A 60948-nucleotide genomic window follows, 5' to 3' on the forward strand; every position below is an offset into this window, starting at 1 on the left:
TCACATTTTAAATCAGGAGTATTGAGTGTAGATCTGTCTGCCTCTTTAATCTGCAGAGTGATGGTCCAAAACGGGATAAACGGTGATCAGACAGCTGTGTTACACTTTTATATTGATAAGACATAAGTAATATTGTTTTTTTAATTATTTCACTGATTCCCAAGCTACAGCTCGAGGAACCATGATAGGAGAAACCTGGAGTACCCAGTGAAAACACATAGAAACTAGAACTGCAAGCAGTTGTGAAAGGGGGCCAAGCCTTCCCGCGCGACTCGGACCCCAGGTTTCGCGAAGCCCGTAGAAGTACGTCACGAAAGGGCTTGTGCCTTTTGCTGTGAACAGGTGGATATGAAGTTTTGGAAGATCTGATTTAAAATGTAAAAGTTACAGGCCAAAATGCGTTTGCACCAATTATAGCGCCACCTAGAGGTGCATTTTTTGGTATGGGTGATCTGTGTACTCTTCTATAGTTACCCTGTAAATTTCACAGCCCTCAACATAATTCTTCAGCTGAAATAAAGGTTTGTTTATTTATATGTTATGTAGTAATCAGCCACGGACACTGTGACCAATCGCGATTAACTTTGAGATACGGTCCCAGGAGCGACCCAAGGTCATACCCACCAAAATTGGTAAAAATCGGTCGTGCCATTTAAGAGATATACCTTTCTCATAATTGCAGTGCCCCCTAGGGGCCTAATTTATTTAAATTTGGTTCATACCCCCACAGTCACATGCCAACCAAGGATCTCAGATTTGGTGTTTTTAGCAATTATTTTGCCCGAGATATGCAACAGTTTGCGTTTTTATAGCTAGCTAGAAAATTTTACTCGTTAATATTTTGGGCATATTTTGAGCTTTGATGAACTTTTGATCAGGTACATCTGAACACTCTATGTGCCAAGTTTCACGTGGATTGGACAAAACCCCAAAGAGGAATTCAAAAAAGTGGGCGTGGCCTATGTCAGAAGATGTGACTCTATGTTGGAAACATGGGGATATGACGTTTATAAAGACTGAACATGTGTTTTTTTTTTTTTTTTTTTGATTTTCACATGTTTTTCAAATCCACAAATACATCCACAATTCACACTTGTTTTATAATTTTTGTGTGTATTTATCGTGAATTATTATGTGTAAATCAATTCTGCCTGTGAATTGTGTGAAGTGTGTTTGTGGATTGGTCGGCGTGTGCATTTATTTTGAGAGAAATGTAACGGTTAAAAAGAAAAAAAAAAATTTCATTAAATACTCAATTGTTTTCCAAAGCTCAGTGGTTCAACCCTGTGTTTTCTAAATAACTTAGCAAAAATGTATGCGTTCAAATCCCGCGGGGGGACTTTTCTTGAAAAGTTTATAACACCTATTTAAGCTTGAGTATAAAAAAGTGGTAAGGTTTTTTTTGGTTATTTTAATTGAACAGCTCAGAGGACAGATAACAATAGTAGTAATATTTATCAGTTTAATTTATTCCAGCTAGTCACAAGCAAAGTTTAGTAGACTAAGCCCACACGCAGGTGGCCGGAGGGAGAAGTTTGTCTATCTGTGTTTCTTCATGAATAAATACACAAACCTCTTTTTACAAACGCACAAATGATAACACACGTGTAAATTGTCGATATATTTGTGGATCTGAAAAACACATGTGAAAATCGCTTTGTACCTTAACAGAAGCTCCAGTGTCGAGCATTAGCCTGCTTTCTGGCATTAACGTGATGGTGCTCTTTGCTGGGGGGGCGGCCCTAGCTGTTTCGGTGATTGAGGTCGGTCTTGGCCGCTTGGTAGGTCTGTCCTGCTATCTATCCTGGGGTCTTGGCCCGGGGGCTCGCTATTGGGGTCCGGTGGGCCTTGCGGTCTGGCTCGGCCGGTCCTGGCGGGTGTCTTCACGCGGGGGGGGTTCAATACAGTACGATAAAATAAAATAAAACATATATATACATTAAAACAACTAATTAAAAAAAGCAAAAAAAATTCAATGTACAAAAACATACTTAAAAAATTCAAAAATCTAAAAATTATTTTGAAAAGACACTTCCCAATTTTTTTTAAAAAAGAACCTACATCAGTTAGTAAAACAGTAAGAGCCTTTTTACACCTAAAGTGTCGTTTAAACCGTTTCCACAAAGATTTTTTCTTTAATTTGCTCTTCTCTACTCCTTCTGAACTGTTTCGTGGTATAGTCAACTCTTCATTTGACTTCAGGCTGGTAAGTGTTTCAGAACTCGTGACCCTAACATCCATGTGCAGGCTACCAATTCCCGCCTGAGCCAATTCATCCTCATTGGAACTATTAGTACGCTGTGTTTCTTCAATGTTGAGATTTTCGGCTTGCTGGTCAGAGCAGCTTTCAGCAGACTGTTTCCTAGACATGTTGTCTTCAAGAACAGTTGGCTCAGAACCTTCATTAGATACTGAAAGAGTAGGAGCTTGAGGGCAGATGTCTAAGGGCAACATCTTTATAGAATATTTTAAATAATGGTCCTGCGATGGACTGGCAGACTGTCCAGGGTGTACCCCCGCCCAGCGCGCAATGGAAACCGGAGATTGACACCGGCAGACCCCCGCATCTCAACGGGCAGAACCATTGTGATGAAAGGCAAGGATCAAAGAAAGGATTCCCAAATAATGACATCATAGGCCAAAGGCAGAGTGATGACATCTTGCTCTTGCACCTGATCTGGGGTGTTGGGGGCTCTCATCGGCATGGGGTGCTGGGGGGCTACTGTGTGCTGGTTATTCAGGGTGGTCCTGCTGGGTTCCCTGGGGGGTTGGCCTTTACCAGGGTTAGGGTGAATTATTTTTAAAATCGGGAAGATGATACTTACTTACAATTATGGCCTAAATATATTTGTAATTCTAAAAATCTGTCGTAATGGTAATTAAATTATAATTGAGTTTAGATAATTGACTTTGTAATTGTTATTGCCATGCAAATTCTATAAATATTGTCAATCATAATGTAACGCAAAACTCTGGAACCATGTGACAGTTCTATGTACAGTTCTACATATGTCATTAACAATCAACAAAACATGTTTCATATCAAGCTTTCCCCACATTGTACCATTTAAACAAAATATAAATCGAGGCTAAAAAGCTCAGAACTCACACCAAAAATATTAAAACCTATATTTTCATTGTTTGAAAGCCTAACAAGGTAACCAATAGATAGAAAAGAAATTAGATCATAGATATTTTTTTTACTGTATTTTACAGCTGATTTAGGAGACATTATCATAAGAGATGCTAACACAAGAGGGATGTAATTGTGAATAGTTGTATTTGAACTTAATTGAGAATCTAATTGTAATTGACTTCCTGAGGATACAAAAATAATTTTAATTTAACTGTAATTGGAAAAAATGTCGGTAACTGTCATTGCAATTGTAATTGAACATGGATAATTGAAAACATAACTGTAACTGAAAAATGTAATTGACCCCATCCCTGATGATTATCATCAATCAATCATTCCGGATGAAGCTGATTAGTGAGCAAACCTTTTCTTTCTTACTTTTCATATCTTTCGTTTGCCTACCTATCCCTTAATCATATCCTCAGGAACAATTCAACATAATATCATTTCCCCATAAAAAAAAAAAAAAAAAATCTCTGCTGATGGATAATAGTTTAGATTTCAGACAGCATAGGGTGACTCATCATAGAATCCTCAGATGAGTCGTTTTCCCCTCCAGCTTTAGCACCTCTGCTCTCTACCTGCTTAGCTAAACCCTCCCATTTACTCTTATTCCCTCTTTGAAGCACGCTGTTATCCTTCTGTCCATCAGTTTGTCTTTCTAGTGTAAATTCTTTATTGCACAATGACTCAGTGCTTGTTTACCCACGTTATTAGTGTCTCTAAGTTCCTGTTGTCTTGGTGGCACAGCAGCAGAGGCACTTAGAAAGTATCGTCTGTATCATGTGTTCATCCATTGTCATCGGGTTGGGGTTACTTGTAATCGTAATTATGTAATTGATAATTAATTGCAATTATGGTGTAATTAGAGGGCCAAGCTCGCGGGGCCTGGGGACCACATATGTAAGCATACGCAGTTCCTAGGACCAGTAATGCTGGGAACCCTATTGTAATCGTAAGGATTTTTATTATTTTTATTATACCTTGGACGCAAAAACACACAAATGTCCACCAGCAGGTGGCGCTATAACCAAGGTCAATGCGTTTCTGTTTTTAACTCACACACCATATGTCGCACATTCAAAAACTTCATATCCACTAATTCCCTTAATAGCACTGATCAGGCTCCGCCCATTTCCGTTCGGAATTTTCTTGGCGCAAAACTGCTAAAATCTGAAAACTTACTTTTTTAAACTCCTAATTGGGGTTTTGTCCAATCAGCGTGAAACTTGGCACATAGAGTCTTCAGTTGGACCTGATCTAAAGTTCAGCAAAGAATTCAGTTCGATGAAAATATACGCAAATTAATGACGAGTGAAGTTTTCTTGCGAGCTATAAAAACGCAAACTGTTGCATATCTCGTTCAAAATAATTGCTAACAACACCAAATCTGAGATCCTTGGTTGGCATGTGACTGTGGGGGTATGAGCCAAATTTGGATAATTTAGGCCACGAGGGGTACTGCAAATTTTGGAAATTTATATATCTTAAATGAAAACACAGATTTTTACCAAATTTGTTGGGTATGACCTTGGGTAACTCACGGCAAAGGCAACACATCAAAGGCGGCGCAGATTACCAAAGGCGGTGCAATTTGGCAAAAGGCAGCGCGGCAAAGTCGGCACAGCAAAAGCGGCGCGGCAAATGCGGCACGGCGAAGGCGGCGCAGTAAAGGGGGTGCAGGAAAAGTCAACGCAGCAAAAGCGGCATGGCAAAGTGGTGCAACAAAGGCGGCGCTGCGAAGGCGAGGGCTGTTTATCACCGCTAGCGGTTATATTTTTGTTTGTTTCTGTATTTTCTTTTCATTTTGTTGACAGTTTGTGTGTCTTTGGAGCTATTTTGTAAGGTGTTTTTTTGTGTTTTGGTTGTCATTTTGTTTAAATGGTTGTTGTGCCTGTCTTTGTCGTCAGACATATATCCTCAATTATTACTAATATTTGCCTCTAGGAAAGGATTGTCAGAAAATTGTTGACCAAGTTTTTGTGTCAGGCACTTTGTTTTTTTATTGAATATATAAATAACCCCTTGATAATGACCTGTTGTCTAGCGCCACCTTCAGACCAAACTTTTAAATTATAATTGATTTATCTTAAAAATCTTTCATCCAAATATTTTTATAATTTGGGGTGCACATTCATGACTCACAAAGAATGAACCACATTGATTGTTAGTGACCTCCCCTTTCCTCTCATAAACATATTTATTTACTCATTTTATCTCATTTTTGTAACATATTTAGGGTTATTCATTATATAGTTCTCTGTCTCAGACACATTTACCTGATTCGTGGACTACAGCTCAGTGTTCAATACAGGCATCCCGGACATTATCCACAGGAAACTGAAACAGCTGCAAATTCTCCTTCCTACCCGCATTTGGATTAGATACTTCCTGACAATCCACCCACTATCTGTGAGACTCGGCCCTTACCACTCCTCCACACTCACACTCATGAAATATTAAGTAAACAAAATAAAGTCAACTATTATTTTTTGAATGATAAAATTTAACTGGGGTCAATTTGGCCCCAAGGATAATAGGAGGGTTAATGTAGCCATAAAATTGTGACCTGTGACCAGGGCACCCTGTCTGCAGCTCAAAGTAAGAGCATGGTGCCGGCCTGCACTTTCATATTTATTCATGCAGTTTAACATCACACTACAGTATTTTTTCAAAGCGGTGGGGATTGAGATGGAGTGTGTTATTTTGATTGCGTGTTCTCTGCGTAATGGATGTGGAGAGCTGGTAAATAACATTTAAATAGTCAGAGTACTTCCTTGTGGTTTGCATTAATAAGTTGGAGATGGAGACGGAAAGTGTTTTTTTGTGCGTGTGTTCTTTGCGTAATAGATGTGGAGAGCTGTTAAATAGTCAGATTATTTATTTGTGGCGTGCAAAAAAGGATTTTGGAGGTAATAGAGTCGCGACAAACGTAGATGGGGCATGATTGTTATCACGTTATTGTGATTAACTAATCGCGCATAGATTCATCTAAGAACTGATGATGTCTGTCTGTTGATGTCTGTGATATAGACTATACCACAAAAATATCACATTTCATCACTTTATCCTCTTATCAGCTTGAAACAGGGTTGGAGTCAAATACATTTTTTAGTTGTGGGAATGCGAAGCCATATTTTGGCCTGCCAATTCTTAACCTATCTACACCATTTAAATGTCAAAATGTTTCACTGCTTAGTGACAATGCTGCTATCTAATTTGTGAGATGGTGACACCTATACTTTTAATGTAATATTAGATTTTATGCTTGACCTGTAAACCGTTATATCTGTCAATGTTTAACTCGGACACAATTTTAGCACTAAAATGTTGCCCACAATCTAATCCACAATTCCAAGTAATTCGTAGAGGTTTACATCATTCAAAGGTCAACGTGTTCTGCTCCTTAGTGACAATGACAATATCTAATTTATAAAATGCTAACTCTCGTTTACTTCCAAATTTGGCTGCTTATGCAATCCTTAGAGTGCTTGATGAGGTCTGCCAGAGTGAGACAGATGTTTCTGTCCCATAGTTTTAAATGTTGCTACAATCTTCCTCTTTCTTATAATTATACTTTTAGTGGGAATGCTTAGCATTTACGTCTTACTTTGCTTCCACAAGTAGGACTTTTACTCTCCAACAATCAGCGCGAGGAACCTGGTTCAAATCTTACCCTGCACACTTGTAACTCTGACTCTAATTAACTGTTTGTTAAATTTGTGTACAAACCATACAGCCATGCAATCTTTTTTGCATTCCCACTTGCATTGTTGCGGCAGTTACAATTACGTTTTGAATTACCCATGTTCAATAACAATTCAATCACAACTACGGTAACCAGCATTTTTTTCCAATTACAATTAAAATACAAATATTTGTGTCCTCAGAAAGTAAATTGAAATTACATTCTCAATTACTAAAGTTAAAGTACAGTTAAACACAAGAAACTGTGATACCTAATCAGCATTTAAAATTGCACTGAAACAATGGTTGAAAACTAACCAGACCTGCACTCACAGTTAGATTATTCACTTTTAGGGATGTAACAATTCACTCAACTCCCGATACGATTCGATTCACGATACTGGGTTCACGATAAGATTCTCTCACGATTTATTTTACAAAATGGGACTGTAGACAAATGATGACTGAAAAATATTCCTTTCTTTTTTGGGGGAAAAAAATAGAAAATACTGTATAATTATCCTTTTATTTTTAATTGTCAAAAGAGTCCCTTGATAAACTATTCAAAACAATGCAATTTAACTAAAAATAAATCTTGAATGAAATAAATAAAGGAATAATACAAATGAAGAAGAAGCTTATTAATTTCAATTCTGGTTCTATAGTAAACAATACAAAACTGCATAATAGTTCTTTTTTTTTTTTTAAGTGCAACAGAAAATGTATTTTATGCCTTAACAATTGGACTTTAAAAGAAAAAAAACCGTCATTGCACTGATTTACGTCAGATATTTGTTTGGACCAGCAGAGGGCGCTGGTAACCCAGTGGTCGGTTGGCATGCAGCTAATGTAGCAGTGAAGGAGAGATGCTATGCTAGCGGACAGAGCTAACAGAAAAACGTGACTTTTACAGATATTCACGTAATATTACAGATATTCTTTCGGTGCTAAAGGGGCAAGGAATAATTTATTAACATGTAACATTAACATGTAAGAGTAGAAGGCGGCCAAAAAGAAAATAGTAGCAGATTCCGCCCGCCGGTACACTGCTGGACAAGAGAAGGGATAAATATAGAGCGCCCTCTGCTGTTTAAAAAAAGTACTGCGATTCAATTCAATCTACTTGTAATGTGTAATGTCCTGTGATTTATGTAATCTATGTATCGTGTCCTGTTGAATGTCTACTGTACAAACCTGCCTTAAGACAACGGATGAAAATTAGCCATTGTGCATACTCCAGCATATTTACGTTGTTGCTCTATGCTGACATGTTGATGAACATGCATTGTCCTAATTCAAATAAATAAATTATTGAGCCCGAAATAAATAACCTAATAAAAGTTGACCTTCCCAGTGATGTGACGTTCCGTTTCAAGGCTTTGAAGCGTGTGTCAAGAAATCCAGGCGGTGCTATGTGATGTGTGCATCGAGGCTCATATCAATGACGTACGCCTTGACGTGCAAAGACTCGCTGGTTGGCCACACCTTCCAACTAGTTCGTGAAGTGGTTCGTGAGTTGGTGTGTGACTCAAAATAAACAGGACAGTCTTACAGACTCTTTCTGTTTGTGCGGTGATTATCAGCAACATTTGAAAGATTGCAAAGAAGAGGATTTCCCCAGTGTGAGAATGTTTTGATCTCATTTCAACCAACAATGTCGGCACATTAATTTCTGCAGATTTTTTTTCATAATGAATATCGATTTTGCAATGTGATTTATCTTTAGCTCTCTTTAATGATATTACACGATTAATGTAGTTATTATTGTGTAGTTAGATAATAGATAAATTGATTATACTGGTTATAAAAATGGGTAGGATTAAAAAAGTCAGACTTCATCCTACTTCTTTCTTGAATGCGTAAATGTTTTATTGAAATCTTACTTTGTGTTTTTGACTTGTTCTGGAAACGAACTTGTTTTGTGACATTCCTTTTATTTTATATGTATTGTTTTTGCTCACAAATACATAAAATCAAATGAAAAGTGTCTGTTGTGTGCCAGGTGAGTTGGGGTACTTATAACAAAAAGTCACAATCACTTTCCACTGCCTTGGGAGCATCTCTTATGATAATGGGTCCTAAACCAGCTGTAAAATACACTAAAAACAAATACTTATCTTCTAATTTCTTTCCTATCTATTGGTCTATACTTTTGGTGTGGGCGTGTAAGATTTAGAAAGGTTCTGTTACATGGAGTACCCGAGGGAAAAATAAATAAAAGTGATGAAGCCATCCAATGTTATAGCACTGGACATTCATTTTTCACACCATACAGGATAAAGAGTGCGTAACCTTCACAATAAATAGGAAAAAAAAATTCATCACAAACTCACTTTTACAGAGTTAAATAGATAACAGACTAACCCATTAGTCTGGGTGAATGGGTGAGTTCCACATTTTGCCCATTTCAACACCCACAATAAATATTAACAAATTTAACTAAAACATAAAACAAAAATAGATCATTCTTTATTTATCATTAGTTTTTCCAAATATGTAATATTGATACTGGACCCTTTTACTTTAAACTTTCTACTCCTAAAACTCCCCTCCCTCTGGGCCACACATGGTTCTGTCTGATTGGGCTGATTGTTTGCACCTGTCTTGCCCTTCCATGCATGTGGCCCCGCCCACAAGTTGAAGTTGAGCCGCAATCAAAACTTAAGGAAACGCAAACAAAAAAAAAAAAAAAAGCACATCGACAAAGTCAATAGTTTCATGAGAACAAAGTTTTGATTTGTAAACATAACCAGCATCTAAAAAAAAAAAATTGGTAATGTTCATTTTGTTTGCAAATCTTTTTTTTAATTACAAAACCATTATTTGCAAATACATTTTTTGTTTGATTGAATAATTTGTTTGACACAAATCTACCTCCATAGCGTCACTGCCAATGCCCTCAAAGACAGAGAAGTCAAGGATCAAAATAAAACCCACGAATAAATGTATTTCAAACAATGAATTAGTGACATCAAAATATGAAAATACCAAATTATATATATATATATATATATATATATATAATTTTCATGGCAACTACAATTACAACTTAAGCTACTTTTTACCTGTACTTGAGTATTTTATGTATGATTTACTTGTACTTGATTACAATTTCGATCATGTAACAGTGCTTCTTCTCGAGTAGGATATATCTTTACTCTTTACACCTCTGCTTTCACAATGTATTTCTGACTGGCATTACTATCTTATGAGCTGTTTCATTATCATTTATAAATGTATCTAATTTCTACATTCTTGCCTGTATGATTAAGTCAAATTTGCACGTAAGGTTGTTTTTCATTTTGACTTTATCCAATTTCTTTAGCATTAAAGCAGTGAGTGCTCACATAACCTGCAGTTACACCAGTATAAGCACCAGCAGCATTCATCTCGGTTGGTGGGGGGGTGGGGGGGCTAGTGAGGCTGGGGGTCGGGTCTGAGGGGCGGCCCCCCCGGGGATCGGCGCCACTCACGTCAAACATAAAAAACACCTCCACGTGTTACTAAATAATTGGACGCCCCGTGGGATTTTTTTTTTGTCATGCTTTGCTGACACGGTGGTGTTACATGAATAAATGTGGTTTCAAAGCAGCTGCAGGGATTTGAAAACAAACAAAAAAAAAAAATTCTTTAAAGTGTGACATGTTGGAATGATCCTCTATTAGGTTGATTTCAACTGAATTATTGATTATTCGCCATATACAGATTGAGGCATTACCATACAAATACAATAATTATCATACATTTGGAAGTCCGCGCACATGGATGACCATCATGTGAGCAATGTGAGGAGATCGAAAGCCAGCCTAGCGCCCAATTCTATGTTTAGATGAGGAAGAAGACGCACGTATTCCACTGATTTCCTTTATATTCATCTCCACCAAATGCATTTGTAGAAAAATGTGTTTTAGCACCTATTTTTTAAATATGCAAAGCAGTTTTCAACCTCTTATCGAGTATGTTTATTGTGTTTTAATGATGCTGAGGCAGAAATTATCGCTTTTCTCCAGAATTTCTCTGCCTTGCTCAACTCTCCATTATATACTGAGTTGATGACAGCTATGACCAAATCAAAGGGGGGGAGGCTGTCAGATGGCTTGTCAGCTGCCTCATTATGTTTCATTATGGATGCTATATGTATTCTATCTAAAGTGATATGTAGGGATGCACCAAAATGAAAATGAATGGCCTATTATAAGTACCATTGCATTTATGGCTCGGAATGTGTACTAACTTCACTAAAATTAAAACAGCGCAATTGTATACATTAATATTAATGCTTCAAAGAATAAATCAATTTAAAATATGAAAATATTTACTTAGCACTGACATTCCAACAATGTTGGAACAATTTTCAATTGATGTAAAAATAAACATGAGAATGCCACCTTCTTTCACTAAGATCTGAAATAAAGGGTGGTAAACCAGGTGCGTCACTAATTTTTTTTTTTCATCTCAGCTGTGGTTTGTGTCAACCTTCAGTGCAGCGATGATCTCTGTGTGTGAGTTTGCACCTGCCCGTGGGTCGTACTATTTTTCAGCACAAACAGTTCCTGGTTTAATGAATTGCATTGCGTCCCCTGCATTCATTTATTTGCATTTCCTCCTCCCATTTTTTTGTGAGATTCGCCTACTTTACATATTCATCAGAGGGAAATGCCCAGTCCTGATTCCCTGGGGTTTGTACCCCTTATTAGCGCATGGAGTGACGTTTGCACACGTTTTAATACCCCTAAACTTTTAGCGAATCCGCCCCTATACTGTATGTTGCTCAGGTTTGCCTGCTTTTTCACTAAAATTGCCTGGCCCCATTCATTGCTGCGCAGCAGTTATAATTCATCATAATTGTTTGGGCCTATTTCCAATCAGTGTTTGAAATATCATTTATGAATGGATTTTATTATTTTTGTCATAACTAATTTTATCTAGATTTGGGTGTTTTTTTGTTTTGTTTTTTTTTTTTTCTTTTTTAAGAAAAAAATGAATAATCCAAACTGCTTTTTTATTTTCTTTGTCAAGGTTGCTCATTTTGTAACTTCATCAAAATGATAAAGGAAAATACATTTAAGTTTTAATTTTCAAAAGATGGCTCAGCAATTAGGTACCAAAATTCAATTTGAAATAGAAAATTTGAAAATTTAAAAATGTATTAGCAGAAAGGCTAATGAATTGAAGGTTGTAGCTGCATTATTTGACTCGTAAATCAAATCGGTAATAAATAAGAAAAATTGCTCTGCTACGCCGTCTGGGATCGAGAAGTCAAATTGAATTATGTTACACTTTTCACGGAGGGCTGGGCATGAAAACAAAAATGCAATGACCTCTTTGCTTTCTAAATGAGCAGTGTTGAAGAAGAAAATGAAAATGCAATTTTTTGATTAAATGTAATCTCGGTACAGATACGCTTCCATAATAGAACCGGCCAACATCATTCAAACCCCTTTGACCAAATCACCATCCTGCACCAGCAGAAGAAAAAAAAACTATGTGAGGGTCAATTTAATGAAAGTTAATACTTTTTAAAGGTCATGAATCTATTCACTCAGCCTCATCTGTTCAAACTGTATAAAATGATTAGGTCTCAAAGGCATCCATGGCTGGTACTGGTAGCGTCCAAACAGGAAGTTATTTTTAGATGTGCGCTTTCTCTCACATCAAAAAGCCAACACATGTGGAAGTACAAAGTGCACGGGCAGGAGGTAAAAAGAAACACATGAAAGAAATGTTTGATATGATTTCTGGTTTGCATAGTGACCTATAGTACTAATGCCATTTCCCAACACTTGTCTTAAAATCTACACATTTTACTGTCATCCTTACGTTTAATGAAGCAAAGGAAATGTCAATGATTAAACGTTTTTGTTCGTGCTGCCAATTGTAATTATTTAATTAAGCTAATTATTTTTTTCATTTAATATCACCTAAACTTGAGTTATTTTTTATATAAATTAGATTATTGTGCCAGATCAAAAGACTGATATATAACAAAGTGGCTTTAAAAGTCATGTACTGTATTGTTTTTAACAGACTTGAAAAGATGCAGTGGTAGACATTTACATTCTGCTGTATTTGTGACAAGCATTAGCCTAGCATTGACATTAGCCTAGCATTAATATTGACCTGGTATTAGCTTTAACATAGCATTATCATTAGCCTAGCAATAGCATTAACCTAGAAATAGTATTAGCCTAGCATTAACCAAGCAATAGCAATAACCTAGCAATAGCAATATCCTAACATTAACATAGCAATAGAATTAGCCTAGCATTAGCCTAACATTAACATTGAACTAGTATTAACCTAGCAAAAGCATTAGCCTAGCATTTCTATGACCCTAGCATTAACCTAGCAATAACAATAACTTAGTAATGGCATTAACCTAGCATTAACATTAACCTAGCAATAGAATTAGCCTAGCATTTGCATTAGCCTAGCATTAACCTAGCAATAACAATAACCTAGCATTAGCATTAGCATTAGCCTAGCAACTAGCATCAGCATTAGCCGAGCATTAACTTTAACTTTGCATTAACATTAACTGCTCTATTTAAATTCTGGTTAACAATGCTGTCAATTTTTAATTTTCATTCACGTACCTCCAGTTTGCACACAACTGGGCTTTTGTTTTCAATCCAGTGTTTATATGGATGGAAAACATCCATATATATCCATATATATATACAATATATATATATAACTAAAATTAACGCTAAGGAAGCTGAGAAGCTCATCAGTCTCCCGTCTTGTATTGTAATCTGTGCATCTGTATTATGGGTATACTGGAAAGTCTTGAAATGAGAAAGGTTTTACATTGATCGGAGTGCCAAAAAAAAGCTATTAACTGTGTTTTTTTTTTCCCCCTGTAAATATTTAGTTGCAATTAATGTGTCATTGTGACAGCCCTATCTAAAACATCAGAAAACTTTCCAATAACACAAGATAAACTCCCTACATTTGTCACTAGTCTCTCTTGAGAAATAAGTCGCAAAGAGCTCCACAGTTTGTACATTCACAAGGATACCAGTAAGGGACATCAGGGAGGGGAGAGGGAAGCGTGGTTGTTTCTATACAAGTCTCATGATTCTACATACTGCAGCTTTAATTTAATTTGTGATCACCCCCAAGTGAGATTTCTGAACTGCAGCCAAATTGGCTGTGAGGCCACAGTGAGAAAAGAGTAATTTTTGTCAGACCCTTCTTGCTCAGATGCGAGTGAATCTAATCACAAGTTGCAAATAGATGTTCTGGACTTATTCAACCTTATTGATGTGAACCTAATTTAAGTGACAAGAAACTAGTCAGCCCAAAATGGCAAATATAGCTGCCTGTGTTCTGAATGTAGGAAAAGGCAGATTGATATAATGATGATTCGGATGATGATTCTACAAATGCACAAAAGTCTTAATAATAATTAGCTGCTATCCAGTTACGAGGCATTTTTCAGAGTAATTTGTGTAATGATAATAATAATGATGCGATCTAACTCCGTAGGTGTTGACACACACACTCCTAGTGCGTCACAACCCATACAGTATTAAAAAGCAATATTTCACATTAAGATGGACATAACATGGCAAAATATTTCATGGACGCACAGTTTAGGTGTGTTGTTGCATTTACCGTTGTGGTGGCAAAATTGATTAATTATGTATACTCATATATTTGCTTTTTAATCTCAGTCAACTTAATACCCCAATTTGTAACTTTCCACACCTGTCTGATGTCTTTTCCTCTTCCTGCAAAGTCAGTGGGCCCATACTCCCATAATACAGCTTCTCTAAAGGAATGTCAGTTGGCCTCAGTTTAATCTCGAAGGCCAGAGCACGTCCGAACCCACCCCAGACATCACATACACACACACACACATCATATACACACACACACACACACACACACACATCTAACTTTCACCCCGACATTGGAGGTGTCACCTCCGGCAGACTGACCTTCCCCCCCGGTCTCTTCTTTGCTGTCTGTGGAAGGGGGGAGGTGGGACAGTGGGGTATAAATGTGTGTGAAAGGAACATTTGGGCCCTTCTTCGCGCCTCTCCTCTGGCCAGAGGAGACCACTTCTTTGTCTTTCCCGCTTTGTACCTTTTTATTTAGTTTAGATTGAATCATTTTTTATTACTTCATCATCTCTCCTGTCTGGTCTTCATCATTTATCACCACAGAGTGTGTTTTCAAGTCAAAGACGAGGTAACCGTAAATTTCACCGTAACACCGTCAATAAGAAAAATCACAACAAAGGGATTTTAGCCCCTGTGAAAGTGAGACCATGAGTGGAATCCTTTGGTGGATGAATAAATCAATGAAATTGTTCAATATAAATGATAAGCCGATATTTTCCAACACCAAATTTCCAATATTTCCTGAAACTGATAAAAACCAACCTATGTAATAACAGATTCAGCCTACTTTTAATGTGCTGCCCCACTGAAAGTACAACATCTGTACAAAATAAGAATACTATTTCAACTTTAGTTATGGAAAAAAGTGCCAAATTATTTTTTTTTATATGTTATCTCAAACAACATCACATATTGGTGAAAAAACTGATACCGATGTCCAGGGGTGGACTGACCATCTGGCACATGGTAACAGGTGCCCAAAAATGGTCCAAAAGTGACAGTGGCAAGAAGAGTACGAAGTGACTCAAATGTGGCAAAAGCAGTCAAGAGTGACCAAAAATGGATATAATAAAGAGGAAACAGATAGCTTTAATGAGCAAACTGGGCCAAACAATAGTGGAAAAGGGCAAAAATGTGGTACAAAAAGAGGCAAAATGTAGGGGAAAAGGAAACAAGTGGTATTTATCGGGCAAAAGTTAGCTTTTTTCAAATCAAGAATGGACCAAAATTAATTGGATAACAGTATCAAAATAAACTTCCAAAAATGGACAAAAACTAGGAAAAAATTGGTATTTATTGGCAAAAGGTAGCTCAAAACTGAAAAAAGTGCAAAAATGGCACCAAGGAAGTTGCAAAATGGGCAAAGGAAATAGGTAAAAGGGGGTTGAAAAGTTCTCCCTTTTAAGGTTTTTTGGGAGAATAATAATTCATATTAAGAGCCACATGTTGAGCATCACTGACCTAATAACGGCTTCTACGTAATGTCGCTGATAATGTAGACAATGGGTTGGTCTGGACACAAAACACCAGGCCTGAATTTTTGTCCCAATCCACCCCTGCCAATGTCACATTTTAGGGCCTCATAATATTAACCATATCTATGCAAAAGTGACCAAAAAAAAGGATTGTACACGTTTTCCAACAAGGACAAACAAAAGTTTAATTCTTCAAGTTTCTTTTTATTTTCCATAGCATATATGTGGTAATATGTATTGCACAAGACATAATAAATAGATAGATTCTTCTTCTATGTATTTGTTTAAATAATTCCTGAGAAGCAAAGATAGTTATTTTTCTATTGATACTAACACAAGGATTGCCTTAAAAACACTTTGGTAAAGTTCAGTGCCGAGCACATGCTACATGCAATAATCATAGTGCAAGTTTGGATGGCATTACTGGGAGGAAAGCAGAATGTAACCCAGGATTGTGAGATGAACACAGAAGCTGGAGCAGATGGTACACCAGAAGATGTGAAGGGGTTACATGCTGCCAACAGTCAAATTTAACGCTGTCCATTTCACATCAGACTCATACTGCTGAAAGAGTTCCAAAAGATTGAAAAAATAATTTAAAAAAACCCAACAACAACCAGTCAAAGGCAAGGGTGACACCTACAGGCCTTAGTGAAGAACTTACAGTGATGGGATTTGCTTTGGAAGGATAGATAGAAAAAAACAGACAGAAATGTACATAACCTATCATCATAAATATTGTTTTACCTCACATTGGGATGTTTTTCACCTTTTTGTTAGAGCTTCTATAAACCAACATTTCTTCACTTTCTCCAACAACCATTATTCACCCCTTTGTGTTTCATTTTGGTTAAATGAGTTTGAAATAATCTCTTTAACAACCACAAAATGCACATACCCCCGGAAACACAATACAATCCTCATTCTATCAAAGCCATAAATTCCAGCAAATCATTTAAATAATTCATTGAACAAGACTAAATACATAACAGATTCATAAATAGCAAAACATGTCAATGAGTTTTTGTAGCTGCACAAGGAGGAAAGATTAGCATAAATTTATCTTGTCTTGTCTTTGATTTATTCATGGTGTTGAGCACCAGCTTTTCTTTTCAAAGCCTGCAAACTTTATGAACATGATTATATTAGTGATAGTGGTGATGCTGTTATCATCAAGTATGTTTGAATGTTCATGTGTGACTTTTGCTGTCATTATGTAACCAGAACCCAAATAGATAACAGTGAAGTTATGTAAGATCACTGTCAGGCACATTTTAGTGTAAAATCAAAGAGACAAATTATTCCTTTGTTAAAAAAAAAATGAAAAATACTAGTTAAGTGGTTTGACAAGTAAAATCTAGATGAAAGTAATTCTTAATCCTAGTTAATGCTGATGCTAGAGTGAAATGTTTTTAAACTCAAGATTTTTAATCTCGTTTTCTATTACAAAGTAATTCAACTTCTACAAGCACATAACTGGGTCAAAGTTGCAAGATGCTGGAAATTGCTATGTCGTGGGTGTATTAAATTAGGGTGTACAAAAAAATTGATTGGGCCAAATATTGCAATATTTCACTGTGCGATTATTGTATCGATCCAAAAAATGTCAAAATTGATTTTTTTTTTTTATTTAGGTTTGTTTATCGGAAAAAAAAAAAAACATTTAATTGCGCTAACAAATGCATAGAACGTAGACGCCCGGTCACTAGGTGTCAGTGAAACACATCAGACCTGGTTAAACTACCTCACTCCTCAATGCACTTTAGCTTGGATGTCGATTGCACTTTATAATCCATAAACATACTGGGCACTTTCATAGATGCATGTGGTTACTTTTTTTAAGAATTGAAGAACTTAACAGAATCCAAATCTGTTATAGAAGCAAAAGTTAAACTTCTTTGAAAAATGTCATTTGACAGTTTGATAAACATACCACTTGTTTTTGATGTTGGTACTTGAATTACAGTTAGTTACCATTTTACTTTAAGTTTAAATAAAAAACAAAATAAATAGTATTTCATACCATTTTGTACTTGTAAAGGTGAAATTTGTAGTTATTAATATTGCGATGTATATCGTATTTTTTAGCATCGGGATTTATCCGGATATATTGTATCGTGAATCGTATCAATGGCAATGCACATCCCTAGTATTAAATAATCCTACTATGTACCGATGTCACCTAAACTTTCTCAGGTTTAAGTTCCATCGCTTCCCTTTTATTTTTCTGATCAAACTCTGCCGTAATCTGAGCCAGAGTTTTCCCCTTCGTCTCTGGCAACGTGCAACCCAAAAACACAGCAGACACCAAACACACGACCAGAAAAGGCAGGAAGCAAAAATACCCGAAGGTTTTGATGATGAACGGAAACAGCATTCCCGTCAAAAACAGACTGATCCACATAAAGGAACCAGCAATCATGTAGGCCGCTGGTCGGGCTGACTGGTCGAAGATCTCAGCTGGTAAGATCCCAGTTACTCCAGCGGGCCCCAAGCCAAAGCTGAGGATGTACGCAAACACGCAAGTCATGCTAAGGTAGGGCATCCCTGCCACTCCTTGGCTCTGGAGGATACGAGCTACAGTGAACACAACAGTCCAGCAAGTCATCAGACTATAACCGCCGATCAAAAGATACCTACGGCCAACGCGCTCGATCAGGAAGTTACTCAGAATTGAAGACGTAAACTCAGATGCCCCAGTGCCGATGGTGGCGTACTGGATCTTGTCCGGTGGAATGCCAGCTTCATAAAAAATATAAGAGGCGTAGAAGTAGAAGGCGTCATTGCCACAGAGCATCATGGCACTACTGGCAGCCATGACTGTACACAGCTGACGTCGGAGGTTACGATCCCTAAAGAGGGACATTGGTGTTCTGGCTGCGGCTCCAGATCCAGATTCCAAGGCTAAATTCACTTGGTCAACTTGCTCTTGAAGCATCTCTTCCATTTCCTGGACAGAAATATATCCCCCACGAAGTCTCCGAAGTGCTATAACACAGGCCTCCTTGTCTCCTTTGTCAATGAGAAGGTATCTGGGGCTTTCAGGGAACCAGGGTAAGGTAAGCAGCTGGATCATGGCTGGTACGGCGTTGCTCGCAAGCAAGTAGGGCCAAAGGGCTTCTGTTCCCAGGACCTCAGTGAGTCCCACAACTTGACCTAAGAAGATCCCAAAAGCAGTGAACACAGCTGAGGAAAAAGCCACGGCCCCTCTGAGTTTTTTCGGAGCACTTTCCCCAAAGTACATCGGTTGAACATTCATACTGACGCCTGAGTTTATCCCAACGAGGAAGCGAGCTGCTATGATCATCTCAAACGATCGCGCCGCTCGAGAGCAAAGCACCAGGACTGCCCCGATGAGCAGGAAAACATTGTTCAGAAGCAGTGATTTCTTTCTGCCAAAGCGGATCGCCATGGGCCCGGCCAACAGGGCACCAAGCAAGCCTCCAAGGGAAAAGTTTGACACAATCAGAGTCCACAACAGAGTTACTTGAGGACCATCCAATCCTTGGCCCCAACGCTCCACAAAGGTATCATTGATAAAGACCTGGATGTAGCTAGTGGGAGCGTTGATGATTGAGATGTTGTAGCCATATTGAAAGGTTCCTCCTAAGGCAGCAGAGCAAACAGTCAAAGCAAGAATCCAGACACTGCCTGATGCTTGGTCAGGTTCTGCTTTCTTGGCTTTTGCTGTATTGTCCATCTGAAGACTGGCGTTCCCAGGAGGAAGCAGACTCTGCTTTGAAGGTAGTCCAATAAAGTTTAAAGGTCACTTTCAGTTTTTAGTCCAATAGTAGCACATAGATGTTATCTTTGTCCCGAGATTGTCAAGAACAGTGTCACTGAAGCCTGTGAGGTAGGAACGTTTACATAAACTAGAGTAGTGTGCCCTGAGTGTTGCCTGTCAGGCAACCTTGTGCCAAAACCTGTCTTTGAAGAGTTTAGGTAAGACTATTCTTATATAGAGAGATTTTTAATGTGTTGTTGTGCTAATTTTAATGTTTTCTGTCGCACTTTTTGATCATTAGCGCACCTTGTTTTTGAGAAACTCGTTGATTTTCTTGAGTTCTGAATTGATCACTGTCTCTTCAGAGAGGCGACACTGGCAGTTAGGCCTGTCTTCTCCTTCACTGCAACCGGCAGCTTGGCCTCCACCTTCTTCAGCTCCTCCTGAAGGGAAACCAAAAGATGGTCCTGCTCCCCTCGCTGCTGCACCAAGGATCAGATCTGGACAGCAAAGAGAAATAAAAGCAACTTCTGTGATATACATAGTAATACGAGTATAGAATGATCTCGTAGTTTGAATACGAAACAAAAAACAAAAAAAACACTGGTGGTAGCATTTCATTGCATTATGTCTGTCACTGCGGAGTCATTCAAGACTGGGGTTCTCAACTGGTCTCACCCTGGGACCCACATTTTTCCACGGTCATTAAATCGCGACCCACTTTTTTTTCTTTTTTTTTTTTAATTCAACCAACCAAATTTAGTTTTTCAAAAATAGCTGTTGAAAACACACATGTATAATCTTTTTAAAATATAAATCTATATAGTTCCCTGTGCAACATGCATTTCACAGCATGCCTGTCAAAAGAAAAGTTTCTTTCAAAATAAAAGACAATTTGAGAGACATGAAGTATTTTTTTTTTTTTTTTTGACCAGCTGTCTGCGACCCATTCAGTAAAGTTCCGCGACCCACTTTTGGGTCCTGACCCACCAGTTGAGAATCGCTGATTTAAGATACTTATCCAGTGCCCGTAGGAAGTCTGTATTCATACATGCATGGACAGACTCTATATATACAGCCTGCCCATGCATGTATGAGTATGTACAATACATATGTAGGGGTTTGTGCACATGTTCTGTATGTATATATGTATGTACTTGTGTACATGTAAAATCCTGTACATTTTATAACACTCATAACTTAATTGTACATTTTGTTCCACATATATATAGTGAAAGCCTATTTTAATTGTATTATTTTTTATTTTATCTTAATGTTCTGCACGTCACAAATGTGGCTTTTTTTTTTCAACATTTTATCTTTTCGTGTGTACATTGCTCTATGTCACACTTATCAATATTCATGTCAGCGTTTAGAATAGATCTGATCCTAAATAAAGGAAAGGACAATGAGTTTTGAGCGCATTTTTGCTGTCATTTATTGCGTGTTTGGATTAATGTTGTGTTTTATGTTGAAATTTTGTATATTTGTTTTTATTTTGTGCGCATTTTGTTGTTGCTGTGTATATTTTTCAGTTATTTATTCCTCGTGGATTTCATTTTTTTTTTTTTTTTTTTTTTTTTTTTTTTACCATGAACACAAACAGCAGTGTATTTGCCACAATGACAAAATAATAATCAAAATTAAAAAAAAAAAAATCTAACAAAGCAAAGAGAGAATACATTTGGTTACAAAATCTTGAACTTGAAGCCTGTACATAATTGAAAAAGAGTAGGAGGAAGTATAAACTTAGATTATCCTACTCCTTGTATACATTATTTCTATACCTTAATTTTCTTATAATATACACCTATTTACATCAATTCATTGATATATATATATATATATATATATATATGATGTAATGTAATTTTTTGACAGACTATATTGTTTTAAGAAAAACAACAAATTTATTAAGATTTTTTCTTGTAATGAAATAAAATTAAAAAAAAATAATACAAAACGGGAAAAAACTGGAGGGTCTCAGAAAGCAACAATTATTGGTATATAGGTAACTGTAACTGTTCTGTATCTGTCCTGACAGTCTGTACCCGGGGAAAATAACCCGAACTTTCTGCCATCTGATTGGTTAAAGGCTGGCTGTCATCTCTCTGCGTCAAATGACTACCTCATCGTTGCAGCTGCTAAAAATTCGGCTTTCAGTCAATGGAAATAATAATAATAATAATAATAATAATAATAATAATAATAATAATAATAATAATAATAATAATAATAAATTGTATTTAAAAGCACTTTTCAAGAAACTCAAAAACACAACAGCAAATTCTATAAATGACATTAAATGCAGAAATATTAGAGAATTGAATTATGGTATGTTTAATTAAATTAAATATAACTTTATCACAGGGTTTTTTTGATTTTATTTTTTTTTTAATTATAATTATTGCTGTAACAAATGTCAACCACATTAACAAAATCAGGTTTCCACTTCCCTAAATCCCTTAACATTCACCCACAAGTTGTTTACTTTTTGCTTAAGTAGCTAGAAAATGTGCCAAAAACACCCACATTGCAAAAAAACTAAATTATGGAGTCCAAACTGTTTTATCTTTAAGGTTTTACTTTCATATTAAACAGAAAGGAGCAAACTTACAGTATAGGTACAACCTGATAAAAAGCCTAAGAAGGAATATTTCCTTTGGATTTTATACACATTACATTTTACAAAAGGTTCACAAAACATGAATATTATGGAATTTACACAGATAGCACCTTGTGTAAGAATGGAAAACCAAAGAGGCCTTCTAAAGATGTTTATTCATTAATAAATGTAGATATTTTGAAAAACAAAACCATGTTTTTCACATTTTCTACTGTTAACATTTCTCAATTTATTAGAATGTTGTCTTTTAAACAGGGTTGTGGTCACGTAATTGATAATTAGTTACAATTATGATTGTAATTGTAATTGAAAAAAAAATCTGTTGCTGATGTAATCATAATTTAATTGTAAATAACTTCAGATAATTGACTTTGCAATTATAACTGGCATGGAAATTTTATATAAGCTATTAATTACAATTTAAACGCAAACCGGTTGAACCATATTACAGTTCTATGGCTTATAAATACATAGTTATTAAAATATGTTTCATATCAACCTTCAAACACATACTCATTTGGCCATAATTGACAACTCTACTTAAGCTCCTCCCACTTTATGATAAATAACACTTTTTTATGTTTCTATGAACTTTTTTTTCTTTAAATCACAAGAATCTCTAATTTTTTAACCAGGAATAACACTAAATACGCAGTATTTCCCAAAATGAGATCCAAAGTCAAATATTTTTGATGTGACGTGTCATTAATGGATTGAATTTGAATTTAATGCATTATTATTTTTTGGCACAAGGACTTTTTTTTTTAAAGTTGTACACCTTGCATATTTTTTGCAACATAATTAATCCAGGCCTTCACTGAAATTTCCCTTAAGATTTATGCAATGGTCTCTGGTTGGTTGGTGGTGGTGGTGCTGGTGGGTTCTCTACACCTTAAACATATTTTCACTTTATTTTGAAGGTAGAGGCTTTGATCTATTAGATATGAATTGAAAACGCATTGTTATACCTCATGATTACAGTATATGAAAAATATGTGGTTACAATGGGAGTCAATGGGGCAAGTGTGGTGTATAATATATCTCCTTTTCTATACACTTTTAATACACAGGACTTTGGAATTAAGCAAATAAAAATGAAAAAAACAATAATGGCAAAATGTTATACAATTAGCCTAAAAAATGGAATAATGAGAGGCAAACAAATGACTTTTGGTCACAAAGGTGTAATACACAAAATTAAAGATTTATTGTCTATGTACATGTTGGACATCTATATGTTTTTACACAGCATGTTCACACTCCAATATTAGGTTAAGGCCACTTTTCCAAAAGTCCTTTACTTTTCTCTCATTCTCTTCAAGTCTTCGCTGCCTTTTTTTAGGAAAGTTATGACCCAAAGTCACATCATATTATTGTTCAAGAGGAGGATTGAGATTCTGTGTGTGTTTGGCTGTGGGGGGGAGGGTCCATTTGGTTTTTGAAGCCCAGTTTCTCCAAAGGTTCCTTGGCCATCAGCTGACTGGAAAACATAAGACATAAAAAATATTACAGATGTTATTTCTTTCCTCTGAGGGACAAAATTGTACTTTTTTATTTTAAAAAAAAAAAAAAAAAAAAAAACAAAAAAAAACATAAATGCTTGTTACTGGTCCATGCGGCACTGCAGGTAGTCTTTGGATTGCATTCGACAACTGGAATTATCGAAGCTGTTTTCCCTCAGACATTTCATGAATGTTTCTTTGAAGGATTTACATTCTCCTGAAATAACACATTAAGTTCATGTAAATATGTTTTATTAAGGTGGACAATCAGTTACAGAGAAAATTCAACATACATTTTGGTTAATGTCAATGTTGTTCATATCATTACAAAAAAATAATGGAAATTGTTTAATCTTTTTTGGCTTCTGCTGAAAACTACACTGTCCTATGGATAATCGACTAATTCTGGTTGAGCGAAATGAAATGTAACAGAAATGAAAAACAATATTTGCATTAACTTCTTTCATATGAATTATTTGCATGGCTTATAACATTTTATTGACTTTTTTCTGAATTTAACTCATCCCTGAGGAGCAATGGGCAAACACACTTATTAAAATGTGCTGTTATGTTGACGTCTAAACCTTTGAAATTGAATTTTTAACAAGTATTTGAAACAAAATGATTTGTCACTCCAATTGTATAAACCCCTGTAATTTATTCCATGGCATATATTTAGATGAACCACAGATAGTTAACTTTCATTACAACAGGGGGCACAAAAATGTGATAAGAATGTGATTAGAGGGCCACATTATCAACATTCATGTTCATGCATTTAGAATAAATGGATCTGATCAATAAAACAAAAAAGAGTTTTGTGTGTATTTTTATTGTTATTTATTTTTACTTGTTATTATTATTATTATTATTATTATTATTATTATTATTATTATTATTATTATTATTATTTTGTTATTTTTGTCCCTCGTTTGTGTTTTTATCTACTTTTGTGTGTTTTTAAGAGTGATTTTGTCAAATGTTGCTAATTGTGGTCCAGTTGATATATTTCAATGTTCCGCAGAAAACAGTACCAACACGAAACATTGTACAACAGTATTAAAATTATCCCCCAAATGTATTGTTTTCTTAAACTTGTAAATTAAGTCTTTTAAAACTCTATTTTATATATATATATATATATATATATATATATATATATCCCCACTGAACTAAATGTGTCATGGATTGCCTTTACTGAGTATTTTTATTTTATTTATTTTTTTTATATTTGTTTACTATTGTTTAATTTTTCATGTGATTTCTTTCAAATATGCATAAACAATATTCCCCGTTTTCGTTTTATTTTAATTTCTATGATTGTTTACCATAATACTGTTTCATCTTGAGTTCCCTTAGCAAGATCTTAATTTTGATATTTTGTTGTAAATTGTAAAATGCCTTATTTTTTAGTTCTTGTACGTATCTGTCAATAATAAAAAAAAAAATTTAAAAAAAAAAAAGCAAAAGTATAGTCATCTCGTAGCGTTCATCAATAACATACACAGTTGGAATAGCCTGTTGGGATAATATGACCATGTTTTTTTAATGATATTTTACATTTAATATGTACTAAAATATAAATAATAATAATAATATATATATATATACTCCAGCTCAACGTACCAAAATGATCGAGAGGAAAAGAACCTTTATCCGGAGCCCGCGGTTTAAAGCTTTTGGATCCAAAATTCATAGCCGTAGACATGATTATCAGGTTTTATAAAGTCTGAGTCAGAAAGACAGTTTCCTTTAACCATAAACGTGCATTTATCAACAAATATGACCCCTTTCGTCGCGCTCAGATGACGTTTTTTAGTGGGAGGAGCGTCACGTTCAGGCTCTTCTTTTGTGGTGTTTTCTTGCAGCTTGCACAGTACCGCCACCTTCTGGAATGATCCTATGATTAACTTCTAAGATGTCCTTCCTTTCTCCAACAATGACACTGAAAACACACAAAAAGATACAAATACGGAAGAAAAAAAAAAAAAATCGCAAATACACAAACTCACTCAAAAAACAAAACAAAAAAAAGACAACAAAAACTCACAAAATGAGAGAAAAGCTTGATTAAATGACAACAAAAAATACAAAAAAAACCCCAGACAAAAATATGCTTAAATGAGCACAAAAATATGCACAAACAACAAAAACAAAAATATACAAAATCCATTGTCCTTTCCTGTGTTAATTATTATTATTAATCGATAGTCTTTATATTATCTAAGTAATGCCATACATATACTGCATATTTCAAGGCTGCCACCTTTCTATGTTATTTCCATACAGCTTCAATAAATAATTTCATTAAATTTTATAAATCTTTCTAGTAAATAAAAAATAACAACAAAAAACACCGAACAAACATAACCTTTGTTTAAGAATTTAAAAGCCATTTGTTTCCCCAGTTCAAAACTTGCTTTATTCCTTCCTGCAACTTTCTTACATTACAACATAATTTACATTTCTTCTGCTCTGTCACATATTACCGGCAAATATTTATATTTCCATATCTACTGATTTATTTCCAAACATGTCTTTTATAATAATAATAATTGGAAAGCATGTAAAACTAATAACACTCCCCTGTGATGTCACATTCTCTGTTGTCTAATATTTTCTAAAGATTTCTGTTCATATTTTGACTTATGTTTTCTTGTTTAAAAAAAGGCTTTTACCCAGTTAAAAAAAATTATGTAACTTAATCAAAAGTTAAAAAAAATACATATATACTGTATAAATACATACATATATAATGAAATCAGCCAAAACTTAATAAACCCATCAAATGCTTGTTTGTTCATATGAAACTACGTAGGTAATGCAGATTATAGTGGCAAAGGGAAAGTAATGCAGATGATACATATTTGTGATCAAGATCATTTCTGTTACTGTAAGGTTACATTCATTATCACATTGAGGAAAAATATTAAAAAAAACAATAGTGTGTGTGATTTTGTATTTTTCATTTATTTGTATTTTTTTTGACTGATGTAAATCTACACAGCAACAGCCAATTATGCTAGCTTGCGGAATATTTGTATGAAAGCCCATTCCCTACAGTAAAAAAAAAAAATAATTTAAAAATAGGAAAAGTCATGGCTTCGTATCACAATTATGGCTTAGTATGACTTATTATCTCATAATTACTATCTCTATAATGAGATAGTATTTCAGTATTATGATGTAGTATCGCATAATTATGAAGTAGTATCTCATGATTATGACTAAAGATTTTTTTTTACTATGATTACTTTTGTACTTTTCTTAATTTTTTGTTTTTTAAATGGCAGGAAAGGAATGAGCTTCCAAACATTTGTCAGTTATAGCAGCAGTAAAAACTGGATGTTCAAAAGTGGTTTAAAAACCCACGAGCAGACTCTCCTGCCAAAAACCGACACAGAACGCTGATTGCAGTTTCAACCTCTTCTTATTAGTTAATAACTCTAAAATCAGTGGGTGGAAAAATATATTTGGCTGGTTAGAGTATCTTTCTGCTGGACGTTCTCCAGATCCAGTGAATCAGTCCATGAGGTTTGATGCTCTCAGTTGCTGTCCATGGTGCTGAAAGACCAGCTGTCCATGGTGCTGAATGTGTCGACACGTTATTGTGACTTCATTAAACCGTTCATTCATTGTATTGTAAAGTATTGTATTCTAATCACACATTCAGACCAGTCGGATGGGGACCCGGCCCCTCTGTTGATGGCTGGACCACAGTGCAGAGCACAACTGCGTCTGGGTGGGGCGTGGCGGGGCGGTGGGCCTTGGCGGGGGGGATTTGGCAGGTAGGGTGCTCGCATCGCGGGGTCTCTCCGTGCCGTATAGGGGCCTTGGGAATTGTGGAGGTACCTCTACACTTCTGGTGCGGCTGGGGGCTGGCCTCCTCTCCTGGTGGTCTTGGGGTCTCCGCAGTGTGGGCCGGGCCCTTGAATGCCTGAAGATGTGCCCACTCTGGACTGTGCCCTGTGGTGCTGAAGTCTGTAACTCAGGCTCCTCGGGGATTTCTTGGGTGAATATGTGGGGACGGTGGTCTCTGGAGGGGCTGCTCGATTGTGGCTCCCCTTTTTGGCCCGGGGGCGGTACTTATGGGTTTGGAGAAGAAGAAAAGAATTAAAAAAAAAAAGAGAAAGAGAGGAACAAAAAATACAGTGTCAATAGTTCTGGACCCGGACCTCAGACCAACCTGACTATAGTTCCAGCACCTGGATAACTGCACATGCGCGTCTGTCATTTTGAAAAAAGGTAATAATTTTTCCTTTAATTTTTAGGGTTAGGGTTAGAATTAGGGTTCATCATAGTAGGAAAACATAAGGTAGCAAAATATTGTATATATACGTGTAAATATTTACTACGCTATTAGTGTGCATGCGCCTGTAGGAGGCTTTCACGTGTAGGATTATTTTTCACTACACCGGAACTATAGTCAGGTTTGTCTGAGGTCCGGATCTATGGAAGAGGATTAGGGCCACTATATATATATATATATATATTTTTTTTTTTTTTTTTCCCAGCCCACACAAAACAGATGGAGACAGGCAGTGAATTTTTGGATTTTCACCGTGAGCGAGGCGTTCCAGAGGAATGTACAAACCTCTTGCTCACGAAAAAAATCCGAAAATTTGGTCATTTTCACTTGTTTTCTTCCTCCAGCCACTCACTGCCTGTCTCCACCTATGTTTTGTGTAGCAGGAGCTTGCAGGCGTCCCAAAATAAAATGAAAAAATTAAGACAAATAAAATAATTGAGACAAAAAAAAAAACATAACTTCCACTACTTGTATTTTGAAATCCATTTTATTTTTTTTTTAATGTTTTTTTTTTTATGTGAAAAAAAAAAAAAAAAATTCAGACACGCATTTACATTGTAAAAAAAACATATCCGATGAGCTTTATCAATGTGGGGGAAAAAAACAAATCTGATGTAAATTTTAGATATGTTAAAAAAAAAAAAAAAAAATTGTGTGTTTTTTTTTTTTTTTTTTTTTATCTTCACTGTGTTTTTTCCTCCCATACTACTCGCTGTTTTCACTACTGTCTCTCTATTTTTTTTAGTGTCCCTAATCCTCTTCCGTAGTATCTGGACCACTAGCAACAACCTAAAAAATAAAATAAATTTGGGTTGTCGTTACCGGTAATCTACCGCTAGATGTCGCCCTTTTCCCAGCTGTGATGAGAACCGGCTGACAGACAGACAGACAGAGGGACTAGTGGAGGATAGGGTGATAACAGAGGCTGATCATTATGCGGTCAGTGTGAGTCTGCATCACAGCGTTAGAGCAGGGACAGGTTTCTGTGTCTGTCTGTCTCATCCTTTAGTGTTTTTACTGCTTCTATCGGAGGTGACAGGTAGTGTCTGTCAGTCTGTCTGTCAGTCTGTCTGTCAGTCTAGAGTCTGGTTCATGTTCCTGGGCAGGGTTCTCCTTGTCTCCGCCGTGAGGCTGCACACGTAGAGTCACCATGGCGCTGGAGCCGGAGGAAAACAAGCCGCTGCTTCTGCAGGACGTGCTGCTCAGAGCTGGCAATGAAACATGTGCAGACTGCGGTAATCCAGGTACGAATGACACACACACACACACACACACACACACACACACAGATCTAAGGTTAGCAACAGAAGATGTACATCCCATAATGATCAGCATTATTGTCATGAATAGCAGTGGGATTTATTTTTTTTTGCAGGTAGAACGGAATATAAAGTAGTATAATCAACTGGCGGCCCGGGGGCCACATGCGGCCCTCGGTCTAATTTTTATTTTTAATTTATAAATTGGGTAACACTTTACTTGAAGTTTTATACATAAGGCCGACATTACACTGTCATAGGGCTTGGCAGAATTTGTAGATAAAAAAAAATGTATTTTGCAAATTTGAGTATATTTTATTATCTTTATTTTTATATATTTTTTTAAATTAAAAAAATATATATTTCTTTCCCACTACAGTTTTTTTTGGAAATTTTCGCATTCTGTCTTTGTGCGATGTGAGCCAGCCCACTCTTCGTTTACATGTTTACCCTTTGAGTAGGCTATATAGTTTTTTATTCGCATTATGCTGAGATGCTAAGGGAGGAGTTAATTATTATTTTTAATTGTAATGTTATATGTTATAAAATATCTGTTTTCTTAATCAGAAAATTTAAGCTATACTGTGAAGTTGTTGTTCGCACTTTTGCTTCAGCCTCAATGACAGAGCCTCATTTACTTTTTATTTATTTATTTTTTTTTTTATTAAAACACACACAGTGACTAGAAAAACACAATAAGGCATATTGACAAGAAAATAGACAGAGTAAAATAAAAAACTCACACAAAAGGACTACAAAGACAAAACCCTTTGATCTTTCTTGTATTAATGCTCCAGAAACACAAAAAAAACGAGAGCAAAATACACATTACATTAAAGTACACAAAATGATTAAAAAAAAGACACTAAACGACCTATGGCTACAAAAGTACTAGAAAGAAAAAAAATTGCATAAAATGACAACAATAACGCAAAAAATATCACATAGTGACTCAAAAAACACACAAAAAGGCAACAAACATGTACCATGTTGACAAGAAAATGGATATAATGAATTAAAAAACACACAAAAAATGTCTAAAAAACAAAAAAAACAACACAACAAATTGTGCAAAATGTCAACAAAAAAGCACAAAATGATAACAAAGACACGCTGTCCTGATGTGTCACTGTGCTCAAACTGTCCTGCTTGTGGCTTTGGTGTCATTATGTTCTACAAAGTCAGCAAACTCCCTCCAGACTGCTCAGTAATTAAAGGAGTGTCTCATTGTGTCAGCTTTCGCTCTGTGTGTTGCATGTGTTTTGCTGATCACTTCTTGTTGTTGTTTTTACCTGTGGCAGCACCTGTACCATCATGTACCAGGTTTTCCATCCCTTCTTAATGGTTCTAAACCAGTGGAGTAATCAAAAATCATTTTTTTTCTGAATTTTTTTTTTGTCTTTTTTGTTTTTTGGGCAATTTTTTTCCTGTTTTTTGGACACATTTTTTTTTTCAGTTTTTCTGAATGATTTTTTTCTGTTTTCGGAGTCATTTTTTTTCCGTTTCTTGTCCTATTTTTTTTCCCCTGAATAAGCATTTTCACATTCTGGAACTGTGCATGCGCGACCTGAGGGAGGGGTCATAGGTCGAGAGGTGTAAAAACGTCTACAAGCTCGGTCGGCCTGGTGATATTGCCGACTTAACTTCGTTTGTCATTTTAGTTTTAATAGTGTTAGTGTTATTCATATTACACATATTCATACACGGGCGTCCGAATAATCAGGGGGGGTTTTTTTGCCTGAAAAATAGAAAAAAATGCATGTAAACAGAAAAAAAAACAGAAGAAAAAAAATGGCCCAAAAACTGGATTATTGACTCAATAGTGAACAGCAATTTGTTATTGTTGTCCAATTTTTTGGGACATTTTCTTAAAAAAGTGGCCTGTTATTTCATTAAAAAAGGGAATTTTGGTCAAGACTGGTTAATTTTTCAATACATCTTTATGACTATTTGTTAGATAAGCAATGAATTCACACTTCGTTTAACTTTTGTAGTCATTATGTAAGCGTATTAGCCTCCTGTTTATGGAGTCAAAGTGGAACAGATGTTCTTCGCTGCAGATGCAGAGCGTTGAAATGGGCATCTGGCGTAAGATGGTAAGATAATTAAAGTGGCAGCGATGCTACAGACTCAACAGGTGGAGTCAAACAGAGCTGATGATGAGGTGAGACTCACATCCAGCAGCTTTTTTTCCTCCTTAGATAAATGTTTCACACCCGTTGTGACTCATTACTTCTAATTCTTGTGATATAAATCATTAAAGCTGGTTTGGTTTTAGCGTTTTCAGACTTTCAGAGATGAGTTAATGCATCCTTACACCACAAATCATGAAATTCCGCTTTGGTATGTTCTATCCTGACCAGGTCACTACACTATCAAAGGACTGAAGCTGTTATTAAGTGAGTGATTCTCAATATGTGACTTTTTACATCTTAATTTTAATTATTATTCCCCAGAAAACATTTTAAACCTCTTTTTACATATTTTTGAACGTCCTTTGTCCCATTTTTTTCCCCTTTTCAAAACGTTCCGACACTTTTTTCAGATTTTAGCTACATTTTGCAAATAAATACCCCATTTTTCTTATTTTTGACACTTTTTTTTTGACACTTTATTCAATTTATGTCTTTTCTTTAATTTTTTCGGGCCACTTTTCATCCAAATAAGCTAACTTTTGCCCACTAAAAACCACTTGTTTCCTTTTTTTTTCATACATTTTTGCCCTCTTGCACTATTATTTGCCACGTTTTGCTCATTAAAGTTACCCTTTGCCATTAAATACCACCAGGGTTTCTCTTTATTTGCTCATTTTTTGGCCACTCGTGACTGCTTCTGGCAAATTTGAGTCACTTTACATTCTTTTCTTTGCACATTTTTGCCACTTTTGGACCAATTTTGGCCACCTGTTACCACGTCTGCCTCCACTCCGTCGTAAAAAAAAACAAAAACAACATAGCGGACTGGAACGGCCCACTTTGGGTCAACGGCCCACCGGGGCGATGCCCATTATGCCAGATGGCCAGTTTACAAGTGAAACAAAGGGAGACAGAATGACACCAAAAAAGAGGGTCATAAAATAATTTTAATAGACACGCTTAGTGGGAAGTTGGCATTAAAATGCCATTAAATTATGATTATTTACGTATATGTGCTGATATGATTCCAACTCATGGATCCAAATTGTTTGCTTCATATATCGCCCAGTGTTTAAATGTTGTTTACACAAAAATCTCAGGTCATATCTGCACTGTGCTGGGAATATGAAATTATTGACTTGATTTAAAAACTTTACCTGGAGAACTTGAAAGGGAAGTCTTTAATAGAAATAGGTGATTATCAAATTTAAATAAAACTAAGTTTATGGTTTTTGGAAACAAAATTAAAGAGAGAGAGAATAACTTAGTTAAGATTCCTTGGAGTTTTTTTTACATGGAAAGCTCATATATACAGTATATAGTATGTAAAAATTAAGGTGAGATAGTGTTTTATTATTTTTGCCATATTTCACTTATTGTGTTGTGGGGGGGAAACACATATACTAGGAATATTTTACCATTGATTTTGTTACAAAACATAACATTTAGAGACCATACAAATTCCCTATTCATCAAATCAGGGTTTTTAAAATTTAAAGACATAATTAAACTGCAAACATTAGTTTTTATGTTTAAAGCCAAAAACGGAACGCTGCCAGAGTGTGTTCAGATGTATTATTCGTGAGTGCGTCTGAGGATGATGATGATCACAGGAGGAAATTTGATTTTTTTTTTTTTTTTTACCTTGTTTGCACAGAAAATTTGATTTTAATTACCAAGTACTTCGTACTGTATAGGCCTACTGCTTTAAGACTAATGTCCTTGTCTGTTGTCGGTGTAGAATGCTCAAGATAATAATTTGAAGGTTTGTACAAATATTTGTCAACTTAAAAAAAAAAAAAAATTATAGGGCAAAAAAAAATTAGATTTGTGATTTTTGGGTTGTCAGAATATGAGAATTGCATTCTTCTTAATGCTCCTTTCCAATCATAACAATGTTTAATTTGGACTATGATAATATTTGATGTACATGGGGAATCTACTGTATGTGGGTTTGCATTTTCATTAAAAAAATAAAATAAAATAGAAAAATCAATCAATTCATGTAATTCAGTAACATGTGTGTGGCAGCACATGGTGAATCTACGAGTGGTTATCTGTAACACTATCCTGTCCATTGTCCTTAAACTAAATAGCTGATCACACGATCATGTGACTTTTTATGTTCAGAGAAAAGTGTTGCTGCAACCACGAGTGATGGCTAAATATATGACACTGTTAACACCGACCACAAAGAAGCTAAATGAAAGCATCCTCTGTGTGGGTGTGTAGGGGAACCCAGCAGTGTTACTAGGAAACAATACTCGTCTGAAAAGGTCGCGATTGTCTCAACGCGTGGGCGGAGGTTGAAGAAGGAAGCTTTACACAATTTACACATAACCAGTCTAGTAATAAATAACACTTTTACAGTTGGTACGAGTGTACATACACAAAAACAACAAATAAAAAAAACTAACCTCCAGTGTCGAGGTTTAATGTGATTAAATTTGATTTCCCTATCAAATGTTAACCTTATCTTTTCAGTAATTGTCTTATTTTCAACAATTTTACTGTTTAACCTCCTAACACAGGGATGTCAAACTAAATTTTTAGTTCAGGGGTCTAATATGGACCCAATTCATTCATTCATTTTCAGACTCACTCATTCCTGTTCAGGGTCTGCCGTTGTCAATCTCCGGCTCTCATTGGGCGCTGGGCGGGGGTACACCCTGGACAGGGCGCCAGTCCATCGCAGGGCAACCACTCACTCTCATTCACTCCTAAGGGCAATTTAGAGACTCCAATGAACCTTACAGTCATGTTTTTGGATTGTGGGCGGAAGCCGGAGTACCCGGAGGAAACCCACGCAGCAAGGGGAGAACATGCAAACTCCACACATATATTGTGGAATTGTTTGTGAGAAATTGCAGGACTTGTGGGAAGAAAAAAAAAATAGCTATTTCCACAATTTTCAATTAAAACTGACTGCATTCCTGTGATATTTTCTCTGTCATTTTGACTTTCTTCTGTTGGAGGCTCTAAAAGGCTCTAAAAGGCCGAATTTGATTCCTGGACCTGAAGCTACAGCAGATGAGACAGTTTATGATGCACTTTTGAACTTTAAGACGTTGAAATAATCATATTAGATGTTATTATTATTATTATTATTATTATTATTATTATTATTACCAGCGTATCTAAACCCATTAACGTGTGGTGTTTTGTAATGACCCCTTTTTGTTTTTTTTTTTAGAAAATTAAAGAAAATTCAAAGCAATACATCCTGTATACAATACATGTATTTATTTTTTTTTACCAAAAAAAAAAAAAAAAAAAAAAAAAAACTACGTCAAAAAAAGCAGATAAGCTAGCTTCGATAGTGAGGAATATAGATATTAAAAAAATGCAAAATTGAAAACAGATACAAAAGAAAGGTGCATTTCAGTTCAGGGTGTCGGAATATGGAACAATCTAAATGATGACATCAATTATAAAGCTCCCTTAAATACACAGACAACTTGACTCAAAGAACTTCACAAAAAAACAACAAAAACACAGAAAATAAGGAAATACCACATAAACAGACAAAATGACTGACAATTTAAGGAAAATTCAAAGCAATACATGCTGTATATATTACATATTGCCACATTTTTTAACCAAATTAATGTTGGCCTTAACTACGTCAAATAAGCAGGTAAGTTAGCTGTTTACACTAATCATTAATACAAATTTATGTTAGGGACAAAACTATTTATGGAACTTATATTGTATATACACATACATATGACAGTGTACTGTATAAATATTGTCAATCATTTGCAGTTATGGATGACAAATGACCAAAAATCCCAGTTATGTCACTAGGAATCAATGGATTCGAATGTCCCGCCAATAACTTCCAGGACAAAATGTAGTTTTACATGAATCACGTGACGGTCAAGCATTTTGGACTTCTCTCTGTACGGCTCTGGTTACTTCTAACATCATTGTTGCCGTTTCCGTCATTGAGTCGACAACAACTTTTAATCCTAAAAGGAAGATAGAAAGTGCTATGATATTTGTGGGTGGAGCTTAAAGTCATTCCTGTTGCTTAAGTCTCAGAATTTCGAAAGAAAGCTTAGTTCTCTCAGTCAACGTTAGCTTAAACCCCTTAATTAGCATGTATCTGCAAGTTAGCATGTCACGTTAGCATGTCTTGCCTTTCCAAATGTCTCCATTGTTCAGACAGAATACCAAATGAAATAATTTTTTTTAAAAAGGAAACTATAAATAAGGCAACACTAAAGCATGTGCAATTTAAATGCTGAGTCATTCTGACTTTGCCCTTCCTGAAATTTTTGTTCTTTGTTTCTTCTCTTAGTTTGCTCTCTATTGGTGTGTTCCTTTAGCTAATGCTAACAGAACGCAAAACAAGGACTGTGTTAGACACTCCATACTATACACTAGAAATTTTTGGAAACCCACCATTGTGCTACTGACAAAATTTCCGTTTAACTTCAAAACAAGAGCACTAAATACAGAAGCGTTAAAAACTAATGAAAGACAAGAAGAAATGCTTTTGTTTTGAAAAAGGGATTAGATTGAAGCCGGTCCCAAGACGATTTTACGATCAGCTCGCAATGCATCATGGGACGGTTGAGTGTGACTAGTGTACCCACCGTACACGCTTTTTCCAATATAGTATACATCCAGGTATACTTCTCGCATACTCAATCTATTAATACTATCCAGTGCAACGATTCTCAACTCGTGGGTCCTGGACCTGAACTGGGATGGATCACGGACAGCTGGTCACAAATAAATAGATACTTAATATCTCTCATGTTGGACTTGGTCTTTTATTTTGAAAGAAACTTTTTTTTTTGACAGGCGTGCTGCGAAATGCGTGCTACACAAGATAGTGTGTAGATTTACGTTTCTTAAAAAACATTGTATATGTGTGTTTTCAACAGCCATTTTTGAAAAACTCAATTTGGTTGGTTGAATTCTAAACAAAAAAAAAAAAAAAAAGTCAGTAGTAGTGATGTAACGATTAATCGTAAGGCAGTTCAAAATCGATTCATAGGTATCACGGTTGATATTGATTTTCTGAAAATCAATATCCACAAGTGTAGGCGGCGGGGGGAGTCTGCTAATACTTACTTTCTGGCTGCCTTCTACTCTTAAATATGTTAATAAATGATTAATTACCCCTTTAGCACTGAAAGAATATCTGTAATATTACTTGAATATCTGTAAAAGTCACGTTTTTCTATTAGCTCTGTCTGTTAGCATAGCTTCTCTTCTTCACTGCAAGAATTTCTGCATGCCAACCAACCACTGGGTTACCAGCGCCCTCTGTTGGTCCAAACAAATATGACGTAAATCAGTGTAATCACGGTTTTTTTTTTTTAAAGTCCAATTGTTAAGGCACAAAATACATTTTCAGTTGCACTTTTAAAAAGAAAAAGAACTATTATGCAGTTTTACATTGTTTATTATAGAACCAGAATTTAAATTAATAGGCTTCATTTTCATTTCTATTATTCCTTTATTTATTTCATTCAAGATTTATTTTTAGTTAAATTGCATTGTTTTGAATAGTTTATTAAGGGATTCTTTTGACAATGAAATATAAAAGGAAAATAATACAGTATTTTCTAGTTTTTTCCCCAAAAAAAAATAATTTGTCTACAGTCCCATTTTGTAAAATAAATCGTGAGAGAATCGTATCGTGAACCCAGTATCGTGAATCGAATCGTATCAGGAGTTGAGTGAATCGTTACATCCCTAGTCAGTAGCGATTTAATGCACGTGGCAAAATGTGGGTCCCAGGGTGAGACCAGTCGAGAACCACTGGTCAAATGTGAACACACTACATACTCATTTTGATGTTAGACTTAGTACGAGTAGTACGTTAGCATGCGATTTTGAAAAAGATTATTTTCCAAAATCGTTCAGCCCTAGACCAAATGTGTGTAGGTTTCCCATTAAGTAACCATCACGTTGCGATTTCTTTCCTCAATACTGCGATTGCGATTTGACCTGCCCTTTTGCAAGGGCCTCTTGTCATGCATTTTTCAATGAACACAAGCAACAAATCAATCGATTTCATAATAAACAATTTCAGATTTATTTAAACTGTAAATAAATATAAAATCTAAATTTCAAAGCACAGATTACAACAATAAAACAAATAAATCAACATACGTATCTAGGGATGTAACGATTAATCGTAAGGCAGTTAAAAATCAATTCATAGGTACCACGGTTCACATCGATGCTCTGAAAATTGAATCGCAGTACTTTTTTTAAACAGCATAAATATATATTAATATATTAATCCTTCCAGAAGTGGACGTGACGGGCGGAATCTGCTACTATTTTCTTTCTGGCCGCCATATACTGTAAAACATGCTCATAAATGATTCATTACCCCTTTAGCACCGAAAGAATATCTAATATTACGTGAATATCTGTAAAAGTCACGTTTTTCTATTAGCTCTGTCTGCTAGCATAGCTTGTCTTCTTCACTGGTGGAATAACTGCATTCCAACCGACCACTGGGTTACCAGCGCCCTCTGCTGGTCTAAACAAATATCTGACGTAAATACAGTAAAATGACAGTTTTTTTTTTTTTTTTAAAGTCCAATTGTTAAGGCACAAAATACATTTTCAGTTGCACTTTTAAAAATAAAAATAACTATTATGCAGTTTTGAATTGTTTACTATAGAACCAGAATTTAAATTAATAGGTTTCTTCTTCATTTGTATTATTCCTTTTTTTATTTCATTCAAGATTTATTTTTAGTTAAATTACATTGTTTTGAATAGTTTATCAAGGGATTCTTTTGACAATGAAAAATAAAAGGAAAATAGTATAGTATTTTCCCCAAAAAAATAAAGGAATATTTTTCAGTCATTTGTCAACATTCCCATTTTGTAGAATAAATCGTGAGAAAATCGTATCGTGAACCCAGTATCGTGAATCGAATCGTATCGGGAGTTGAGTGAATCGTTACATCCCTATACGTATCTAACTAACTTTACGTTTTATGAAACATGTAAGCATGTGGACTGCACTTCTTAAACACTCTGAACGTAACAGGACTGTACAAGACAGGACAAGAAAAGAAAAAAAATACGCAGCCTTTGCGATTAGAAAATTGCATTTTATGATATCGCGATAATATCGGAAATGCAATTAATCGTTCAGCCTTACCTTAGTCCCCACATAAACAATAGGAGACCTCCACCCTACACCTCACTAGTCTTGGAAAATCTGCTGCTGACATCTTGGTCTTAAATATCACAGCACATTGTCAGAGACGTGGGGTATTCGCTATCTTAGCTACAGTAGGAGTTACTGTATGTTGGACCACCTAAATATCAAATGGCCGTGGATGAAGCTGAAGAAAAAGCTGTATGTGTAATACCGATGGGATGTTTCCAGGACAACAGAGGGTCATGACCTCGTGGCCTCTCCATCTTGTCCTTAAAAATCTCTCGAGGACGCAGCCTTGTCTCGACTGCTGCACTCACACACACTCCCTGATAAACTGGTGCTGAAAAAAAATGTCTGTCATCTAGGGCTGCACGATTATGGCCAAAATGATAATCACCATTATTTTGATCAGTATTGTTGTCCCAATTATAATCACAGGTATGGATCATGTTGGGGGAAAAAAATCTGTGTTTTTATTACACAACTTTTAAATAATGTGTACAGTTTACAGTGCAAAACGAAGCTTTCGATAACAATTATAATAAAAACATAATTTTAAAAAAATGTACCTAAGGCTAACTGAATAAATTCACTAGTGCAGAGCCTGTATTTTAAATATAAATATTGCCAATGATCTGGTTAATTTAATATTTACAACAGAAATCGTGATCACGATTAAAATTGAATTAATTGTGCAGCCCTAGTGTCAACATATTACTAAAGCACATGTCTCAAACTCGAGGCCCGGGGGCCAAAACCAGCCCTTTAGAGCATCCAATACAGCCTGCAGGAGAAAATGAAATGGACAAAGAAAGCATTTATCATTGTGTAAATTACCAAACAATTCACTTGTAGGTTTTACAATTTTACCGTGTTTCTATCATAAAACTACCTTTCTTCCTAAAATTTGGAATTTCCTCACAAACAATTGCACAAAATTCACCTAATGATCACACAAAAGATGTTAACCGTTGATGACATATGCAAATATGGCAAGATAAATGGATGAATAGATTTAAAAACCAAAAAAATCCACAAAAATGTGACTCAAAATCAAAAAAAAAAAAAAAAAATGTATTGCCTGGATGGAGATATCAGTTACACGTGGAAGTGCAAACTACGGCACAATAATGTTTAAATCGCTTTCTTCTGCCACCTTTAAATCTAAATATCTATTGTTAATCGTCAAACATCTTCCAATCCACATGGTGAGAACCTGCCAGTGCGTGTGCGTGTGTGTAGTCAGTCACGAGGCCAATGCAATCTCCATGAGTGCTGCTCGCATTCCTTGTTAAACTCTGACTCACACAGTGATGATGTCACTGCATGGTTGTGTGCATGACATTCATGTCAGCAGAGCTAGTGTTATTGTGTGTATTTGTGTCAGTTGCTGGTGTAATTCCCTAGGTTGGAAAGTTCTCTGCAGGTATTCAAAGAAAAGATGAGTCATGGATCGAAACAGGAATCTTGAGGACGCGAGAAAAGTTCTTTTTTTTTTTTCGTCTTTCATGACCTTTCTTTCCCGCTTTAGGCTTTAAGTTTGATTCCTTGAAGTCAAAACCTGAAATCTGATCAGCTTTGGCTGGTTTCTATTTATATTCCCCTAATTTCCCCTAATCGTCATTCACGTCACGTCAAATGGTTTTACCCCATTTCCTCAATTTTCCCCCAATCCAAAACACAATTTTACATTTTCATTAACTGCATTATTTTCATTTCATTTTTCTCCCCTTATCTCCATCTGTCCTGCAGAGCCGGACTGGGCGTCCCTGACTTTGGGTGTGTTTGTCTGCCAGGCCTGTTCTCTCCTCCATCGCAGCATCCCTCACATCACACGAGTCAAGTCTGTCCATGAGACATGGGACGCCAGCGAGGTGGAGGTCAGTTTGCTCATTCAACCCTTTGTTTTCGTTTCTATCTGATTTTATTTCCAATAATATTTGTTTATTTCTATTTAAATTTTGATTGAAAAAAACCATGCTGCAGCTTGTTGAGAAAATAATTTCAATGTCATCATACACTGAAATCTGCTTTGACCCCATTCAATGTTTGTCATTCAAAAAATAATAGTTAACTTTTCTTTTTTTTTTTTGCTTCATATTTAATTACTCTTCCTAAGTACAATTGATTAAGAATTAAAATATCATTTTTATATTTTTTCAATGTGCCGAACACGTATAAAAGCTTTCCATAGCAGATTTTTATCCAAATCATTCCTCATTGTGCTCTGTGTGTATTGCAATCTGCACACTCTGCAGTGTGTAATGAGGTTTTGGAACAGCTCTTTCACAGTAAAAGTGATATAGAGGCATGGATTGTGTTGAGGAGGACCCTGATTTTGACACTGATGAGACACAATCCCTTCCAAAAATGGAAAGACCAACATAATAATAATAATAATAATAATAATAATAATAATAATAATAATAATAATAATAATAATAATAATGCATTGGATTTTTATAGAGTGCTGCTTTTTCATAGAAACTCAAAGCGTTTGACATCAATCAACATGATTGATTTTGTCATGAATGTGCACCTCAAATGAAACAATGAAAGATTTTAACCCCAAGGATAAAATGTGTTAATAATAGGAGGGTTAATCAAGTATTTCCAAGTGTCATTACTCTTAAAGTTCTAATAAAAAAAACAAGGTGTTTTTGTTTTGTAACCACACAACGACAGCAACAGCCTTACTGACATCATAGATCCTTGCCAGGAACACATTTTTTAGTTTTAATATTGTGAAAACTCACCTATTTTAAGGTGTTTCAGACCATTTTTCTCCAAAATGACAGATAAAGACAGAAGCTTCCCTGTTGAAGGGACATACTGCTCTCCTATACCTCCACACTGAAAGCAGACGAGAGTCGAGGATATTGGAACCCTTTTTTTTTTTTTTTACTTTTTCAATTTTGAGGCTATACATTTTTCTTCTTTTTTAAATGTATTCAGAAGAAAACAGTTTGAATATCACAATAGTGAGTTAAGTCCTGTGTTAGAGTAGAAACTGTGAACACAGGGATTGATATTTTTAACTAAACCCTGAGGTTTTGGCTGACGCTCGTCTTTCAAAAAAAAAAAAAAATAAATGTCTTGATTAGGGGCGGGGCTTCTGGAGTAGTTAACACACGCCCAGTCTATACTATAAAATCTATAAAGAACAATCTATGCTATGGTAACTAGCAACTTAATATTCACTATACTGTACCTCTCTATTCACAATTATCTTAATCCAACCCACTCCCAACAGATTATACACAGGTGTTAGTTTTTATAGAAGGGGCGGGGCCAACATTCGCATAAGAAGCCACCAAAAATATCTCAAACCACTATTGTCATTCAACTGCAAAATTAGATTATAATAGCCGGGTTTTAACCCTTAGAGGGCAGTCACTCTTACATTTTTACAACAAAATATTCCAAATTAAAATGTATCTAAAATGTCAAGTTTTCAGCAGAAAAAAAGGAATTTTGAGGTTTAGTTTCACTTTAAATAGTGAGGGTAATCAGGAGGATGGACTACACCTGTGAGAGAACAGTTACACACAGACAGGGCAGGGGGTGCTATAAATAAACCTAGAACCTAGAATACAAACAGAGAAATCAGGAAGTAAATTAGAATATGATCAATAATAAGATTACTACAACTCAAAATGAAAAATAAAGGAAAAATACCCACATTCCCCAGGTCCTGACAGTAGGACTGTACAAATAACTATCCTCCCCTATTTATTTTATAGCAAAGTATTCTATTGCATGCCTTATTTTTTTTTTAGTATTTATTTGTTTATTCATCCAAAGAAGGAATTTTTTCACAAAGAAACCTCTACTTTGACTTCCAACTATGACTATCTACCTTCTGAGGTGACGATCGATAATACTTAACCTTTAACCTTTATTAATCATTTTCCCAGTTGGTTTTTAAAGTCGATCTAAATAGCAAATAACACAATATCCTGTGACTTAGTTTTTCTGCTTTGGGATGTGATTTGACTGAATAGACACAGATGATCAAAAGAAAGGCCATGGTAGCTTCTAAATGTCAAATCCGGATCTTGTTTCTATGGAAACGACTGAGTCAGAGGATAACAGCTTAACAATGTGATGGATAGGTAAACATGATGATGTGGAGATGGGGAGATAAATACATTTAAAACAGTGTTCAGAAAGCTGCCGTTGATGCAGAAAAGAGTTGCATCTGCTGATAATGAATATAATATTTAATTTATAACATCATAATCCTGCTGAACTCGACATTAAATCCAATTCTCAGTACATTAACATATGCATTATACATTTTAAAGAGCAATATTTTTCTACAAATATGCTTTATTTTGATATTTAGATTAGATTAGGTAAAAAACATTTACATATTGTGTCAAACTCAAGGCTTATGATTCAAATGCAGAGCACAAATTCACAAATTCAAATAAACTCCATAATATTTGCAGGGGCTCCTTTATATGTCCCCTGCCTTTATTAAACGACTGCAGGCAAGTTTTTTTTTAATCACAATTGTCAAAAAATCCTGCAATCTTCCAAAAAAAAAAAAAAAAATCACAAATATTTATCATAAAATAATAAAATGGTTTTTGAAGAGAAGATCCAGCACTGATATCTACCAGTTAGGCTAGTCAATAATTATTTATTTTGTTTCCTCATAGGAGTTGAAAACCAATATTTATTTATTCATATTTTTTTCATTTGGATTTTTAAAAAATAAATAAATAAAAAAATGAATGAATTTAAAAAAAATTTAATGTGGAAAACACAGAATTTGGGAAAAAATAAAATGGAATTTGGAAAAAAAATTATTTGATTTTATAGGGTCTTGTTGGTGTTTTAGATTCTGTATTATAGTGGAAGTGCAAACTAGGGCATAAAAATTGTTTAAATTGCTCTTTTCCCGCCTAAAACTGCTCCGTATTAGCTCTCACTGGTCTGCACAATCTTGTTAAATGCAAAATATAAAATTTGTTATAACATAGGCTACTGTAAATATTGTTAAAAAAAGATTCATATATTAATACCTATAACAAATACAGATTTTTTTAAATTGTTTATCACAAATACAATGTACATTTCTGTTTATTCTTATTATTGTTCATTTTATTTTTTTTATTTTAATTGTTTATTTTCCTTATTATCATAAAAAACATCAGTTGCCACCTTGAAAGGATCATAAAGTGCAATAACCTGAGCTGTGACATGCTCTGCTTTCCCACTTAGAAACACATTAACAAAACTGATCTAATGTCGTCACTGAGACGCTCACGCTGAGACGGTGCCGTTGAATCTACGAGGAAAGGAAAATGAAAGTGGCGTCTCATAAAATAAAGGAGTGGACGGGTGTGATGTGGATGTGAGTCATGAAGAAGCGGGAGGTGGGAGATGTGGGAGGACGGTAATTAGGATGTAATGAGGATTAGGCTTCAGAGAGTGAAAGATTAACATGAGGCCGCTGGGAATATTTAGAGATGAAACAAACGCGTGTGTGTGTGTGTGTTGTATGAGTTGTGTTGTTTTAGATTGAAGATTTTGTCGAGTAAAATTAGGTTTTAATTCTACGTTTTTTTGATTGTGGTTTTAAGGATCGCGTAATGACACTTTAGTAGGTTTCAGCAGCAGGGGGGGTCAGTGAGGAACATCAAATTGGACGTCATGTTTCCCAAGTGGTAACAGACGTTGCCAGATTGGATTCTCTGTCAACAGGCTTTAAGTAGGATTTACACGAGCAGGTGGACAAACAGATGGAGGTTGGGTTCAATGAATTAGGCCCAAAGGCAGTGTGCTGTTGCTCTTCATATTCATCCATGTGCTTTAACCCTCCTATTATCCTCAAATATTACATATTTTATCATTGGGGTCAATCTGACCCCAGCGATATTTGGCTCCAGAAAATGTTTTTCAGAAAATTTTATTTTATTTGTTGAATACATAAATAACCCCTTGATAATGAAACCTTGACCTGTTCTCTAGCGCCACCATCAGGACAAACTTTTAAATTAGAATGAATTTATCTGGAATAGTTTTTATCCAAGAGTATGAACCCGATTGGTTGTGATGATGAAGTGGCCTTTCCTGCAGCGCCACCATCAGCAAAACTTTCAGTTTTATACTTAATGTACCTTTAAAATCTTTCATTCTTTCATTTGTGGTGCACATTCATGACAGAATCAACCATATTGATTGATGTTGGTCTTTCCATTTGTTTTGGAAGTGATTGTGTCTCATCAGACAAGAATGCCTCAAAATCAGGCTCCTCCTCAACACAACCCATGCCTCTACATCACTTTTACTGTGAAGGCGCTGTTCCAAAACCTCATGATATTTTCCAGAGTGTGCAGATTGCAATCCACACAGAGCACAATGAGGAATGATTTGGATAAAAAGCTGCCATGGATGCTTTTATATGTGTTCAGCAAATTGAAAAAGCATCATCATGATATTTTTATGCTTAATCAATTGTACTTCAAATTAGAAAGAGTAATTAAATATGAAGCAAAAAGATAAAGTCAACTATTTTCATCCAAATCTTCTCAAATTTGTATTATTGTGCCAATTTTCTTATACTTTCACATGTAAATGTCTGTATTTATATTTTTTAAGGTGTACTACACCTTAAAAACGTATACTTATAGCTTAGCTGTGTAGTAATTTACTAAACGGCAAATGTATATAAATCATAGTCTGCAAAGTTTGCTTATTCAGGATGCAAAATTACCAGGAAAATCAGAAATTGTGAGGTAAAACCCAATAAAGTAATGTTTCAGGCGTATGTGAATCTTCTCACTAAATCTTGTTTTTTGGTGTTTTTTTTTTTTGTTTTTGTTTAAATCTTTTTTTTATTTAAATTTCTGCATATTAAAATATCTCTCCTTTGCTAGCAGTGATTAAAATTAAACATATTTTGAAATAAAAGGAAGGTAAGGCAGGGCAGAAGCCCATTTCATACACAGGACCTTTCAATGTGCTTTACATGATTAAAATAAATAAATAAATAAAAAGCAACAGAAAACATTAAACAAAGCTTAAAAAAATCAATTAAAATATGACAACTTTAAAAAAAGAAGAGTTTGAAATCTAGAAATTAAAGATTCACTTTTCGAAAATGATCAAGTTTGGATTTGTTTGGTTTTCTACGTACCTTGACTTGTGGCGCTCCTTTGTAGGAAATCAATACTTTGTTCCACTCGGAGGTGAGCATCTGACTGTGAGCCATGTTTTGATGACCGGGCTTGTGTTTCTCTTCCGGTTTTTTTTTCTTCATTTTTTATTTTTGTTTCAGTTAGTAGCTGCGATGGGAAACAGTGCAGCCAAAGCCAAATATGAGCAGAAGGTACCTGCTTTCTACTACAGGCCAACACACAGCGACTGCAAGTAAGTCCTCCTGTTCCAAGCTGCTTCTCTGCCCAGCCTTTTAAACGTTTTATTTCTAAAAGCAGGTTGAATGCTTTACTTGAAGTTTTATCCATAAAGGCTGACATTACGCTGTCATTATTATGACATCAGACCTGTCGTGAGCATGAATAAGATGCCATTAACACTGTCATTAAGACATTAAGTGTTGGCAAACTTACACTTGCACTTCTAATCCTACTACATCCCTCCACCTAACCCAAAAAATGCCAACATAGCTTCAAAAGTGTCATAATTTAGCAAACGACACTTAATGACAGCCTTCATGACCCCATATTCATTCTAATGACAGATAATGACAGTGTAAACTTCAAATAAAAATTATTTCATTCCTATTTTCTTCAATTTATACACAACTACCTTTGTGTATGCTTTTATCTCTGTATTGTCCTTTTTTTTTAAATTTCTTTATAAAAATACAATGTATGACTTTTATATCTTGCTACATTTTTATTTTTTACATATGTTTTTGAGTTCACATGGTTTTCTTTTTTATTATAAATTTTTTGTTTCCTCACAGGAGTTGAAAAGCATTTTTTTTCTGAGGAAATTGATCATATATATATATATATAGAAAAAAAACCTGAATTAAAAAAAAATGTATATCAAAAACAGAGAATTTGGGAAAAAAACAAAAGAGTTTTATTGGGCCCTACAAATGGTCCTAGTAGCAGGATTTTCTGATTTGCAGGTATGAATTTAGATAGATGATAATGCTGCATTCCAGAAATGTCAGAAATCTGGATTTTTTATTTTTTTTTACCTATACTTAAAAAATGACTTGGAAAACCACCTGAAGTCTAACTTTTTACAGACGTACCTCACACCTTTAAACATAAACAGTAATAGTAGTGTGACGATATCTGGATACGGCAATATATCGCAATATTTTTTCGCAGGATCGATTATTGATGTGCTCGCGCTATCAATTTTTGTTATTTATTTTTTTTTTTCAAAACCTTTTCTGCTTTTGTGCAGGTACGTCTTCACAGAAATTCTGTCACTGTTTGTTGAAGGAACCAATATGTGTTTTGTTCACAGAAAGCACTATTGGAAATACTTATTCATTTACATTGATATGTTGACACTTATTTACAGAAATGTTGCACTAAAATAGTGTCACTGTTCATAGGACACTTTTTCAATTCGTTGTCTTTCAGAGATATGAAAAAAAAATTGTATTTTTTCACTTAATCTTTTTTTTTTCTTCTTGTTATGTCATAGATTATCGTAGATTGACTTCTGACCAATATATTGATAATCGCAGTATCGTCATATCGTGAGATAATCGTTATCGTGAGCTTTGTATCGCATATCGTAACGTGAGGTACCCACAGGATCCCACCCCTAAACAGTATATTTAAATAGAATGATGTTAATTTTCTGTAAACCTTAGGATTTTTCAAACTGTACTGTATTTCAATATTTCTGCTGTATCTTGACATATTTTTTAAAACATCAAAAACGTATTAAAAAAAAAATAAAATCAATTTAAACTGTCGTGTCAAACAGTTAGCAGCGAGTTTACTGTCCAATGTTGCTTTAAAAATACACTCATGTTCCAGAGCCACATTGGTTTTTAAATCCAGCGTCATTTTAGATAAACATCTCAGGCATTTTTAACCCTTGATGTTTGTAGAATGGTTGATTTAATTGTCCGTGATATGGACGTGAGAAAGGGAGTGAAGCCAAAGGAAGGCATGGGGCACAAAGAGAGGATGAGAGCAACGTAGAGGAAGGATGGAAACCTCCTGTGAAGTAGAGATGGGCTCAGGATGAGAGATCGTTGGCATGGTGATGTCCTGACTGCTGCTGCTGTTTGTTTCCTCTCACACTGAGGACGAGGAGAGCCTGAAAGTGGGAATGATGCAGCTTTTATTTGTCTGTAGCTGTGAAGAAAGGCGATGGTTCAAATCGCAGTTTTACCGTTTTAACTGTGTGATTACAACTAGACTAGCGATTAAACAAGACACTAATGATTGAAAAATAATTTTTTAAAAAAAGGACAATCCAAGGACAACAACAATCCTCTATGTCAGGGGTGTCAAACTAATTTTTGGTTCAGGGGCCAAATATGGAGCAGTTCATCAGTAGGCTGCAGATTTTTTGGCGAGAAAATTAGTAATTTTTTTATCATTTGTGCTCTAGTTTAGGGCTGGGCTGTATACCAGTTCCTACCGCATTATTGTCATTATGATATTAATATTTCATATCCACCATTCCGGTGTATTTGATTACACAACTTTCGGCGGCTACGCTGCGCCGCGTTTCAGGACCGGCCCCTTTTTCAACGTTTAACTACTAATAGGAAGGTAACAGTAGCGCTCTGGTGTTAGTTACGGTTGTAAATCATAAGTGTAAATGGATAAGAAAGACACAGTTGAAAGCTCTGAAGCTGCACGTGAGCATGTGCCTGCGTGCGCACGCCTCTGCTACAGGAGAACAACACTCACGGACACGGAGCAACGGTTAGCTTAGCATTTGTAATACACAAAAAAAGAGCGCAAAGGATCGCAATTTGTAGTTCCTATAACCCGGAAAAAAGTCCTGGTGGAGCTGCAAAAAAAAACACGATAAGAAACCACACACCACTGAGTATGCAGCATTTCAAGCTAATGCTAAGCTAAGCTAGCTAGAAACAGCTAGAAAATGCTGTGAACACCTGATTATGCAATTAAAATAAAATAATAACCGTCATGTATTTCATTTGTTTGATTATTGAAATTTTGTGAAATAAATTGAAGAAAATTGAAGTATTTGGGAAAAATTTAGAGTTGTTTTAACAATTTAAGGTTAAAAAAAAATACTTCCATCATGTGATATAAGGATGGGGAAATGTGAGACCTGCTAATTGTGAGAATATTGTGTATTGAGTATGGAATATTTTCATTTAATTCCAAATTTTGAAAACCAAGGACACAATTAACTCACAACACTAGCCTGAGTTTATATAAGCCTCTGCTTAGTTATTGTTTTTTAGAAATTTTTGCAGATATGTTGATATTGTCCAACACTAACTTACCGATACACAGGACCCTTGACTTGTAATGCACCACTTGATGTATTTCACAAATAAACATTATCTATGCTTAATAAGAATACATACTTCAACTTAAAAATGGTGCCAATAGTACGTTCCGGTACTTTCGGTTTTTGACAGGAAATGACCCGCATTGAAAATTCAGGTCGGTAAACGCAAACAATATTTTATCTGACCATAAGGTGGCGCTGAGTCATCATGAACAAAGTAAATTCAGTAACATCAGGCTTGAGAGAGAGCAGCACATACAGTATACCGATGTCAACCGATATCACATTTTACGGCAAATACGGGCCAATAATATCGCCCATCTCTAGTTTATTTTATTGTTATATCCTAAAAATCATTTTCAGTATATTTTTAATAAGACGTTCTCCCCATGTAAGGCTGGAAATGTTGCTTTATGCCCCCCACTGACTTTTGTGCCCTATGCAGATGCATAGTAGCCAGAAACGGATCTGCCCGATCTAATCAAGATTAGGGTCACATGGTGTGATAGCCTATTCCAGGGGTGCCTAAATTCTTTACATTGAAGGGCCAAAAATAATTGCGGTGGAGGGCCGCAGGCCGAAACGAAGCATTCATGTTGCAGTGCATGAAATCAAATATGCCAATATTATAAGTAACTGTGCAAAATAAACACTTAAAGTCGTTTTGGAATTCAAGAACGCTTTTCTTTATTGTGTTTCATGGCATAAAATGATGAAACGTCAAAATGTCTTCAAAGACATTTCGTGCAGTACAAATTCAACAAAATGGGACACAACATACCCCGTCGGAACGATCAAAACACCTTGAACAATCCTTTAAAACTCAAGAAAAATTACTGTGCTTTAACAATTGTTACATTTTTAAAAATATATAAAAGGAATTCAAATATGGGCAGTGGGCCAAAACGAATGGAAGTTGGCCCACGGGCCCCAAATTTGGCGGCCCTGGCCTATTCCGTCCCTTAGATCAGATGTGGGCCTGCTGGTGGTCACGTGTGGCCCAGGTTTAACAAAGTAACGCCAGCAAAAGCATAACCTCCTCAGCGGTGATAACAACAACAAAAAATAGACAAAATTAATTACTTACAAAAATCCACAAATTGGCTCTAAAAACACACAAAACACCAACAAAAACACACAAAACGACTCCTAAAACACACAAAACAATGACAAATGTAAGAAAATATACAAAACTACAGCTTCTTGATTTTACAGTGTAGTTGAATGGATCACTATACTTATCTGTATTATATTTGTATATTTGTATATTTGTATTATATTTTCCTGGAGGTGTGTACTTGTATGTATAATTCCTATTTAATGAATAGTCTTTTATTTGTTTTCTATGTTTTAATGTTTCTTCTTTTAATTCGAAATATTCTGGAGCATCTGTAAAAAAAAAAAAAAACTACTTTTGTCCCCTGGGATAAATACAGTATTTAATTCTGATTCTGATTGAAAATTAAAACAAAACCCATTGTTCTGTCCTTGTAGTAATGCTCATTTTGGTCGTTATTCTAAATGCTGATGTGAATTCTTAAAATGCGGATCGACATGCAGATAGGAAATAAAAAATACAGAAACAAACAGTGATTACAATCCTTTTTTCAATTAAAATGTAAATATTGAAGACGATAAGGAGGAGCTGAACACCCGAAATCACAATCCCTTCAACCTTGTGTTTGTTTTGTGTCTCTGTCTAATGCATGCTTGAGTCGCTGAAGCAAATCCGTGCACACGCAGGGTAAACATGCAAATTTATGGGTAGATTTGAACGTACAATTTTCAAACTTAACGCTGCAAACCTGGAGCGACCTTCTGTAATGTGCAGTATTTTTTTATACAGCACTGGACAATTCTCTGTTATAAATCACGCTATTATTCAAACTATACTATAGGCTCAGGTTGACAACGCACCAAGCCCCTAGATTTACTATCAGTATGAATGGAAAGTGCAGCGTGTGAATGTAAATGTGCACTGCCGAGTGGAAACAGCATTGAGCGCCTGTGTTTGTGCCGTTCAGGGCCACTGATAACTGTGTGATTTACATGAAAGCCAAACAGTTTTCCTTGTACCTCCAGGCTGCTGCGAGAGCAGTGGATCCGAGCCAAGTACGAGAGGAATGAGTTTGAGTTCATCGAGAAGCAGGAGCCTTACTCTGCAGGTATGGACGCACAGAATGTGAAAGTTGTGAAAATGACACTATTTTTATAAGAGCGTTACATTCTATGGAGAGAAAAAAAAGTCATGCTGATCGCTGGCATTAAAAGTGTGAAACAATACTTCGGGGGCTCCGAAACTCACAATTAAGGGATCCCCCACTGTTTTTACAACTTTGGCATAAAATCATTCAAATGTACTTTATTCATAGATCTATGCATACTAAAACACATTATTATGCACCGTATGTATTTAAAAAAAAAAATACTTTACAGTTTTAGAGCCTGTGTTCCACCATCTTGAAATCACATGACTGATGATGTCACAAGGCCCCACTGCCTGAAATTATCCCATTGTTTTCTATTGGAGCGAAGCATTCAGCCTGATTTATAGATCATTTAGCAGCTTTTTTGGTCAAGTTTGTAAAATTGTAATTGAACTTTAGTAATTGAGAATGTAATTGTAATTGACTTTCAGTGGTGGAAAAATAGTAATAGTAATTTATTTGTAATTGGGGAAAAATGCTGGTTATTACAATAATAATGGAATTGTAATTGAACATGGATAATTTAAAACCTAATTGTAATTGAAAAATGTAATTGGCCCCCACCCTGGTAGTTATTGACTATTGTAATAACTCATCAAGCATTAAGCATGGTTCTATGTTCACAATAACTGTGTGTGCGTGCGCGTGTCCTGGTATACGTTTCCTTTCTTATTGAAGCTGGTGTTCTCTGATTGGATTGTGGTGACCTCACCAGTTTAATGTTACTGTGGAGTGTGTAGATGTCTTTATGCGTTCACTCACACACTCAAATGGAATGACTCATAAATACACTGAGTTTGTGTGAGTTTGTGTGTGTGTGTGCGCGTGTGTGTGTAGGGGGGTTGAGATTGACGAGACACACTAACCTGGGTTGTCCAGCAGCCATCGCATTGATCGTTTATGCAAAAGGGACGAGAGGAAGAAAAAGAGGAGATGCTGGAGAGTCGTGGGTGGCTATTGATCAATGATGTAATGCGTGTGGACGTGATCGCTTTCTATCAGGGAGTTGCAAGCATGAGGCTCGGGAGTGCACCTGCCTAAAATGTTGTTTTACAGCGATAGATGTCTTTAATATCAGATGTGTGTGTGTGTGCGCGTGTGTGTGGGTGTGTGGTGTGTGTGTGTGTGTGTGTGTGTGGTGTGTGTGGTGGTGTGTGTGTGTTGTGTGTGTGTGTGTGTGTGTGTGTGAACTGTAATTAGATCCCTTGACATTGTGGTTGGAGGATGCTGCTGTCCTCCATTTCTAGCCACAGAAATAGATGCGCCTCACTGAAATAGACAAAAGAGAGAATAGAAGGCAGAATGGACTCGTTGGTTTACTATAATAAAGGAAGAAGAAGAGAAGAAGAAGAAGAAGAGAGAAGAGAAGAGACGAAGAGAAGAAGAAAGAAGAAGAAGAAGAAGAAGAAGAAGAAGAAGAAGAAGTTCTAGGCTAAAAGAGGACTTCATGTCTTTAAATGATGCTTTTTAAACACAACAAATGACTGCTGACTCATGTTGCTTCCCCCACTATCACCACTCTTCTGTCTGATGCTCTTTTCTTTCTTTTTTTTCATGATTGCGATCAAAAAGCAAATCTCCGATTCCAGCTTCAGTGAAGTGTTGTCCGACACCAGCCTGTGACAACATGTCACTGTTAACTCCCCTCCTGCATTTGTTCTCCAAAGGGGTTTCAGTATCATCCTCAATAGCTCTCTGTATCCCTCTTCTCTTCGCCCAGGGTACAGAGAGGGGTTTCTATGGAAACGAGGAAGAGACAATGGCCAGTTCCTCAGCCGAAAGTTTGCCTTGTCAGAGCGGGAGGGAGCGCTGAAGTATTTCAACAAACAGGATGTGAGTATTTGGTTAAAGGATTGTTTTTTTTATGTTTGAAGCAGTAATATCTCCTCATACGGCTCCTGAATATTGACACACGCTGTTCTTTATTCCCGCCACTGTTAAGGCCAGGGTTCCAAAGGCCGTGGTGAAAATCGAAACGCTAAATGCAACCTTTCAGCCGGCCAAGATCGGCAATCCTTGTGGCCTCCAGATCACCTACTTGAAAGACAACAGCACAAGAAACATCTTTGTCTACCACAGCGATGCCAAGGTACCTAAAAAAAAAACCTAAAGAGAGACTAAACCCTGAGGTTTTGGCTGATTTCAGCTGGAAATTCAAAAAACACCTTGATTATGGACGTGGCTCCAGTCTATACTATAATATCTCCAAAGAACTCTCTATGCCACATGAGTCAAACTCAAAGACCCGGGGGCCAGCAAAGTAAAAAACGACAGAAAAAAAAACATTAATTATTGTGTAAATTACCAAATAATTGAGTTGGTAGATATCTCAGTCCTTCTAAATACACACATTTAATGAAACTCCACAATAATTGGAGGATTGCAATTCAGCCATGCTTCTATCACATGACTGCATGTGTTATTTTAAATCTGAAATTGTTCCAAAGACTCAATTTTCCCAAAATGAAATCAAAATTTGTCACAAAATCGATTAAATTAGAAATAGAAAATCCAGAAATCCTGCAGGGACTGAACTCTATCACTTATTGCCTTGATATTGTCGGTGCCTAACATACTTTATGTATCATTTATGTGTAAAGTGCAGACTTGCGGAAATTATTGTTGAAATTGCTCATTTTCCCAATTATGATCGAACTACTCTATATTTGGCCCCTAGACTAAAATGAGTTTGACATCTATGCTATGCTATGCTATGCTATGCTATGCTATGCTATGCTATGCTATGCTATGCTATGCCAAATACTAGCTAAACCTTTCTATTAACAATTCCCTCAGTCCACAGGTGCTAGTTTTTATTGGAGGGGCGGGGCCAACAGTGCTGGTTCGTGACGTAAGAAGCCACCCAAACACCACGTGGTCTTGTTCTCAGCCAATAGCAAAATTTAATTGTAATTGCTGGGTTTCAACCCATAGAGGGCAGTCACTCTGACATTTTTACGATGAAATACACCAAATTAAAATACTTGAACAAGAGTCAATCAACAACACTACTTCATACCCAAATAAATGTATTTGGGTATATAAGTGGTTTGTGGGTTTAGTTACTCTTTACCATATATGCAAAGTCAATGAATTACAAGGGACTACTTTCTCTTCCATGTTCATAATTAACGGCGTATCTTCAAAGTTACATTACTTACTGATAATATGACTGTAAAATCGCTCAACCTCCCCAGATCTCCACCAACAGCCTACATTTTAATAAAAACGAGTGACAGTCAGATAACCAAGGGTATATAACTCGACCCTGATGCGTGTCGAATGCAAGTCTCTTCTCTGACTTAAAAAGCAAATTGTGAGGTAAAAAAGGTCACTTCAGATTTGTTACTGTGGTAAACCATGACAGGGGGTTACCCATGGTGCACTTTTGGTTGTAGAATAAAATCCTGCCAAACTCCTGTCCAGGATTAGCCCTAGTGTCACACACATGATTTCATAAACGTGTCTCTCAGGCCTTGAAAAAATCTAAAAAATATTAGTACTAATAGACTTTAATACAAGTGAAGGAGGAGGAATTTTCACTAAATCCAACCCCCTGATTATAAAAGCCAATGGCAAGCCTGAATTTGCTTCTTCCCACCCCCTTATTAGCATATAAGGATTACTAGTAGTATTAGTGACTCCTTTTACTTTACTATTAAAGTGTACTCATGCATTAGTAAACCAAAAGTGAGTACTGATATCACTAAATCATCAAATGTTTGCTCGAACGGTTTTCCATAGTGAAATTGTTGGGTTTATTTCCTAAGATTTTTATTGTTTTGATGAGGCGCTACAAGATGACTAATGTTGCAATTAAATAAAATGTGCTTTATAAGTAAATTTCAATGGAATTGAATTGAATCCCATTGTAAAAAACCTCAGTATTTCCTCATGGAAGAAGTTTCCATCACCAGGATGATGCAGAACAAAGCAAAATGCCTCGGGAACAGTTTAAAGCTTCTGCCTATGAGATGATGAACTTAATAAGGAAGTTATAAATACCAATATTAAATCAGAGGTTAAAAGGAAATAACCTTTGAAGTCTTTTTGCTGAGGAAAAAAAAGGATTTCTAGGAATTACTGCACCATCTGCTGGTGGATGGGTGGTATTTAAAAGAGGGTTCACTGGGTTCATTCAGTGTCACTGTCACTATTTTGTGCTAGTGTTATTGACAGCACTGCAGCACAGATGCTCCTGTGTATCTTTAAGATGATCAGAGAAAACCAAGAACAAAAACTAAACGAATACTGTATCCAAGATAAAGGAAATGACCTTTTCTTTCTCTCTCTCTTTGTTAGGAAATGGTCGACTGGTTCAACGCCATCAGAGCGGCCAGGTTCCACTACCTACAAGTGGCCTACCCAGGAGCAGGTGATGAAGAGGTGAGGTTGATCAATGTCTACATACATGCAACGAGTTACACACCTTCAATAACAAATGCATATGAATAAAGGTTCAATTACAATAAAAAATGTGAACATAAAATGTGTAAAAAAATATATATATATATATATATATATATATTGTTGTGGTGTGACTATTTGCCACATTAATGTACTGTAAATAAGCACAAAGCTTCAACATAGGCATACACATATATAGACTATAGTGGACAATTTACTCAGACTGATGTATACTTTACAAATGTAACCATAAACCGAGAATATTATTGCGTTCACTTTTTGCATAAATAGAAATGATTTATGATAACAGACAATTTTTTTATTTTACTTCTCCATCTACAAAGCATCACCAGACAGTGAATAACAACAGCAACATTGGTACAATAATATTATTATTAGTAATAATAATAATAGAGCTGCATTTTAGAAAAGGAGAGCTGCTCTAGTAGCCTATGGTGCTGTGCCTCAGCGACTGAATGTAAAAGAGCAATAGTTTGTTTTGGGGTTTTTTCTTATCATAATTTTCTTTTCTCAAAAGCAGTAGCTTGTGTCTGCACACATTTGAATGTTCAAGGTTTAAATTTACATTTCTACATTTTTAGTATTTTTCTTTGTGAAAACAAATGCACCCCCCCCCCCCCACACACACACACACACACACACACATTTCGCTTTAATAAACATAACTGTTTCAGAATAAATGTGATTTTTGTGCAATAACTTTATTGCACTTGCAATTATTCATGATTTGATTTGATTTTTTCAATTAGTATGGACACGTGGAGGATCAGACTTATTTTAAAACTTGTTTCAATATGTCTTTGACGATCAAAACCCCTGAAAGTTGAAGAAATGTTTACAAATACATGTCTTTAATGCACAATTTGTATCTGACACACCTTGAAGAGTTGTCGTTCAAATGTGCTCATTCTGCACTGACCATTGGTCATGTGTAAAAGATCTAATTCTACCATATATAACATATATTTTGAGTTGACTGAGAACTTCAATATTTAAATGCATATCTCGTATCTGTCTTAATATCACTTTTCTCTTCTCTTCTCTTTTTGCCGTAGCTGGTGCCCAAACTAACACGCAACTTCATGAGGGAGGGCTTCATGGAGAAAACCGGTCCAAAGGTCTGTAGCTAAAATTGTGAAATTTATGGCATCAATCACAACTAAATCTTAAAAGGAAGATCAATATTTTTTAAATAAGTTATTGTTTGGATGCTGCTCATCATAAATGGATCCCACACAGTACCTAACAGGCTAATTTATTGTGAATTTGTACCCCCTTTATTTCATTGACCATCTGTCGATTGCGTGACCATCTGTGTTTCCCTGTGACAGCACACAGAGGGCTTCAAGAAGCGGTGGTTTACGATGGACGACAGACGCCTCATGTATTTCAAAGACCCTTTGGTAAAACAAACCTTTGCCTTTTTGAGGTTTTTTTTTGCCTCTTGTGGACGTTTTCTTGGCTCGCTCACAGCTTTTCCATCCCTCTGTCGCAGGACGCCTACGCTCGAGGGGAGGTGTTCATCGGCAGTAAAGAGAACAGTTACACCGTGCTGCCTGGCTTACCTCCATCCACACAGGGTCACCACTGGAACCATGGCATCACTATCGTCACACCTGACAGGAAATTCCTCTTTGCCTGCGAGACTGAGGCCGAGCAACGGGACTGGATAGCTGCTTTTCAAAGGGTCATCAATCGACCAATGAGGCCGCAGGAATACGCAGGTGATTTAACAGGACGTGCTAGGTATCGTAGCTGTATTCCAAAAATTGCAAGTGCATATACTGTAAAAAGAGGTGTTCGATATTGGCTTTTTTGCCTAATTTTTCACATTATACTGTATATCTCCATAGAAATAACATGTTAGGCCTATTTTTTTATGTGTGAAGCTCAGCTTGATATATTCCACAGCTGAATGTCCTCTAAGCAAAATAAAAACACTTATTTAACTTTAATAATGGAAAAATGCCAAAAGCATGTTACGGTACTTCCTGTTTTGGCAAGAAATAACACCTATTGAAAGGTCAAGTTGGGAAACCCCAAAAATATTCTTTCCCACCACTAAATAGCACTGTTTCACCATAAACAAAGTAAATTCAATAACTCAAAGCGTGTAGGGGCCCTCTACGGTCTAATTTTGTTGCCCTGCTATGTGGTGTTGCCCCCTACGTTGTGTTTCAACTAGCGTAGGAGACTTTTCTGGTGTTTTTTTACGTTCTTTTTAAATCAGAATGTCCTGGGGGTGTTGTGGCGGTTTTGACTGGAATGAGACGGAGTCAAGTTGTAGGGTTTACTGGTCAGATGTGGACACAGGCTTTATTTGGTCAAAGGGGTTTTGAGGCAGTCCAATCTGGGATTCAGAGGTTTCCGTGTGTGTGTGTCCCAATGAATCTGTAGTTGTTCTGTGCTCTCAGGGTTTTGTATGCTGCTGATAGCGCTAAGCATAACAATGACAGAATCTCTGAGAATTGACCTTGGCAAATGTTATCAGTGTACGATGGTATCTGGCCTGCTTAGGGCAGTGTGACCAGGACCAGAAGAGATTCTGTAATCACATATCGGGGGGCGGGGTTCGTACCTCACAATCCCCCCTACGCTGTGGAAAATTCCTGGTGGGAACCCTGAGCACTTATCGTTTTTTTTCTATATTTGTGGAAAAACCCATACCGATGTCAACCGATATTACATTTTCTGGCAAATATTGTCCGATATTTTTATCCATCTCTAACTGTATGTATTAGAAATAGCACTGCATGATGATCCTGAGTCTGAGAATGAAGTCCACTTGTATGATTGGTGTGAATATGTTTGTGTGTTGGCCCTTTTGTGTGGTAAAAAAGCAGAGCCCCATGGCCCTGTACAGAACGTATCAAACTTGAGGGCCGGGGGTCTAATAAAGTATAATCAATCAATCACATCCAGCACTATGAGGCATCCAATTCGGCCTGTAAGAGACAGTAAAAATGACAGAGGAACCATAAATCACTGAGTAAATTACAAAATAATCTCATATTCACAAGATTAATGAAACTCCACAATATATTGAGAGGATCATAAAGGGTAACAGATTTTATTTATTTCTATGTACCAGTATTCTACAAGTTCTTAAAAATGGGTTTTTATTTAGCATTTGCACAGTTTTTTTTCTTAACACATTTTATTTACAAATGTTGCCCATTATGAGTGCTAAATTCTCCAGGTGTTCAAAGGTAACAGATTTAGTTATTTAAAAAATCAAAAACCCTGTCTTATTATTGAAGGGACATTTGTTTTACTTTTTACTTTAAGCAACTCCAATAATTTTACTTTCACCAGTAATTTTTTTATGACTATCTATACTTTTCCTTGAGTACTGAAATCTAGTACTTTTGCCACCTCTGCTAGACACCCTCATCAAAGGTGGCCAGCTACAGGGTGATCAAGCCATTATAACTTTATTATTTCCTTTTCTGTCTTCACAGTGGAGGCCAATTTCAAGCACAAGCCTTGAAAGCTACAAGAAGCCAAATCTCTCCAGGACCGGCCCCGTCTCTTTCCGACCAGAGACGAGCATCCTCGATGGGCGACCATTGCAGAAGCTGGTGGTGAAGTGGGAGGGGTGGGAAGCTAAGACAAGGGATAGATCAGATAGGAAAAACTGAAGAAGATGGTGTGAACAAATCCAAATGACTTCCAGTGGTTCACGTGTCAACAAGCCGGGACTCCTAAGAACTTTGTTAGGGCCAATCCTGAGGCAGTGGCTACAGATGATGTCATCACTTTTTGCACAGAACAACCACGTGCTGGACATTGAGATGCCTTTCCTCCTCTCCTCCTGCAACAAGCTTTCTTTCCCCAATACTCAATACTGTGTTGTGAATGGATTCTGTCTGCCTGTAATCTCATGTAATACTCCACTCACTGGTTGCTCAGCAAAGACAAAGGATTGGTGATTTTATTGAATGTACAGTTTCAAAGTGTACACAGTGCGTATCCTTTAAGGCAGGGGTGTCAAACTTATTTCAGTTCAGGGGCCAATTATTGACCCGTTTGACCATAAGTGGGCCACAGATTTTTTTGGAAGAAAAATAGCAAATTCAACATTGATGTGTCCTGGTTTGCACTTCCACATATAAATGATATATAAATGATAAAGTGTATTAACCTCTGCAGGATCTTCACTCAAATTTTCCTTGATTATGGGAATTTTTGGGAAATTTCGTGGAGTAATTTGAGGAAAATTTGAGAGTCCTGTCACCAATTTGAAGTTAAAAATGACTGCTATAATGTCATATAAAAAGTGGAAAACTGAGCTCTGCAAATATTGTGGATTTTAATTACATTTTTGAATTTGGAGGGGCTTTCATGTTTTTTTCTGTCATTTTTTATTTTCTCGAGCAGGCCGAATTTGATGCTCTAAAGCGTCATTGGCCCCTGGGCCTTGAGTTTGACACGTGTGCTTTAAGGGGTGCAAACCTTTGCAGGCCTGAAGGATGACTTTAGACGTGTCATAGAGTTAAACTTGAGATTTACAGTTAACGTTTAGATGGGGGAAGGGTTAGGCTATTAGTTAACGTAAGTTAAGACAAGCTTGAGAATGATCTTACATTACCGAGATTGTGGTTTAAAATAAATTCGGTATGTGTTTAAAGGTACTATACGTACTAATATTGATCCAGCAGATTGTAGATCTAGCAGAGTTAGTAAAAAATGAGTGAGATTCATCGGTCAAGGCCAATTCAGCTACTTTTACGGTTTACATGATGAAATGACTATTGTTGTGGTTGGAGCATACCTTCATTATGTGGATAGGCCCCGCCCCTTTAATGTAGAGCTGTACGTGTGCATCTGTGAGGTTTCCGTCAAATACATTGTAGGCAGTGGCTATCTGTACGGTTGCCGTATCAATATACCGACATTCTGTCTGTACGCGGCGCCCCTCATTGGCCAGTTTAGGTCACGTGACTAAGACTAAACCTAACCCTAACCCTAAAAATTGTTGCGATATTGGGTTATAACCTAACCCTAAACCTAAACCTAACCCTAAAACGCTACGTACGTATACTTCGGAAACCGTACCAATAGCACCGGCGGGTGTCCGTACGGCAACCATACAAATCGACACTTTCTACATTGTAAGCAACCTGGCAACAATGCCCTTTTCTTTACAAAGTGCTGTTAACAAACAATATGCATACAATCGATACTCGTATATTCTCAGTAAACACCGTCGCTTTTATCGCAAGTGGAG

At 36.0% G+C, this 60948-nt stretch overlaps 2 protein-coding genes and 1 pseudogene across 3 annotated transcripts; 1 reads left to right on the forward strand and 2 right to left on the reverse strand.

Moving 5' to 3' along the window:
* Positions 1-17988: 17988 nt before the first annotated feature.
* LOC114481679 (solute carrier family 2, facilitated glucose transporter member 11 pseudogene) lies at positions 17989-19750 on the reverse strand (annotated as a pseudogene).
* Positions 19751-23464: 3714 nt separating this feature from the next.
* cox19 (cytochrome c oxidase assembly factor COX19) lies at positions 23465-25591 on the reverse strand. Its single transcript, XM_028476772.1, has 3 exons — positions 25408-25591; positions 23887-23998; positions 23465-23759 (listed from the first exon to the last, which is right to left on the reverse strand). Exons 1-3 carry the CDS (start codon positions 25487-25489, stop codon positions 23657-23659), a joined length of 297 nt encoding a protein of 98 aa, XP_028332573.1. The 5' UTR covers positions 25490-25591; the 3' UTR covers positions 23465-23656.
* Positions 25592-28995: 3404 nt separating this feature from the next.
* On the forward strand, positions 28996-60696 carry LOC114481591 (arf-GAP with dual PH domain-containing protein 1). Of its 2 annotated transcripts, none has more exons than XM_028476538.1 (11): positions 28996-29334; positions 40384-40511; positions 45923-46014; positions 51166-51248; positions 53011-53123; positions 53233-53379; positions 55593-55676; positions 56774-56836; positions 57050-57121; positions 57214-57442; positions 59180-60696. In XM_028476538.1, the coding sequence occupies exons 1-11, from the start codon at positions 29241-29243 to the stop codon at positions 59206-59208; spliced, it is 1134 nt and encodes a 377-aa protein (XP_028332339.1). In that variant the 5' UTR covers positions 28996-29240; the 3' UTR covers positions 59209-60696. The 2 variants fall into 2 exon arrangements, with proteins under 2 accessions (XP_028332339.1, XP_028332340.1); XM_028476539.1 differs by having other exon boundaries at positions 45927-46014.
* Positions 60697-60948: the final 252 nt, after the last annotated feature.

This window comes from Gouania willdenowi, chromosome 19, assembly GCF_900634775.1.
Source record: "Gouania willdenowi chromosome 19, fGouWil2.1, whole genome shotgun sequence".
Taxonomy (NCBI): Eukaryota; Metazoa; Chordata; class Actinopteri; order Blenniiformes; family Gobiesocidae; genus Gouania; species Gouania willdenowi.

Excerpts from the sequence above, each read along its gene's own strand:
- cox19 (XM_028476772.1), bottom strand. The coding sequence starts at position 25,489 with ATGTCTACGGCTATGAATTTTGGATCCAAAAGCTTTAAACCGCGGGCT. Across the intron at positions 23,999-25,407 it reads TTTTCCTCTCGATCATTTTG|GAGAATGTAAATCCTTCAAA; the intron begins GTACGTTGAGCT and ends GTGTTATTTCAG. Across the intron at positions 23,760-23,886 it reads CTGCAGTGCCGCATGGACCA|TCAGCTGATGGCCAAGGAAC; the intron begins GTAACAAGCATT and ends TATGTTTTCCAG.
- LOC114481591 (XM_028476538.1), top strand. The coding sequence starts at position 29,241 with ATGGCGCTGGAGCCGGAGGAAAACAAGCCGCTGCTTCTGCAGGACGTG. Across the intron at positions 53,124-53,232 it reads AGTATTTCAACAAACAGGAT|GCCAGGGTTCCAAAGGCCGT; the intron begins GTGAGTATTTGG and ends GCCACTGTTAAG. Across the intron at positions 55,677-56,773 it reads CAGGAGCAGGTGATGAAGAG|CTGGTGCCCAAACTAACACG; the intron begins GTGAGGTTGATC and ends TTTTTGCCGTAG.